Source organism: Vigna umbellata, chromosome 5 (assembly GCF_029865625.1).
Source record: "Vigna umbellata cultivar VRB3 chromosome 5, Vumbellata_1.0, whole genome shotgun sequence".
Taxonomy (NCBI): domain Eukaryota; kingdom Viridiplantae; phylum Streptophyta; class Magnoliopsida; order Fabales; family Fabaceae; genus Vigna; species Vigna umbellata.
In genome coordinates, this window is record NC_142169.1 from 15728644 (window position 1) to 15800732 (window position 72089).

General features: G+C 33.1%; 3 protein-coding genes and 1 long non-coding RNA gene across 6 annotated transcripts; 2 read left to right on the plus strand and 2 right to left on the minus strand.

The window, feature by feature from the left end:
* The first annotated feature begins 27435 nt into the window (after positions 1-27435).
* On the plus strand, positions 27436-32542 carry LOC148197809 (uncharacterized). Of its 3 annotated transcripts, none has more exons than XR_015779815.1 (4): positions 27436-27828; positions 28085-28176; positions 28252-28368; positions 32431-32542. It is a non-coding gene; the product is annotated as an uncharacterized LOC148197809 (long non-coding RNA). The 3 variants fall into 3 exon arrangements; XR_015779816.1 differs by lacking the exon at positions 27436-27828 and adding an exon at positions 27952-27977; XR_015779814.1 differs by lacking the exon at positions 27436-27828 and having other exon boundaries at positions 28004-28176.
* Positions 32543-40107: 7565 nt separating this feature from the next.
* LOC148197810 (uncharacterized) lies at positions 40108-40808 on the minus strand. The gene is made up of 2 exons (XM_088115637.1): positions 40341-40808; positions 40108-40215 (listed from the first exon to the last, which is right to left on the minus strand). The coding sequence occupies exons 1-2, from the start codon at positions 40806-40808 to the stop codon at positions 40108-40110; spliced, it is 576 nt and encodes a 191-aa protein (XP_087971763.1).
* Positions 40809-49055: 8247 nt separating this feature from the next.
* Positions 49056-49816, plus strand: LOC148197811 (uncharacterized). Its single transcript, XM_088091740.1, has one exon. The coding sequence runs from the start codon at positions 49129-49131 to the stop codon at positions 49468-49470; it is 342 nt and encodes a 113-aa protein (XP_087947866.1). The 5' UTR covers positions 49056-49128; the 3' UTR covers positions 49471-49816.
* A 17373-nt stretch (positions 49817-67189) lies between these two features.
* LOC124836270 (uncharacterized) lies at positions 67190-67582 on the minus strand. The gene has a single exon (XM_047311396.2). It carries the CDS (start codon positions 67454-67456, stop codon positions 67247-67249), a length of 210 nt encoding a protein of 69 aa, XP_047167352.1. The 5' UTR covers positions 67457-67582; the 3' UTR covers positions 67190-67246.
* Positions 67583-72089: the final 4507 nt, after the last annotated feature.

Genomic DNA, 72089 nt, shown 5'->3' on the forward strand with positions numbered 1-72089 from the left:
TATAATTAAAATTATCCCTATGTGGTGATATAAAAATTATCTAAATTCTCATTTATATATGTTTAAAACTATTTATTTTTTGGGAATTTGAAATCTGATTTATATATTAAAAAATATATGTTTACGATAAATCTTAGTTTTATAAAAACATTATACTAATTTTTCAAGGTTCATTCATATTGCATATATATATTTTTCAAATATTATTTTGATCTCCTTTCGGTTAACTGTGTAAATTAATGTTAAAATTTTCATTAACGATGTTAATGTTAAGAATTTAAGTGTAATAACTAGCGTGTCCTGATTTTCTTTATAAAGTTAATTTTGTTTATTAGATAGTGTGTTTTTCAGTATTATAAATATTGACATAGTTGACGCCCCGGTATTCACCATTTATATGGAACATATTAATTTTATTAAAAGAAAAAGAAAAAGAAAGTAATAGAGCGAAAATAGGAAAAATATAAGATGGGAGGGTTGAATTATAGTTTAGAACTTTTACGACTTCATAAATATAATTGGTAGGGAATATTTATATGATAATTTATATATTAAGCAATCAGTGTTTAATAAAGTGTATCAGGTGAAACTTTACAATTTAATTAATTTGCTTGTTAAGATTATCCATGTTCATCAAAAAGACTCTTCTTCTAAAGTTAGTTTAGATAAAAATAGCATGCAATGTAAATAAATAAAGAAGAAAACATACAACTATATTTTTATACTAATTCACGTGGATTATGTAGCAAGTTTTCAATTAACAAATTAGACTTTATTAAGCATATTAATATTATAAAATACAATGTGAATATTTGTGTTTGTATCCACACTCTTCACTAACCCCTCTAGTATTTTTTGGCTCGAAGTAATTATGTTTTAGTTCTTTGAGTACTCTTTCAACAAATCATTACTATTTCAATTAAGTATTTTTTTCAAAAACACAATTATCTCAACCAAGTATTTTTTGAACAAGTCATTATTGACTTAACGAAGTATTCTTTCAATAAACACTCATATTTTAACCAGGTATTCTTTCAACAAGTCACTCTAAACTCAACCAAGCATATTTTTTCAAAATGCTACTCTTACCTTTTCCTGAGGTTTTCCAAAAGTCACTTGTGTCTTATTTAAGTATTCTTTTACAAGTAACTTCTGACAAATAATTAAATATTATTTACCAAACAGTCAGTCTTAAAACAGATGAGTAGTTTGTATGATTAGTGATTACTAATAACATTTTTTAAGTTTTAGTTAGTTTAAATATTTTTGCAGTCTTTTTGAACCATACAATGTAGTCTCTTTATTTTTACTTCTTTTTGAGAACTTTTATATATGCTTGAATAAAATAGATGTTCTAAAATCATTTCTAGTCATTGAGTAGTTTTAACTCTTTTTGAATTCTTTTCTCTTTATCGGAAAAGTTTGATAATAATGAATATCTATTTAGTGCACTACATACAACAATGAATGCTTATTCTGTATGCAACATCTCAATAGTTGATGGACTTATCTTCTTATTGGGTAATGTGTATTGTCTTAATTTGTCCTAAACAGTAGTGTTGTTGAAGTAGATAATTTTCCAAAAGTCGACAATGCTTAATTTAAGGTTTTTTGTGATGAGACAACCTTTAACTCTTCCTTTTGATGTGATTTGTCCTTTGCTTAATAAATCTCTTTCTAAAAAAAGAATTCGTAGACGTTGTCTGAAACATAAAATAACCAGATATGTGTTTTCATTTTAGTTCGAGGTTAGCTAACTTTTACATGGTTACTTTGTGAAACTGTTTTGTCATGCGTTTTCAAATATGCAATTGAAGTAGTTTCTTTGGATTGATTAAACAAAGCTAAGATTTCACCTTTTAGAAATAAATTTGACTACCGAAAACTGTTATAAAAGGTGAGCTCCACTGCAACTTCCATGATCAATCATTCATCTCTATCACCATTCATCCCATCACTTCATGTTTCATGTGGTCTTTCACAAGCCTCATTGGTTGATTCTTTTGTAATTTCATAATTAATTGCAAGGTTATGTGTGATAAATGTGTTGTTCTTCTATTTTATACAAACACAATATATTTTTATTTATTTCTTTTGTGTTCTAATTTATGCTATTAGGATTATCTTATAACACTTATTGATAATTCAATCTTACAGTTTAATTAAAATTCTTGTCATTTTTTCTTAATTTTGGTAATCTTTTGATTAAGTAAAAGAGTAAATCTTTACATGTAGACACTTGGAATTAATGTATAATGTAAGAGAGCATTTAATTTCTATACTCTTGAACAAGTAAAGTGTTAATAGGTTCTAACATGTGGATGTGTGGAATTAGATGAATTAATTTACACTTATTTGGTTAATTCAATGTTTTAGATTTGTTTCTTTGATTAAAAGATAGAAGAATAGGTTATTACTTTAATCTTAAATGTTTTGAACATGTAAAGTAGAACTAGAATCTCATTTATGGTTTGGAATAAATAATTAGCGAGTTAATTGAAATTTATTTAATTAATTTAAGGTTTTTATTTATATATTAAATGAATGATAGTCATATGATAACCAATAAAATATGAATACGGTAAAGTTGAGAATTGACTTGTCTTTTGTATTTGTTTGTATTCTTTTGTGCTTGTAAATCCTCTTTCTTTACTGTTTTATGCTTTTAACATTTTATTGTAAATTCTTATAATTGTTATGTAAAATTCTTAATCAAGTTCGTTGGCAGATAAATTGGATTAATTTAACCTTATCTATACTTTTTTGTGCAACAAATAAACCGGTTTTAGACATTTAACAACCGCAAGATTGACATTTATTTAATTGTAGCAATGACGATACTCAGAAATGCAGTTTTATAAGGCTTTGTTCTTTTGAGTGTATTTGGGGGAAATGATTTGGGGAGATTTGAGTGAATTTGAAGGTAATTTTTTAATTGTTTTTTTGAGTGGATTTGTGGGTAATTGAGAATGAATTTGGAAGTAAAGTTTGTGAGAATTAGTGTAGGATTTGATTGATATGATAGATTTAAAAAATTAGTTTAATTGGTAGAAATTAAAGATTACCAAAATGCCCATAGTTATAAAAGTAATATAAAATTTTATTTATTAATGTTATATTTAATTGTAAAAATGTTTATAAAGAGAAAAAATTATAAATAATTTTTAAAATTAATATTTAAAATAAATAAATTATGATCTTCAATGTTCATAGTCCGTAATAAGTTTTCAATTTCTTCTATAGTTGGATTAGATGATTGAATCCTAGCATTTACCAAGGGTATTCGACGCTCCATGGTTTGTGTATGTCGTTGAAGAACAAGAAATAGTCTTCTTGATTGATTAATTTTTTTTTGTAGTTCATCAATGATTTGAGAGTCCATCTTATTTATAGTCTTCTTGACAATTAATTTGTTTTTGTAGTTCTCTCTTCTACTATTCTTCTTCTCTCTCTTCTACCAATTATACAATATTTAAAATAGGACTACCTTTGTTTTGTTAACTAATTTGTTTTAGAAATATTATAATAATAGTTTGTAGGATGTGAAATTTGGAAGAAGTTGTCTAAGCTTATTTTAAATTTATTTTCTTTCAAGGAAAGTTCGTGAAGTATAAATTCTAAAATATGGTATGACATGAAAGCACTTATTGATATAAAAGCTATTCAATTATAAGCATAAGCAGCTAAGAGATTCTGATATATTTTATAAGTATAAACCTCTATGCACATTATCCAATCCAAAATCCTAATTTGATTAACAGAATTTTAACCTAACGAGTTTTTTTTTACTAAACTTAATTAATTGAATTGTAGCAGTTGTTGTGGCATGAATATCAAGAGTATGATCACACAAAAGAAGGGTACAAAATTAGAAAGGCTTTATTGTATAAACCCATTTAAAGAAAAAGCTAAATTAATTTTTTAAAATATAATGAATAAGATTTAATTAAAAACCAAAATAAAGGGCTGAAAAATATATTTTTAATTTTTTAATTTATATAAAATCCTTTAATGCAACCAATTCAAAGGGTGTGAATTATCTGTAACCAGTAACAGATCCAGGGAGTTCCGGCGTTGAGTGGCAAATGGCGCAACGCGGGTGGTCGGAAATGTTGTGCATAGCCACTCTATTGTTATGCATAGGGGTGGGCAAATCAAACTAAACTGCACTGCACTACTAAAAACTGTATTGAACTAAAAACTAGTTCAAAAAAACTAAACTGCACTAAAAAATAGTTCAGAAAAACTGAACTGAACTGCTTTTGTTTTATTAAACTGTACTGAACTGAACTATACTTAACTGTACTAAACTACACTATTACTGAACTGAACTACTAACTATACTAATTTTGAACTGAATTATACTAATTTTAACCAAGAACTGCACTAACTATACAACACTAACAACTACAGCACTAACTAGTAAAATTACATTAATAAAACTGCACTTCATCCTGTAAATTAAACATGAGAAGAGCATCATTAATAAAAATCAAAGAACATATCATAAATCAATCTTGACGAGTACATATAATATAATGCTAAATAAAACTTACAAACTGAAAATAAGTCTTTATAAGCTCTTCAATACAAAATAGAACTTCAAAACTCCAGCACATAATCCTTTTCTAAAGACAAGAGGTATTAACACGCCATCACATGTATCATAAAGCAGTAACCAACAAGATTAACCTGTCTCAACAAGACTGACAATATTCTGCGTGTAGCTTCATGCATTTCATTGTCACGTGCAACAGCAAAAGAATCAATCTGTATCCAAAAATGTAAAAACACAAACAATACGTAAAGTAGTTTTCCAGAAAATCAGCAAGTGAAACAAAGCAACTCTATATCAACATTCCTCGTTTTTTTACCCCATCCAGAAATATAATAGCACCATTTGGAAGATTGTTTGCAAGCGAAAACACTTTCCCTAGAAGACGTTCACTTTTACCATAGAACTCAGACATTATTGCCTCAAGTGGAACATATAGTAAAGGGACACCCTGCCAAATCAAGTTCACCGATTTCAGTTCACTCTATATTTACCCCTCATAATTAATACCATATTGCAGACAATGAAGAACCATATGCATAGTTATTATTGCCCTTTATGTGATCATATTGAATACAACTCTTTACACATGAGCTCAAACGTTTTATAGCTGTTTTCAGTTAACCAGATAACATGAAAAAGGTTATATTCAGTTATGGTTAACTTAATTTACAACCAGTTAATTTGATCAGCCCTACCCCGCCCAAAACACCAGCCCAAATCAAAGATGGAGGTACAATTTTATCAATCTATTTCCCTTACCCCCAGAATTATAGTTGGCAGGAAGGCTAGCTCTTCCCCTATGCCCAAATAGTAACTCTATTTCAATTAAGAAAAGATTATTGTCCCACTCAATCACCCTCATTGCCATGTTCTCATACAATTTATTTCACTGATTTTAATTAACAGTATAGATCTAGGTCTTAAGAACAAACTTAGCAAGACATCATTCCATTACATAACAACATATTATGCAAAACCCATTTTTCCCTCAATCTCCTCCCCCTCTGTATCCAAAATCAGATACCTCCAACATGGTATCAAAGTGATATCATAAGACCTATTTCATCACTACTTGGCCGCTAAATTACCTCAACTAAGGAACATTTACGTTATTTCCCTTCAAATTTATTGTCTCTCTTGCCTGATTCTTCTTTGGCATTAGGTCACAACTATTTTATCATCCTCACGATCATCAACTTTGTTCTTCATTTCAACCATCTCCTTCACCAGTTTCTTTAGATTATAAATACAAAGATCAATATGTCTCTTCTACTGTAAAATAAGCAAGCACATAATTTCTACCACTCTAGTAAAGGCCAAACTCAAAACCTAGCATTTGCAGACTAGATATGTTACTAAAACCAATTCACATTATCTTTTGATAATATTTTTTACATCAGTTTTTAGGAACATTTCTCATAGAACATTTTTAAAAGAAAAAGCTTTACACTGTTATATACTGTGGTTGTATATATGTGTTTTTAAAAGAAATATCAAACCTCTAATCACACTTACAAACCATAACAGAGCTCAAACAAATATTCCATTTCTTATCAATTCTTAGAACTTGTCAAGATGATAGATAAAAATTGGATTAGACAAGATTATGAAGCTAATTTTAATAAAGAAAGGAGAGATTGGTATTATAAAACATTTACAAAACAACAAGTAGAAAATTTTAGAGAAAAATTTGTAAATACCACATAAAGAACCTATATACGTAATATCATCATCATTTAGATAAATTTTCCTTTTGTTTGATTGAACTCTTAATTAATGTAGTGACGTGAATGTCAGAAACGGTAGAAACCTTCACACCAAATACTTCTAGAATGGATTACTTACCTCCTTGTATCGATTCATCGTCAACTGAGAATAGTAAAGGTCGATCAGATGTGTGGGGACATTTTACTAAACAAAAACCACATTCTGAGAAGAAGGCCAAATGCAATTATTGTGGTGATTTGATTAAATATTTGGCTGGAACAAGTGGGATAAGGAATCATTTGGCGAGATGTAAAGAAAATCCTAATAGAGAAGCATTCAAAAGGCAAAAGCTTTCATCATCAATTGCAGAAGTTAGTGTTAGCCCTTCACCAACTATTTCTAAATTTGACCAAAATGCATCTCGAATGAAGTTGGTGAAGATGTTTGTGAAGTCTGAGCTTCCTTTTCGATTTGTGGAAAATGAGGACTTCTGTGACTTTGTATGGTCCTTGCAACCACGATTTGAAGTCCCATCCCGCACTACATTGAGGAGTGAAATATGGGAACTCTATGAAGAGGAAAAAGCAAAGTTGAAAATGTTTCTATCAAAGCAGTGTGAGAGGGTTTGTTTAACTACATACACATGGACATCAATCCAAAACCTAAATTACATGAGTTGAACAGCTCATTTTATTGATAATGATTGGAAACTTCAAAAGAAAATTTTGAATTTTTCTCAAACAACGGGACATTCAGGAGAGCTCATTGCTAAACATGTTGAGGCTTGTTTGAATAATTGGGAGTTGAAAGCGAGTCCTTAACATCACAGTGGATAATGCTAGCGCAAATGATGTTGGGGTCTAGTACCTTAAAAGAAGGATGTTATCATGGAATTGTCTTGTTTTGAAGGGAGAATATGTTCATATGCGTTGTTGTGCTCATATATTAGGTTTGATTGTGAAGGATGGCTTAAAAGAGATAAAAGATTCAATTTCAAAAATCTGGAGTGCAGTTAAATATGTGAAATCTTCTCCTGCTAGATTTGCTAGATTCAAGGCATGTGTTGAACAAGAGGGAATTTCTTACAAAAGTATTGTTTGTATTGATGTTGAAACTAGGTGTAATTCAACTTACTTAATGTTAGAGGCAAGCTTGAAGTATAAAGATGCCTTTGTCTTGCTAGATATGCAAGATAAGAAATTTGGAGTTGAAATGGCCAAAAGTAATGATGGTGTGCCATTAGAAGAAGATTGGGAATATGCAAGGTCTATTCTACCATTTTTAAAGATATTTTATGACTCTACCCTACGCATTTCTGGTTCATCTTATGTCACGAGTCATATGTATATGAAGGAGGTGTTTGGAATTGGTAAAAGGATTCAACAATATTCTGAGAGTAGTGATGTGAGCATAAAATTGATGGCAATGAGGATGAAGGGCAAGTATGAAAAATATTGGGGAAATCCTAATGGAATTAATATCTTATTATTGATTGCTGTTGTGCTTGACCCTAGGAGTAAGTTGGATTTTGTTAATTACTTCATTGACTACCTCTTTGAATCTAGTATGACTAGTGAATTGAAATCAAAATTATTGTCATCTTTAAAAACACTTTATGAACAATATCAAGGTATTGAGGAGGGTTCTCAAAGTAGCCAACAAGAATCTCAACTAGATGATGATGATGATCCTCATGGCATGAGTTTCTACCTAAGAGCTACAGGACGTAGATTTGATTATATATCAGAGCTTGATAAATACTTGAGAGAGGATCCTGAACCTTATATGAAGTCAGTTGAGCTTGATATTTTACATTGGTGGAAAGTCAACTCGACTAGATTTCCTATCCTTGCGAACATGGCTCGAGAGGTGTTAACCATTCCTATCTCTACCGTAGTATCAGAGTGTGCATTCAGTACAGGAGGAAGAGTGGTTAGTCCTTATCGTAGTTGCCTAACGCCTAAAATAGTGGAAGTGCTTGTTTGCACACAAGATTGGTTAAAAGGAACACCTTTCTCTATACTTTTTGATGAGGATCCTAAAGAACTTGATAAATTTGAGCAAGGTGAGATTATATGACAAATTTATATACTTTTTAATTTATATTTTAAGTGTTAAAAAATTATGAAATATTTTATTTTATTTTTGTAGAGATAACCTCTCAAGATGAAGTGGGACCTTCAAGTGTTGCTATTAATTTGGATGATTGAAGTTTTGCCACAATTTGTTAGTTATCTAAAGTACATGTGCGTAAGACTATAACCTTAATGCTTTGTTTTTCATGTTGTTTTGTCTTGGAAATAGTACACAAATGCTCAATATTGTTTTTCAATGCTTTGATATAGGATGATTCATACATTGAAAGCTACATAAGCACCATCGGAGTTGATTTTGTGAGTACAATATAACACCTTTTTAACTTGTCATTTCAAAATGTTGCTCAATTGATAATTACATTTTACTTTGTGTAGAAAATTTGGGACCGGTCAAATTACTGGGAATTACTATGGGTATGGTATAATTTAGAGTTTACAGGGTAAGTGAGCAATTATTGGGAATCTGTTTTCGAATTTATATTAAGAAAAATAATTTTATCATACTAGTAAATTTCGACCAATATGTCACATTTTCAAAGTATATGTGTTCATTTTGACTGTAATAACATGAACATCAAATAAACTGAATAGAAGACAGAGTGATAAAAAAACCAACCCTTGACTTAGGTTATTTACTCTAGAGTTTTTTTTTTTTCAATTTCTGCAAATGAAAATTGGATCAATATGTTGCTGCAGTGTACAATCAAATGACCTTTAATGAGATTCACTTTGTTTAAAGCTTACCATACTCATTTTTGAAATTGAGCTAGTTTTTAATATGTTAATATGCACAATCTGAAGCGATGGTAACAACACCATAAAGACTGATGCTGCACATTAATGATTTAATTCAATATTTTGTATTCCCATCTGTTTTCATCTATATATCAAGAATAGACTAGATGAGTATAAGATAGAGATATTTTGATATCAAATAGAGGTTTTAATCATACTTTTGGATACCTAAAGCAGGAAACAATGTAAATATTTTTTGTATAAAGGTTGCAGCACCCAATTGTTCCAATATATATATATATATATATATATATATATATATATATGCTGATAAAAAAAACATATGTACATGGATGTTAACTTTGACACAACACAACTAAAGTTAAAACTAACAGCAAATAAGTGGAAGGTAATTCAAAGGTTTAGTAAAGTTATGCCTATTGATTTATCATATCTAGAACATAAATAATCATAATATTTTGTCCAAAAAAAAGATGTACTAACACCATTTTGTTTATACTCGGCTGAAAATATTCTTGTTTTAGCTTTGAACTGTGAGGTGAAAATAAGTGTCATTTCTACAACAATTTGTTATTTTGTCTCTGTTTTATCATATGCTTATCTCCTAAACAACATAACCCATCATATTAAACTCCCTAGACCATTTATTATAATAGTAAAATACTCATGCATATCTGCATCACAAGATGCTCACACGTTGCAGCTTGGAATTCATATCCAAACAGGTAATGCTAACACATTTTATGGTAGCTCTCAATGTGAATCCAACAGGGTCGTGTCTTGTATATTATGCCCACAGATTCTGTGGCTACTTTCTCTGTCTCGTGAACCGGCAGGGACACAACCATACCATTTCTTGTATTCTCATACAGATAAAAAAACAAACATTCAATTAAATAAAACAGTAGCTACGAGATGAAAATTTAGTGGTAACATACAACAGTCATACCAAATGGTAACAATCAACACAGAGAAAAAATATTGGGAGAGCATGGATTCCATCTGTCAAAAGCTAAACAAGACACAAATATGCCAAGGTAAAAAAATGCTGAAAATCACATCGAACAATGCGACTAGGGTTCACACCAAAAGTTCACAACAGCCTGGTAAACTCACCTTTGACGAGGGCGAGTTTTCGACAACAGTTTGGTGACGGCAGAGTGCGGCAAAGCCTTCAACAGTGGCAAGTCTTCGACGACGGCGAGTCTTTGACTACAGAGAGTCTTCAACGGCAACGAACCTTCGAGAACCTTCAACGGCGGCGAGCGAACCTTTGACGAACGGGAAGTGACGAGAGGACGGCGAGTCTTTGACTAGAGCAAGTCGGCAACGAACCTTCGGAAACCTTCAACAGCGGCAAGCGAAAACTGTGATGGAGAAAGGGAAAAGAAAACCTAATTTTGAGAGAAATTGTGATTGAGAAAAAGAATTGGGAAACTGAAACACAGTTAACTGGTTAACTGTACTAGAATAAAAACAGTTCAGTATTTTTAAACTGAACTATTAATAAGTATAATTAGTTTTAAGTAAAATTAGTTTAAGTTTTTTAAGTTTAAAATAGTACAAATAAACTATAGTTTAACTTTTTTTAATTAACTATGTCCAACCCTAGTTATGCGACGGTTTTGCAACCTCCTTTTCCACGGACCCTCCGTTGCTCCAACAACAAAAGGACCGGGTCGGTACGCTCCCGGGTCAAACCTTCAACGTTAGCTTCGCACACTACGCTGGGTACATCACCGTCGATGAAAATGCTAAGAGAACACTCTTCTACTGGTTCATGGAGGCCCTTGAAGATCTTCATTCCAAGCCCCTTCTTTTATGGCTCAATGGAGGCCAGTTCAATCTTACTCTTCACTAGCTAACTATTCACCTTTGTTTTAGTTCTTCTGCTACTACATATAACCTTTGTCGCCAAACCTCCACTGCACCGTCGTCCACCTCCTCTCCCTCTCCATCCCATAAACCTCTCCTCCACCAAAGAAACCTTCATCTTGTTGTCCATGACAAACATCTCCCTCCTTTCCCTCCTCCCCTTATTGGCTGCGTCTCTGTCTGCCTCCATTGGTAGTGCTTCGAGCCCACCTCCATGATCTTCGTCGTTCTCGTGAACCCCAAAGCCACCATCGCTGTCATGTAGGAAGGTTTAGTCGCTGGAGCTTTTCAACGCTGGAGCTATGGAAGTCCAATTAATACACACACCACATCCTCACCAACCGGATATGACGGCAAAACAACCGATTCAGCACACGCCAGAATCAGAAACCGAAGACCAGAGGTGATGTTGGAGAAGCTGGAACCGGATACCACACTATGTAACCGAATACGCCTTCATTGGAACTCAACATTGAAGCTGGAACCGGATAGGGTATGTGTAACCGAATACGCCTCCCTATTCGAGAATGTGTAACCTGATACGCCAACGTTGTAACCGATTATGTGCGACTCAAAAACTGTAACCGGATACCCTCTTCTTCGAACCGAATACTTGGCTTCTTCCATCACTTCTTCAACCACTGCTCCTTCCTCATTTGGTCATCTTCATCCGCTTGCTCATCATCAACAACAACGTTCTTGCTCCTCCAACTGTCTTCCTCTTCAACTAAATGACAGAGCTTCTACCTGCAACAACCACATCATAATCAACCCATTAATATATTTCGAAACATGTATAGAAGCACAATATTGGTATATTATGTATCCGTACAGGACATATAAGTCTTTGTCCCCTAAATCAGCGTAAATCCTCGCAGTTTTGGCGAGATCAATTCAACAGTGTTCTTTCGCAAATCGTCGCTCTTCCATCGTCGCAAATCGTCGCAAATCATGGCAAGAGAACAAAGCTACTTTTCCAAATCCATCCTCAGCAATCTCCGTAAACAGTGATTTCCTTTCAAACGAACACAGCGTAAGGGTTGTGATGAGAACGTTTGAATGCCCCGTTGTCAGTCCTTGAGGGGATAAATGATGTTGGTTTCTCAGGTAGCAACTAGTACATAGTCGGGGGGATCGTTGAACTTGGATAGCCATTATTCTCTGAAGGGCATATGCATGAGAGCGAACCTTCAGTTAGTGCACTCATTTTCATCCTCTGAAACTCACACTCTCAACATATATTCTTTATCCATATCTTCATCGGAATATGAAGCTTAAGTAGCAGCAAAAAGGTAGACATCATTGGAGCATCTATCATTTCCAACTTCGCGTCACCCGAGGATACCATGGATAATGGATGAGCATCTATGATATGACCATGTCTTCAATGCACATGTCAAATGTGTCTGTCCTCATATTCTCATTTTTATTGTCAGAAGAAAAGATGAGCAAATGTCATGGAAGTGCCAAGGTTGAAGTTTAAGCATAAAAGGGTTGGTCAAATCGTTTACGAGTGATTGTTTTGGGGTTTAGGACTTTAAGGGTAGCTTGATCAGAACTTATCTCTGGTCAGGGTGATGATGATGAAGTGGGTTGGAATTTGGAGGGTTCAGAGATGTTAGGTGGAATAGTTTGCAAGGCTCAATTAACTGGTATGAGACCAAATCAGGTTTTCTTTTTTTGATGACCTTGATGACCATTCGGTCTTCTATTTTCAAGGTAGGCTCAACAAGAGCAGGTTTGGGTATTTTGAGGTTTTAGGTCTGGAAGGAGGACCATGTCTCAACTAATCTTCATTTGTGGATTGGTTGAAGGCTAGGGTTGTACACAGAGAAGTTTTGGTTTGATTTAACTTGATGTAAGTAAGATTGTTTGGGAAGGTTGCTGAGGGTATTGGAGAGAAGTGTTTTGGAAGCTTGCTAAGAGCTTCTTATTAGCTATTTAAATCTTGGTTGATATGCAGGAATTTGTAGCAAACGGAAGGGTTTTTCTCGAGGTAGAAGGTGGAAACTATAACGATAACTAGGGTTTTCAACGCGGGTGATGATGTGACATCTAAGAGTTTTCTTGTAGAATCGTTGTCAAAAACTAGGGTTTTCAACGTGGATGTAACGATAACTTGTAGTGTTTTCTTATAGAATCGTTGTCACAAACCAATTTTTTTTGGGTTACTACTTCGAGTTTTTTCAACTAAGACAAAATCCTGACCTTGTTTGTTTGACTAATAATCGAGGCCAAAAATCTCCCTTTTTTACCTCACCTTAATATGCCTCGGTTCTAAAACCATTGTCAAATGTCGAAAATAACAGTTATCATTTTTCTTTGTTGCACTACTGATTTTCTCAACCACATCAACAATTTCTCTTACAATTTCAAAATAGTAACAATTTTATTTTTACCTAGCTAGAATGTTATGGATTTTTCCTCCCAGGTTGTTCTACATTGTTCTAGAATTTGTGTTGCACTTTAATATTTTTATCTTAGGCTTTTTTATATTGTTTTAGTATTTTTATTACACTTTAATATTCCTCGTTGATGCAAATTCGTTAATTCCAAATATAGCTTGGAATAGTTCAAATCTTAGTCTTGGTAACACCTTTGAAAAAATGCTTACAATTTTTTCTTTTTCAATCCAAATATTTTACTCGTCTCAGAAGTAGATTCAAGTGATGATTCTTCTTGATCTTGAATTGATGTTAGAGTGTTCCAGGAGATTCTAGAGCATGTATATTGTCTTCCTCTCCATTTACTCTTCTTCCCCGTTTCAAGTAGTGCTTTCATGTACTTCAATGTCTTTATTGAAAGTTAGCTTCTTTGTTTGAAAATTGTAGACTCTATAGTCTTTTGATTGTGTATTGTATCTCAAGAAGATACGTTCTACAATCTTGTCTTCTAGTTTGTGTCTCTTTTGGTCTAGAACGTGAATATATCAAACAGATCCAAATATTGTGATTGCTTGATGGTTTCTTCTCACTCGAAGCTTGGATTGGAGTTTTGTCCTAAAGTTCTTTAGTAGTACATATATTGAATACGTATATTATAGTGTAATAAAGAGGGGAAAAGTAGTTTAGAAAGAGGGGTGGGTCCATGGGTTTTGTTGAGAGAAATGGGTAAGGGAGTGTTTCTTTAAAAAATTGGGCAATGGTTTTGCTCTCGTGCGTGAATTGTTGTGAGGAGAGAGTTTTTGGGGGAGGAAATTAGTGTTTCACGTGGGGTCCACTTGGTGAGAGAAAAATGAGTTTTTGTTTTAAAATAATAAGGACTAGTGGGTCCTACTTGAAGAGATCGATGGAAAAGAGAGTGCACATGGAAGTGTACTTAGAGGAAAAAGGGAGAGAGGTCCATTGAAAATGTTTGTTTTTTTGGTTTTGAAAATTTAGTAAAAATGGGGGTGCAGAAGTACTGTTCTAGTAGACGAGAGTGTGAAGTTAGTATTTTCAAACGGGTGCATTAGTAAAAACTATTTTAATTAATTAATGTGAATTTTTTTTGGTTATTTGTTGGGCTATGTTTTAGTTCACTTTATACAAGTTTTGGTGAAATATGTATGGTTTTGATGCTGTACTTGTGTGAGCAACTATTTTGTTATTTTCTTATAAGCTTTGTCGAACATATGAATTTTCGTATTGTGAGAAGATAGAGGTTTGGGTCTCGTGTGGAGACAGAGGTTTGGATGTGACCCTTCCTCTGAGCGAGGAGTGAGAAGGTTAGATGTTTCGTTCAATTGTTTCGACTTGTGCTAAGTATAGTTCACAGTTGCAAATGAGAATCATCTACCATTGTCAAACATCCTTTGCTGTTGATGCTCGTGAAGCCTAGTCCTCCATTTTTTTTTTATATTTTTCATGACGGTTTTATGTTTTGATTATGGGAGAAAAGTGTAATATGAAAGTTTAGGATTCAGTTGATAACTAGACGAAAAGTCAAATTTTTTATCTTGTCTAGACATTGTTAAATCGAGATACAATATACAAAATAACTGACGTAAAAACTCTTCCTATACTTGTGGTGTAAAAACTAATAGAGAACATGACTAAAAAATGACTAGCCCACCAAAAGCTCAACAGATTCCTTTGTTTCTTATTTCTTGTAAGCGTAGCCCTATGCCTATACATAGCATTAGCATAAGTGTGAGAATGACCCTGTACTTCTTATAAAAAAACAAATACAACGTAAATGAATTTTGGAGAATGTGGCTGCCAAACTTCTCTATGGATTTTAGTAGATAATAATTAGAGAGGTTTCAGGAATATTGTACTCTTTAGTTTTTCCACATAAAATAAGGCAAATCAATCTCATTCAAGAATCTTCAATAAATAAATAAAACACAAAATAATAAAAATTTAAGAATAATGCACTACACATATATTCTTAAGACAAAGGTGCTGGAATATATATATATATATATATATATATATATATATATATATATATATATATATATATATATATACTTCAATCATTGACACTTAAGTAACAAGTTAAGCAAAGCTTAATCACTTGCCTCTCTGTCGGTTGGTGAAAAGAGAACAATTCTATTAGACTACTGTAAAAGAAACAAAATAGAAAAGGAAAGAGTAAGACAGCAATTTTACACTATAATGGAGTAATATTTTTAGATGAAGTAAAACGGATAAATTTAGAAAATAAAACATAGATAACTTTCTTTTCAATTTTTACATATTTTCCATATAGTATATTTACATCTAATGGCATTGTGTGGATTGAAATAATTTGTTCAAATTTAAAATAAATTAAAGGTAAAATAATTCAAGTAGACATAACACGTTTACTATATTAATAATTAATAAATATATATAATAGTTAAAGTATCATAAAACTATATTGTTTTAAATAGTGTAATTGTGTTATAATTAAAATACACAATTTATAAGAAATAATTAAAGATACAATAACATTCATATACTTGATTTTGATATACATAGTGAGAAAATAAGCATACAATAATAATAATTGCTTTTTTATCTTGTTAAAAAGTGTTTGATATGGTAGAAAAATATAAAGCTATTTCACTTTTCATTGAAGGATTAGATTCTATTGCCATATTACCTTTTTCTTTTGGTCATGGATTCTCTCGAGGAAAACAGTATAAAGATCAGAATCCTTCCCAATCGTAAAGTCCAAGCAAGATCTATAGCCTTCATAGCAAATCCAATAGAAACGGAACTCTGTTTTCCAAATAATTATAAGTTGTTTTTTTATAATTATAATTTCAGTCGCATTTATTAATATCTTATACATTCTTGAGTCCTCATAAATATAACTGCAAGGTTAACGCATATAACTTGCAATACTGTGAAAGATGCTTTCTCGCTCAATTATGTAGGATCGATTTGGTTGATTAAAGTATAAATGATATAGCAAAAATTAAATGTCTTTCAATTATTATAAAAAGTTATATTTTATTTCTAAATTTAATTATAAATTTTGTTTTTGAATATTGTACACACCGACTATGAACCCAAATTGATCGGTTGTAATAAGCGTCTACTTGAAAGACCGACCAATGTATATGAAAACAATATTATAGACATAATTTATAGATTATATATAAGGTTAAAATATTATTGGATCGTAGTTAGATCTTATAAAAGAAAAAAATTATCAAGACATTATAAATTATAAATATAATATATAAGTAAAACATTTAATATTTTTTTAATTATTTATATTTATCGTATTTATTAAGATTGAATACTTACTTGAATGTTGAAGTATCTTTTGTATGTCACTTACGAGAAAATATTATACAACACGGTTAGACAAGAGAAACCAAGAGTGACTAACAAGAACAAGAAAGTTAAGAAGACAATGAAACTAAGGTATATTTGGCCTTCATTACAAGAAATACATAAATTACGGACAAATATTTACCAATTGAAATTTTTTTTCAGTAATAATATGTTACCAACAGGTTTTGTTAGTTAATTTTTCGTTAGTAATGATATTAATAAAGTATATGCATAAATATTTGTTGGTAATTTCGTCGATAAATTATAATCATCATTATTGATGGATTAAAGCCATCGGTAATTGCTTTAAAAAATTGAATTAAAAATTTTGGAAGTGAGTTTTCCCTCTTCGAAGCTAAAGAACCCTAGACACAAAAATAGAGGCTCCTTCTCTAAAACCCTTTTTAACATCCTTCCTCCTTCGTAGAGCCTTCGTTACACTAGTGCAAAAACAACGTATAACGGTATGCGTTCAACGTCCAACCACTGAATAACCAACGTTAAAAATGACCGGTAACATTTTTGTAAATAAATGCAATTATCAGAATTCGTTTAGAATTGTAATTCGATGTCAATTTGTTATATTGGGTAAATTGTGCGAAAATGTTTGGCGCGAAGGTGAAAATGTATTCACGTATGACGTCGAATTCCCTAGAATTAGACGTCAAAAGGATATAAAACGTCGAATTCTCTAAGGTTATACGTTAAAAGGTTAATGAGTCAGTAAAAATTTGAGCGGGAGATTGAAAATTCATTCACTTTATCTTAGCGCGCGATACCCTGTTCTCTGTTCAAACTTTTCTGGAACAAAGTTTGACGACCATTACATGTAATGTTTCTTTCATTTGTTACAACTGCATGTTAATTAACTACTTTAAGTATGATTTTCGTTTGTTTTGACCGATTATTTTCGTGTTCTTGTCCTTTATAGGCGCATTATGCTTTCACTCCCACTGGTGGCAACACTTTATTTCGACGAACAGTTAATTTTCGTTTTCGTTTTGAAGAACTTAGTTGTTGAACTTGTTTGTTATGTTTTTTAAACTTGTTTGTTGTTGTTGTTTGATTGAACTTGTTTGTTGTTTGTTATTGTTGTTTGTTGTTGATACTACACTACACTTTCATAGTTCATGCTTTATAAAATAAAGAAAACTGAAATTTGTTGTTTTTCTACTTTTTAGGTTTCGTAGAACTGTAAAAAAAATCACAATTAATTAAAAAAGAACAAAAAAATGGACTAAGGTTGAATAATTACAAAATTCGACGTTAATTTGCTTTATTGTGAACATCAAATGGTTCTATGTTCGACGTCAATTTAATGTCTCCCGATATGACGTCAACCTCGAATTCGACGTGAAAGGTCAAAAACAGTGACGTTATACGGTGTGTTTGTACTAGTGTTAGTGTTTCCTTCCGTTAGTTATTGAGACTTCGGCAAGTGTACCGAATCGTACAAGTAATATAAAATGGTAAGACCAATTATCGTGTCCCAAGAGACTCTCGACACTAGACAATTGTGTGATAGCTCGATTAATTAAGACTTAAAAGTAACGAAATCATTGGTTTAAAATGCAAATATAGAAAATTAAATATGAATGCAGTTTTGATCACTTGAAGAGTAGTCAACGTGAACAAATGAGGTTTGTGTTATGAGATGAATATGTTGTTGGGGTTAGACTTCACCAAGTTTACTCTCATGTATATAAGAATTCTTCTTCTTTCATTACAGTCAACGTCACTCACTAAATTACTTAAAACCCGATCCCTCGGTGAAGAAAGCCTATCCTTAATTACTAGTTCATACGATTCCTAGCATTCCTAATAATTAGTTCTGAAGATCAGGAGCTTAAGACGACCAAGACACATACCCCCATTCCTGAGAAATACTGCTCTGGGAATAATTCTACAAGAACCTGAATTGTAATGAACCTCCCGGTACTCATGCAATTCATACATCACGCTATGAATAAGTTAAACAAAGCGAGCATTGATCACAAAATAATTACCCTAACAGTTAATGAAAAAAGCATAAATTATTAAGAATCAATTCAAATACATGAGAGTTCACAAGGTTACATCATCCCCCAACAACAAATAGAAGTTAGTTCCCCATTGTCATGGTGGAACTAGATGTACAATGGAGAAGAATGAGATAGCAAAACCGTAAAAGTTGAAGATGGAAGCTCCCGCATCCAAATCCGCCTTCAAAGAGTGGAAGAGTGTGTTGTTGTGCCTCCTCTGCCAAAGATACCAAACCTAGGGAGTCTGGGTCCTTTAAATAGAGTGGAATCAAAACAGAAATGAAGCCCAAGCCCATCTCGGCGCACAGCTCCCTACTTAGGGCGCTCAGGCATGCTGTGACACTAAAATTGGCGCTCAGCTTCACTTGGAGGGCAAGCAGGTGTGGTTCTTCAGGGAAAGTGGCGCTCAACGCCCCAAAAAGGGCGCTTAGGCGGTGTGCAGTAGGCTTTGGTACCTAGGGCTCCAAAAAGGGCGCTCAAGCTTCGGGCCCTCCTACTTTCTGGTGCTTTTTCAACTCTTTCTTAGCTCCATCTCCTTGGCACTTCAGCTCTGCTTCCATATTATCTCATTTCCTGCCAAAACAAGGGAATTTAATCATAAAATCATCAAGTACAACCTTAACTCTCTTATTCACACAACCTAACAGAAAAACATGATTTCAAGCAAGTTTCTAAGTAGAAAATGGTGCTTTTAGTATCAAATTCACATCACAGATAACGGTATTTTCAACCGTTATCATCAGTCTATTTGTCTACTATCATCAATTCACAAAAAATATAGGTTTGAAGCATGCCAAATTATTTTCATTCATTTTATATCTTTCTCTTGCATAAATAGAGTTATTGGTGTGATTGCCTCTTGCTTGTGTGAATTCAGTTTTTGCTACACTTTTCAACTATCCATTTGTCTTTATTGCTTAGGGATTCTGTTCTGTTTTGTCTCATTGCCTCTGGTTGTGCCTCTTTAATTTTGTTTGAACCATTTTATTAGTTTTTTAGGTTCCTTTTCCATATTTTTCTAGTAAGTTTTCAAGTGTTTTTTTGGCTTCTTGGTGTCTATGCCTCTTGAAGTGTATCTGTGATTGAGTGTGGCTGATTATACATCTTTCATTTACTTTTTAACTGATTTAACAATCTGAAATATTTGTTTGAGAGACCATTCTATCTCTCTAGAAGATTGTGTGTGAGAATTGAGAGCATTTTACATTTGTTTTTCTCCAAACTGAGAGCAAACACTTAGAGAGAGGTTATTGTATTTGCTACTTTTTTTTTTTACTTTCACTAACCTTTTGGCTTTGTAGCTTGCTGTTTTTTTTGGTGTGCATTATATCTATTGGTTCTAGGCAATCGTATTCCAAAGAGGCTACTAATATTGGCAGCACCACAAGAAAATTTAAGTTGGAGAAAGCCTTCAAACAAATGCAACACCAAATTGATTTTCGCAACCATAAAATGTAACATGAATTCAAGTTGAAAGGGAAGTAAGATTTTGGACACCAAGAACATAAGAAGGATCCTCACGGCCATGGTCCTTCGAAGAAGCACCAAGATGATAGAGTTGGTGGTGACCAATTGCTTCATTTGCCAAAGCTCAATTGACCTATGGAAAAAAAGATCCTTCTGTATTTTTAGATTAGCTAGCTAAATTAGAACAAGATTTTGATTTTTATGATGTAGATGTAACTTTGCATGTAAAGTTAGTTTCCTTAGCATTAGAGGGATACCCCATGCAATGGCTAAATAGGATGAACATAACCACCATGGTCTCATCCGCGAGCACTTGGGAACATTTCAAGGACATTCTTATTCAGCGCTTCATACCTCCTCACTACCTTAGGGAACTCTTGGTTAAGCTCCAAGTCTTAATCAAGGTAGATGAAGTATGGAGAAATATGTACACGAGCTCGAAGTGCTCATGCAATGTACTAACACAATAGAAAATGAATACGAAAAATTGTTAGGTTTATTAGTGGTCTCAATAGAAACATTCAAGACACTATTGAACCTCATGTTGATGAAAATTTGGATGTTGTGGTTCATAGAGCAATGAAAATTAAAAAAAAATTGTGAAAAGAATCATACCGCAAAGAGTTTTCAAGTTCTTCCAAATATAAATTTTACAAATCTTCATCATCATTTCATCATTGGAGAGGGAAAAAGATGTTTCTAAGGAGACTAGAAAAAAATATCAACATCATTCTTCTTCTAACAATCTGCATTCTAAGCCAAAGTCACCTCACCACCTAGCCAATTAAATGTTTCAAATATTTAGGTCAAGGTCATATTGCATCTTCTTGCCCTAATAAAAGTGAAAATTGAATTAGAGGAGAAGAGTTTGTCATTAATGAGTCTCCTCCTTCTTCTTTTTCACACACTTCTTACTCTTCTTCTTCTTATAGTGAAGATGATTTCAAAGTCCCGTTTGATGGAGACTTGCTAGTCATAATATGTCTCTTGGGTTAAGTCCACAAGGACTTTGATCAAACTCAATGAGAGAACATTTTTCATAGATAGGGGAACTTGTACCAATGTGTCTAGCACACGCATAGTAAAAAAACCCAAGTTACCTGATATCGTGCATGCGTAGCCCTACAAGCTCTAATAGCTTAGTGAGGAGGGTGAAATCTTGGTCAATAAACAACTTTATATTTCCTTTTCCATAGGTAAGTACGAAGATGAGGTTTCATGTGATGTTGTACCAATGCAAGCACTCATATCTTGTTGGGTAGACCGTGGCAATTTGATTGAAATGTTCAAAATGATGGTCTTACCAATGATATGTCATTTCACTTCCAAGGGCTCAAGGTTGTCTTAAAACCTCTAACTCCAAAGGAAATACATGAGGACCACCTCGTAACCTTTTTGCTTCGGTTTTTGAACCGAGGCTAAAAGTCCTTACTTGTACTTCTACCTATCTTCTTTTAGTTTAGGTGTTTTCAATTTGTCATTTTGATGTTGTTTTTTGAGTTGGAACTCTTACCTTGGAATGGATTTTATAGACGCTTCTTTCTGGTTTGTCATTTGGTGCATTTTATATGTTAGAGTTGTTGTAAGGATACTTTTTGTTTCTGACTTAGTTTAGTGTTTTGATTGTTTTCACTCTTGAAGTATATCCAAGACTTTTTTGTTTAAACTTCAAAACCAAGGAGGCTATCGACGAGCTTGTCTTGTCTTAACAAGCTGATGATGATTTAACTTTTTTCTATATGGGATTTCTTTATCCTTACTTCATTACAAGCAATCATCGTCGCTCGTTGAGTCCTCTCTATGCTTGTCCTTGCATTTGTTGTGTCTCTTTATTTAATTCGCTTGGTGTTGAAGGAAGTAAAGGCGGTTCAGGTGATGACCGGGGGGGACATCCTTGTTAACTTATGTACTAAGGTCAGTTAGAGCTAACGAATAGAGATCCAAAATTGGTACCAAGTTCCAACTGTGTTGTTTGGGTTTTGCCAGCTTTGAGGCTTGATGTTGCTAGTCTAGGTTAAGGAGAAAACCAACTTCCTGATTGGCGAACTAGTGGTCTATACTGAGAGTATGGATAAATAGGCAACCCACCTTCTTTAGTCTCGATTTGGACTCGAGGTAGTGGATAACTCGTGTACCTTAGTATTGTGTTAACGACAAAATCGTCTATGTGCACAAAAGTTCTCATGTTTTGAAGTTTAATAAAATAACATTAAAACAGGATAATAATTAGAAAACAACCTAGGGTGAAAACACAAGACTTAGAGCCTGAACTCCAAACATAAAAAACATAGATAAACACTTAGGTCTTAGGAAATAGAAAAAACATCTAGGCTAAAACACCCATACGCATGGCTAAATGATGTTATGCCTAAAAGTATCCAAGAGAGATTGAGCTAAACGCTCAATGCTTATAATACCTTGAATAAGTATTCAACCTCTCTAAAAAAATAAAATAGGCCAAGACAATGTCTCAGAAAAAATATATTAAAAGACTTAATTATTAAAATGTGTAAGAAAGCTTAAGCAAGTTAAACACTATTTGTCTAAAAAGAAGCGTTTACTTAACTAAACAATGCCATGAGCTTAACTAATACCTCATCTTATGATGAAGTATATATCTATGCTTGGTATCCTTAGAGAAAAGCACTTAATGAAAAATGCTACCCAACAGTAGAAAATAAAAAACACTTTGTTGTTCTGAGCAAGCATTAAATGACATTAAATGCTCAATGTTCAAAAACAACAAAAATGATAGAAAGTACATATATATCTACTGCATGAACAGTTTACTCTAATTTTGGAGATAAGTTGTAAGCATCCACGGTGCTACAGATCAAATATAAAAAAGTGGACGTTAAAGACAAAGAAGATATTCACAAAATGTTTCATACTTGAAGCAAAGTCTAAAAAGATTGTACAACCTACTTCAAGGAAAGGACTAAAAAAGCATGCCTGCTCTGACAAAGTTGACTTACACAATCGTTGTTGTGAAAAGAAGAAAGAGAAAGCACAAGTTTCAAAACTATAAACTACAAACTCAATCTAACGGATATATATCCATGAAGCCTATAAATATTAGATCTCTCAAGAAAAAAATTAAGAGGATAGCTTAAGAGCATAAGAATGCTCATCCTGAAAAGAAGAAGAGAAAGAGATCAAGAAAAAGAATACATCTAAGCTAAAGAAAAAAGAAGTAAGAGAAGAGAAGAGAAGAGAAAAGGAGAAAGAGATACTCTCAAGCTTAATTGTCATATTGCTTACGATTGTAAGAGAGAAGAGAGAAAGACATGTGGGTGTTTAGACTGCTTTGTATTGTAATCAAATCCTCTTCTTGAGAGATATAGTTTGAACTACTTGTAAGCCATTGTTGATTGCAATTCTGAAGAGAATTAAAATACTTACAATTGAACTTTGTTTGAGTTGATGAATCTTGACAAAGTTGTTGAGTACCAAGAGTGGTGTAAATACTCAAAGATAATCTCAACTAAGGTTGTTGAGTACCAAGAGTGGTGCTAATACTGAAAGGAAATCTTGGTGGGGTTGTTGAGTACCAGGATTGGTGCGAATACTCAAAGGAAATCTCAGTGGGGTTCCTAAGTACCATGAGTGGTGCTAATACTCATTTGTAATCGGTGAAGGTTATAGTGGAACCCTTTGCGGAGGAGACTTGACATAGCTCAGTTGGAGCAAACCAATATAAGATCTCTTGTGAAATTATCTCTTCTCTTACCTAAACAATCTTCCTCTAAAAACCTACAGTCGTGCTTTGTTTCCAAACACCTGAATCTTCCAAGCTAAACGATTTATTTCATAAAGGAAGTTCTTAACAAAACGCTGTAGTATATATATATATTATGAATAGCACGCTAAAAACAATTATTGCAAAATCCTATTAAGTCAAGCCTACGATTATTTAAAAGAATATTTCAAGAGCTCGATAATGTGCTATATCAGAAAGGTTGCAAAAAGTTTTCCATTAACATTATTTAGACCCCCCCCCCCCCCCTCCCCCTTTTAGTGTTTTTTAGGTACTTCATATTGGAATGTTGATTTTCTCTTGCCTCTATATTTGTCACGCCAATTTATTATTTCCTCCTATACTCTGGTCGAGTTACCCATATACTGGAACACTAAAATGCTTTTGTGCTTGAGCACTAGCATGTCGAGTTGTTCCTTTGCATGGACACTAAATTTCTTATTGTGCTTAGGAAGTCGAGTTTTTCCTTTACTCAAGTGCTTTATTGCCTTTTTGTTCTCAAGCATGGGGATGTCGAGCTTCTTTCATATATTGTACTCATCCAAAGAATTCTCTCCTTTTACTCGAATAACTCAATATTTATTCTATGTTGTTTGAGTGACATGATGTCTCATCTTGTCTAAATGATTTTTTAGTCTAGTACTTGGTGAAGTAACTTGGTTTTCTAAGTGAAGTAGTGCGGTGCCTCACTTAGAGGGTTTTTTTCTTTCAGGATTTATGTTTGAGTAACTTTTTCTTTTATAAATTATTAGATTTTCATACTCATTCTTCTTTTCCATCATATCCTCTTCCTTACTTTTCATGATTCTACTTGTCATATATCAATCTCTCTCTCCCCCTCACATATAATATTTTTACCCACGTATTCGTTGGTCATTAAAAGAAACCAACTCTAGTATCATTGATATGGATCTTTTAAGAAGTGATAAATGTAGGATATGCAATATTAATGAGACCTAAGTCAAAATAACAAAAAATTAACGTCACATTCAACCCAAAACCTTAAAAAAATGTTCTTATAGATCATCTTTCTTGTATATAATGTTCAACTTTCTTATTTATATGTGAAACTTAAACTTAATTTGCAACCCTCTCTCTTTCTCTCTCTCACCTAAATCTCCTTTTCTCCCATATTTTTCTCTTAGCCCATAAACTTCATTATTAAGGTCTCCATTTAACTTTTCATCTTCTTTATATCTTTTGTATCTTTTGTGAAGAGACATGTATTTTCTCAATTTCAATGATCACAAAGTAAAGTGATTAACTAATTACGAATTTACCAAGTACAAATTTAATGGAATGTCTTGGAGTTTACTTTCACCAACACTCATTGAAATAAATCCCACTTCCTGGTTGATATTTGTAAACAGTGAAAGCCGAAAACAAACAATCATAGTAAGCAAGAAAGTGGAGGGATCGAATCAACAACCAACTTGAATTGGTGTGATGTACGACAAGGCACTTGGAAGTTGGAGTATCTTATCCTTGAATTCTGTGAAACAATGAACTTTAGAACTCTTGTCTCTTGTCCCATGCATGAGCCAGGTGGCCATGCACGACCACTTTTCTCTTCTCATCCGTTGCTTGCTCCATCATACTAAAGTGAACAAAGAATGCAACAGTCCATGGACATAGAAACGAAATTAAGGTGAGACCAATAAAGCTTGGTCCAATACAACAACATTATTTTAAAGATGCCTCCCTAAGTCATAATACACCAGTGTCAGGAGCACATGCAAACTGCATGCATGCTGTTGCAATCAAACATGCATTATTATTTTTAGAATCTATCTCTAAATGGTTGGAGACCAATAAAACCCTATAAAGGTTTTTAGGCACTACTGTGTGAAGTACATGGGGCATGCCACATGCACAAGGTACCTAAAATTTAGAAAATGTTCCATATCTCTGAGAATATATTCCAAATCATATTTACCTTCAATAAACCTAACACAATTCAATTTCTTGAATACGTACAAGTAGCTGTAAGGATATTATTTTTCCCTAAATTATTTGAAGACAGTTATATGTTCTAAATTTAAACGAATAATTTCACTTGTTATAACTAAAGGCCTACATAACCTTATCACATAACTTGAATAACTACTTCTACTTTACACTTTTATATTTATCGTGTTCCAGGTGATTAAGAGTTTAATAATTAATTCCTCTTTTACGTATACATTAAATTGTACAATTATATTGTACTAATTGCATATTTATAATATTTCATTATGATGACTATATAAATTTATTTACATGAAGTTCATAATATTATCAAACAGTAATATTTTCATTCTATTTGCATTAGTTGGGAATTAGAAATAAAGTCGCAAACAAGAAATGTACGAGGAGAAATAACTAGTAATAATTATTACGATTTCATGACAAAAAATATATTATGGGTAGAGAATATACCAATAAAAATAATTTTCAAAGAGAATTTAACATGTATGGATACAATATCTTCAACCATCAAAATCATCTTCATGTTACAAAAAGGGTTATACTAGTACAAAATATGATTTCTAACTCTCATGTTAGGCTTCGATTTCGACAAAAATAAAGTATAAAAAGATATGGTAGTATTTTTGCAATTTTTTGCGAACATATAGGTCTCAGTTAGAAAAAAATGAGATATATTCTCCATTTTGCATCAATTAATAAGCAACCTGAGTCTAAAGGTGATCCACGTTAGCACAAATTTGAACTTTTCAACTCAATGCACACTGATCAAAATCTATGGCTTCGATTTTCCTCATAACCAATGCCATAAAGTCTTGACATTCCCCCTTGTAGAGAGATATGTCAGACTTTTCAGATTCTAAATAGGTTAATGACTCTAGTACTTTGCAAAACCGTTGTCATAGGGTTTTGACTTTGCACTCTATAGAAGTAACTTGAGACGGTTCGAATTCAGAAGAATTCTATGACCTTGGTTGTTCAGAGAAATGGTGGCATAAACCCCTTTTACTAGGGTTTTAAAAAGAACCAAGGCCAAAGCAGTGAGCCAAAAGTCAAACATAACTCCATAACTTTCATTTTTAAATATTTCGCGATGCTTTTGGCATCAGTTCTTAGTAGAACCGAGGTGCATTACACTAGCATACTAACATCATTGTAGATGACACTACAAGAAATATGGCTATTACATACGGATTATTATATACGGATTATAATCCGTATATAATATATATATTACATACGGATATTATATACGGATTTTGAAAAGAAAATTATATACGGATTTTTACATACGACAAATCCGTATATAAAAGTCGTATATAACGTTGGCGCGTGATGGTGCGAAAGTTATCTAAGGATAGATCCGTATATAGCTCCAATTATTTGTACGTAACTCTGTCCACGTTTTAGCTACCAATGTTACATACGAATTGGGAAAATAATTTACTTAAAAAAATTCTGATTAAAATGAAGCCAACCTGAAGCGAACCTCAAAGCCTATTCTTCTCAAAACCCTCTAGCTTTTCTCTCTCCCTCGAACCCTATTCTTCTCAAAACCCTCGATCTTCTCTCTATCCCTCGAACCCTATTTGATCTCTCTCTCAAACCCTCGCGATTTCACATCTCTCTCTGAAGCCCTCTTTGCTCTCATTGTCCCTCTCTCAAGCCCTATTCGCCTCGCTGTCCCTCTCCCGAGCCCTCTTCACTGTTGCTGTCCCTCTCTCGAACCCTTGCTTCTTCCCCCTTTCTCTCTCGAACTATCGTCGCATAATAACGCAGCAATGTCGTTGTCCTTCGTTGATGAAGCAATCACCTTCATCGTTCGTTTCGGAGTCGTAGTTCGACGCTGAGAGAGTACCTTCATCCACCCTAGGTTCGTGATAATACTCCAGGAGCGGGAAGGGTTTGGAGAGGAGTGAAAAATAGGAAGATTGTTCGGTGAGAAATGCGATTTAGGTCGCGTGTTCTGTGGAAAAGGAAGATTCAACGGCTAAATCGGTGAAATGGTGCAAAAATGAGGATGTAATCAGGGGATTCGATGGAGAAGGCTATAGTGATTTATCACAAAATATTCCGGAATTTATGTTCTTTCTCTTCTCTTCGACATTTATGTAAATGTTTTTGTGCAGGTTCAAGAAGTGTACGAAATTTCAGCTGAGTATGAAGAAAAGCGTGACCCTAAGAAACTGGATATTTGCACTTTTAAGGAAAAGAAAATGATGTTTGTACTGGATAACTGTTACTATTAGTTAACGTGATTGCAATGAATAGTGATCATAAATCCATGATCTTGTAGATACAATTGAAGTCATTAGCAGAGGAAATGCAAGCAATCATCAGGGGATTAGAAAAGGTTAAAGAGGAGCTGACTGCATCAGAAAACGATGGCCCAGTGACTGAAGTTTTTCGTAAGGTGATTAGTATTCTTGATTCTTCATTATATCATTTGAAGTACACAAATTATTTCCAAAATAAGTGTGTAAAGGTCTCTCTAGGCTATACAATAATGAAGTTATTTTTATAAGGAAGACTCTCACTAAAGAGGATAATACAATCCCACCTTGTGTCTTGTGTGTTTTTGCTTCTTTTTACTGATGTCCTAGAAGGACCGCTGTGACTTGTGTGTTTTTGCTTGTCCTTGTGTCACACCTTCAAAGAATGTGTTTGACTTTACACTAGAAAATCCCACTGTTACCCTCTGTGCACACGGTAAAGAGCAATATTTGTCTCTGTAGCTACATCTACTCTCCTGATAGCACGAAAATGAACATAGAGACTCAGAATTTAGGTGTGCGTGTGTCAGAATATTCTTAGGGAAGAGTGAGCCAACTTTCTTTTATATGTATTTAGATTACCTATACCTATTACCTATTATAGTAAATTAGTATTGTGAATCCTGTGAAGTCTGATATGTTGGAGAAAGTTTTGTTTGAATTGGAAGGAATATTGAAGTGAAGTGCACAAATTAGAATATCAGTGAAAGTGTGAGGTTTGATTACTTTATCCAAATGATTTTCATTTCCATTTGGATGAGATTGGTATTAAATTTATGTTGCTAAGGTTTTAGACATGCAAAGATATTGTTATTAAAATGTTAGAAGGATGAATAATTATAGGCTTTGTTTGCTAATATCAATGCAGAGATATTGATTTCTTTGTAAGTGCTTCTTTGCTTAGTGATTCTGTGATACATCTTTTATTGAAAGTTTTTTCAGGAATATTGAGAGTGAAAAAAGAAAAGCTCTAAAACTATTTTTGTTTCCTTTTCAGTTTTTATTTATATTTTATTGAAACATCCGTTAATTAAAAAACCGCTAATTCTTCAAAATAAGTTCAAACAACTGGCCTTATAATTCCATCTTTCTTAACAGGTATGCATTTGATATTGTTTCACATTTGATAATGACATGAAGATGATATATATGATTGTAGCAAATCTTAATTGTAAAAGATAAACTCAAGTAGGGAAAATAAAAGAAACTTTTGTTTGGGGATAGGAAATTAGAGAGTATATACCGACACATGTACTTCTTTAGCAGGTTTCAAGATTTTAGATATCAAAATAGAGAAGCAAGTCATATTATTATTATTATTATTATGGTTATAATTTTTGAATTATGTGATGTATAAAAACTCAATGAAGTAAATAGAAACATGCTGTTAACTTTTGAATATGATGTATGTTCTAGATATTGTTTGTACAATGAATTTCATCAACAACAAACAATTCTCTTTTTCATAGGTTTTTATGGTAATGGTCAAGAAATGTGGTCTAAACATCCAAAGTTCAGAATAATTTATTTATAATATGTATACAAAAGAATCCAAGTTAAATATAGCTAACATACTAATCAAATAATTAAACTAACATACTAAACCATTTAATATTTATCTAATACATAAAAATATTATGTGATTACATAAAATAAATAATTGAATATTATAATTACTTTGGAAGAGGTGAAAGTAAGATAATGGCAACACTAGTAAAAAATCGGGTTTTTACAGCGCACATTATGCCACGGTTCAACGAAAACCGCAGCATAATGGTGCGCGGTGGCAGTTTTGTAAATAAAACGAACCTATATGCCGCGGTTCCCATTAGAACCGCGGCATATACCCCAGTCAACCATTGCCTTTGACGCCACGTATGAATAAAAAATTAAATAACAGAGTATATGCCGCGGTTCTAAGGGTAACCGCGGCATATACCCTGCCAATTTATTGCAGGTGCTGACTGGGTCAGAGAATTCGAAAAGTTACAGGGGGTATATGCCGCGGTTCTCTGGGGAACCGCGGCATATACCCCTGTAACGTCTCAACTTCTCTGCCAGTCAGAGAATTTCAGAAGTTACAGGGGGTATATGCCGCGGTTCCCCAGAGAACCGCGGCATATACCCCCTGTAACTTTTCGAATTCTGTGAAAGGCAGTTGGGGAGACAGTTGTGTTGAACACGTTTCAGGGGTATATGCCGCGGTTCTCTGGGGAACCGCGGCATATTCTCCTATATGAAATTAATTTAATGTTTATTTGAAATATTTCGAGGTTTATGCCGCGGTTGCCCGCTGAACCGCGGCATATAGTTTGAAAATAATTTCAAAAATGCCATTTCTGATAATTTTTTAAATTAGTATATGCCGCGGTTGGGGGTTAACCCGCGGTAGATTCTCCCGTTCAGAGTTAAAAAACAAAACTTGGAACAGTGCATCGTCTTCCTCGCGCGTTCTCTCTGTTTTCGCGTTTCTTCTTCCTCCGAACCACCCTTCATCTCAGATTTTGCGTTTTTAACCGTTTAAACTCAAAATTGTTCGGTCATTATTCGTTTTTGACGATAAAAACGAGTTTTAGCCGTTCAAAATCGTGATTTCCTGGCGTTTTTCACCCTCTCCGCCGCCGTTGTGTTGCGTTTTTCACCCTTTCCGCCGCCGTTCCTCTTCCAGGTATTTATGTCCATTTGCATTTTTAACGTGATTTCTTCATTAATTTTTGCATAATGCTATAGTTTTGGTAATGTATGAAGTTTCTATAGTTTTGGTATAATTTTTGCTTTAAGTTTGATAGTGCATGAAATTGTTATAGTTTTGGTAATGTATGATATGGTTTTTGCTATAGTTTTGGTAATGTGTGTTGTAGTTCTTGTAGTTCTTAGATTTAGATTTAAACAATGCATTTGATTAGATAGAATTTTCTTAGACTCTCTACTTTATTTGATGTTGAAATACATTTGAACATGTGTTTGTTATGTTGAAATTGAATTTCTGTAAATGTTTTTATATGCAGGTCTGTTTTTGTGGTAGTGGATATCACAAAAACAGACCTGCAATTTTAAAAAACTGCAGGGGAATATGCCGCGGTTCTAACCACAACCGCGGCATATAGTGCATTTTTTAATTTTTTTTTTAATTTTTTTTTTTAAAAAAAATGAATTTAGGCAGCGGTTCCCTAGACAACCGCGGCATATTCCGCAGCCTATATACCGCGGTTCGAACCGCGGCATAAAGTGTCTGACTTACTACCGCGGCTGAATATGCCGCGGTTCAAGAACCGCGACGTATAGTGAAAATCAACCGCGGTAAAAGCCCCTCGCTGCACTAGTGCAATGACATGTAACGGGGCAACAAAGTTGAAGTCAGAAATATCAGAAAAATCATATTAAAATGTGTAGGCTTTCTCATCACATACACTTGCACTTTGTGGATCTATTTAAATATTTAGGAGATGAACCGAACACAAATCATAATTCTACAATAATATTTTGATAAGAGAAAAAAAAAGCAATTATATAAGAAAAAGAAAGGAAACACAGAAAAGAAACAGAAGTTTAGCAAAAGGAATGAAAAGTGCCCAAAATGTATGGGACATTGATGGTTACATACTTTTCTCTTCATCTTGAATAATTTTTAATTCACTAGTTGAAACTTGTAACTTTAGGCAATTATCTCTGGATGTTCTGTGCTGGAGAGTTGGCTGCAAATTTAAATTGTGATCGATTCAAATCACTACTACCTAGAACAACTAAAGTGAAATGCCTTGCAGATGCTGGTTATTTTATCAATGTGTAAGCTTATTTGTCTTCTTTTTACTTATCTTTCTTTGTAAATGCAGCCCATGATTCATGGCAGGTCATATTATTCTCTTTCTAGAAAAAAAAATCATTTTAATTCTGAAATAGTGTTATGTATTGTTCCAACTTAAAACTGATACCATGTTTATATTCATTGATCAATTGGTGCTAGTTCTGTCCTTTATCTCACAAAATTCATATATGAGGATTTATACAAAACAATGTGATTAATTTTTCTTAACATTCCCAGTTAAAAAAAAACTGATTATTTAATTAACTCTAGTGAAAATTCGGCTGTCACAAACTGAGCCAAGGTTTTTCTACAGAAGCAGGTTACTTATAAATCAGCCAGTAGATGTGTCTTTTATGATCATTATTCTATAGTGCAGACTCAGAAATTCTTTATGCAGGTGGACAAGCTTAAAGGGGAACTAGAAACACAAAACAAGTAGAAAGGGAACACGAAAACTCGAGTGTTTGTTAGAGAAAAAGTTAATGACTTGAACTCAAAATTAGAAGATGTAAGTTTTACGTTTACCAACAATTCTGTTTTAACTAATGTGCCTCAAGTGCATCTCATTATTGTTTTAACTAATGTGCCTTAAGTGCATCTCATTATTGTTTTAACTAATGTGCCTTAAGTGTATTAGTCCAGCATCATCATCAGCTGCTAATAATATCTACTCCTGTTGGCTTTAGGTTGATCCTACTCTCATTTTAGATCTAAGAGAATTACTATTGAGCTCTATTACTTCCAAAAAACAAATTAAAAACCATTATGTCATTATTTTTCACTAGTTACCAGCAGTAATTGATTTTCAAGTTATTCAAATATATTATGTCTAAGGATGATGCATCTATGCTCTAGTCTGTAGAATATTAATCACCGTTGTCTCTATGGACTCGTGCTTTTACATTTAGATTTTAAGTTTCTAAAAATTTAATGCAATGCAGGTAATGTTGATCTGTCTCATTTGCTTCAAAACATGGATGGTCAGATAAGACAAGCCAAGGAGCGTAAGGATATCTTAGATATGATAGGGAATCTTGTTTTGTAAATAAATAGTTGTTGGAATTAGTTTTTATAATTTTATTTTGGTTTTAACGGTGTAGCCCATAATGGCTTGACATACTGTAAAGTTGAAATTTAATGTTAGAATATAATAAGTTATGATTTCGAATTAGTTGAAAATTTTAGTTACACGTTATAAATCTAAAATTTGGATGAGTTATATATTTGACAGTGGATTCTTTTTAGTTCCACTTTGGTTTCAAGTATAAAGATACTAATGTTGTAAAAAGATATTTTATATTAAATTAGTTATTTAAACATTTTTTTAATGTGTAAATTTTATGATCATATATAAATAATTTTTAATTTTTTTTTTGGAAATAAATAATTACATACGGATTCTTTTCGTATGTAAGTTATATACAGATATTATATGCGGATTTTTCCGTATGTAATTTATATACGGATTTTTCCGTATATAATTTATATACGGATTTTTTCATATGTAAATTATATACGGATATATCCGTATGTAATTTAGCTACACTTATATTATATACGGATTTTTGTCCGTATGTAATCCGTATATAATACAATTTTATATACGGATTTTTGATGTTATATACGGATTTTGACCGTATGTAATTGTGATTTTTCTTGTAGTGTGAGTCGATGATGATTACATGGGATTCTATTCTATTTGGTAGAGACTCTAACATTGTATAGAGATGAAGTCATGGACCTTGCATCAGGAAAAGACGAGTTGAATATTACCCTCCTTTAGTTGTGGATGATATAAGTCTAGGAACCATTCTTTATATAAAATTGATTTATCTAGTTACTTATATGAAAAAGTTTCTTTTGTTTTCAGGTATATGTTTGGTGTCAGTATAAATTTTGGGTTCAATGATGTTTGTCAGTTCATTGACACCCAAATCACTCATAAAGGCAATAAATTTGATGACATCTAACAATATGTCACTAACCACTTTGGACGAGGGAAAAAAGATATATTTTGTCCCTTAGTTTGCTGGGTAAGTGTAGTTTGTTAACTTGAAAGTTCCATCTGTGATTTTAATATAAAAATTAAGTTATTATGTATATCAGGAAACATTGACAATTACTTGTGGTTTCCCTACAGGACAACATTATTGTGTGGTTCTGTAATTACACAAGTCTCCTCCCAAACATCTTAAACAAGTTGTAGATTGGTAAGAACGTTAATATTATGAACTTTATTTGTTATATAAGTGTATCCTAAAACATTCTTTTTTTCATAGTCCATTTGAAGCATATGTGATGTTGTTAGGGAAATCATTTGCTAATGCTAAAAAGCTTGGATGGTTGACCCTCAATGTTTGGTACTTTTGTCCATACTTTCTTATAATTGTTTTATTCCAACTGTCTTAGTTAATTAATTATTATTGTGATGATATATTGTAGTGTAATAGACAAACCATCTCATATGAGTGAGATTAATATTTAACGAATTGGATGGCGATAACTATTCATGCCCATATTACAAGTAGCTTAGAAAATGTAATTTTTTCATTTAATAAAAAAAAATTGTCCATCGTTTGTGTTGATAGGGGGAGCTATGTTAAAGCTAAACCCATATGTTTTTTATGATGAGGACAACTAAAATGTTTTAATAGTTTCTTGCACACATTAAGCAAAGTTGTTGTTTATATGATTGTTTGTGCTTGAACTATATGTTATGCATATTCATTATGTTTATATCTGTGACATGTGAGTATATATGTGATATGCATATTAATTGGTTGAGATTGTTAAAACTCTATGCACACTGCATATCTGGATTTAATTAATCGATTACAGTGTTTATATAATCAGTTAGATTCATCAGATATCTGCATATGCTTAACTGTGACAAACTACAAGTTTTAACCGATTACAGTATATGTATAATCGATTAAAACTCGTGTCTTTGCCTATACTTGTTTGCTAAGTGCATTGATGAGTTTTTATGTGAATTTTTTTTTTCAAATTTGCTCAAGTGTTGTACTTAACCGATTACACTCTTTTTTTAATCGGTTAAAGCTTGTGTTCTTTGAAAACATGTTTTCTTGATAAGTCATAACTACCTTAATGCTCATATTTTTAATTGCTTTGACTTACATGATTTCATTAATGGATTACATGTTATGCTTAATCTATTAAATATGTTGGATGTAATTATGTTACAGCAGTGTTAATTGCTTAACCGATTATATTAATAACGTAATCGATGAATTTGCCTCATAGTTGCTATTTCTATAAATTGACGCACAACTCTCTACATTAAACAACTTTTGACTATTATCTTTCAAATCTGACAAAGTTTGTTGAGTCTTAAATTGCAGAAGCGTTCTTTCTCCAATAATCAAGAACCATTTCATTTGGAAGAAATCAAACTAAGAATTCTTGAAGAAATTGTTGTGCTTTCAAAAGTATGATCATATCTGCGATGCTAGGTGTTCTGTTGGAAGATCAGGATATTTTCAATCTTGTGTGATTCTGGTTTCCCTGTTGCCGGTGGCCAGGAAGAGAACGATGCAGTTCTGGTTACTTTGAGAGGGGTATCTTAAAGGGGTTTCAAAAACAAGATTATTCTTTTTGTGTTTACTATAGTAGATTTGGAGTTAGAGAGGAGGATACATTGAGAGGATGTCTTTGTATTGTTTGCTGTAAAACTCAATCTATATAATGGATTTTCTTTCAATCTCAGGTTGATTGAAACGAACTGCATGTAGGCATTGAGGCCGAACTAGTATAAACCTTGGTGTTGTTCTTTCTAACCTTTATCTCTTGCATTTCATTACATTCTTTATTTGCTTGAATTTCAAGAAAGACTCAAAGATTTTCAAAAGGTTTTTAAAAGAACAATTTTAAAATACAAAATCAATTCACCCCCCCTCTTGGTTGGGAAACTAGGTCAATCTATTTCTACATTTTGCAAATCATATATACTAATTGAATTCATTGTGCTATATGCAGAAATTTAAGACTCATGTTCCACTTTCCGACATGTCCATTAATTTCATAAGGAAAGCCCTTGCAAAATATATCATATATGTTGATATTGTTGATAGGGGGAGCACAAGTTTAGCTTAACCCACAATCTCAGTAATATCTGAGTTTTTGATGATGACAACACATAATTAATGACACGTGTATATTTTGTGTTACATGTTCCATATTTATATGTTATATGTTTTGATAAATGCGTTAAATCTATTTGAGCATATATGAGAGCATGATTGTGTTGTTCATTGCATATCACTGTGTTACATATGTGTTTTTATATGTGAAAGCATGTCATATGATGTTGAAAGGGAAAACCACAAGCACTTATGTTGAACTTTAAATGTGTGGCAAAATAACATTGTTAAGTCGATTTCATTATGAGATGAATCGATTAAAACTCGTGTCTTTGCACAAACTATTTTCAAGTATGCTGTGAGATTTTTTCAAAGAGAAAGTTTTTCAAAACTATGCTTAACATTGTTACTTAGTCGATTGCATGCGTGCTATATTCGATTAAGTCTGTTATTGTTTTGAAATTCTGTTAATGCTTGACATAAATGTCTAACGGTCATATTTTTAATTGTGTTGACCAAGCATTAAATGATAGTCGACTGCATTAATTGCGAATTCAATTAATTGTCATGATTGTTGCTAACTGTTATAACAAAAATTTTGTATTCGAATGCATTAGTAGCTAAGTCGATTAAATTGCGTCTGAGATGAGTTATTCTATAAATTGACGCATATTTGAATTTCGTAAGAACTTTTGTGATTCTAACATTTTCATATCTTTTGCAGAAAGCTATGATCTTTCAGAAAGAAAGAAAAAGCTCCAAGAAACAAGACTGACCGTGGTGATCAACTGCTTGTGATTTCTTGAAGAGCAAAACTACTGTGTTTTTCAAAGGTTGATCAACTTGCACATTTGGGTGTCATTGAGAGATCAGATTCTGCAATATTTTGAAGATTGGTTTGAGGTTCCCTGTTGTGATTACAGGAAGAAGAGCGTGTTGCGTTCTTGACTTTGAGAGTGTCTCAAAGGGTTTAAACAGCAGGAGAGGGGATTCTTGCTGCTGGTCTTGTTGTGCACTGCCTATATTTTGATTAGAGGGTTATAGAGGTGTTTTATATTTTTGACGTGTGGTCGCTATAAAAGCCCTTTTGTAAAAACCTTGATCATTATAGTGCATTGACTTCCTGTGGTTGGAAAGACACTAGATGCAGGCTTGGTTGAACCAGTATAAAAACACAGTGTTTGAATTTTCTCATCCCTACTCTCTTTATTCAATCGATTACGTTCTGCATTCATTCGATTAAGTTTCCGCTGCATTGAAAATTTTTTACCTTGTGATTCAAGAAAAGTATCAAGGCAATATTTTTGTGAAAAAGATTTTGTTTTTACATTTCACCAATTCACCCCCCTCTTGGTGTGAGAAATTGAGACATTCTATTTTAACAATATATTTGTACAGTAGTATGTAGGCGTAATATTTTAATATTATGTACATTAGAATATGAAAACATTAAGTTTTGTGAAATACAGTTATAATTCTCTATTTTATTAAAAATCATATTCTGCTATGTATTTGTGATGAATGTATGTTATATATTATGCATGTTTCTTTATGTGATTTCCATGATGTAGGATGTCACAAAAATAAAACCACATTTTACAAAAGATGTAGACATTAGACAACGGTTGTGGTAAATATCGGGGTAGAAAAGAATACATGGCATTGGTTCTAGCTCAAACCAAGACCATAAACCTTTACGATAAAAAAATATTTTAAATAAAATTAGACCAATGACAAATGTTAATCTAGGAACCGAAGCAAAAAAGAAGTTTATGACAACGGTTCCAATAGCAACTATTGCCATAAACCCTATAGATTTTAAATAATTTTAATTTTCAAGATCTATGGTCGTGGTTCTCCCAAGAACCATTGCCATAGAGTTTAAAAATTAAATAATTATTTTAAATCTAATAGGATCTATGACAACAATTGCTATTGAAATTGCTACTAAAAATCGAAAACTATTTTCTTTTTTTTAATTTTTTTTGTTTACTGCTTTAGTTTTTTTATAACTTAAGAAAAATATTCAACTTTTGACATCGATTCTAAACTGAGATAAAAAATCTCTCCTTTTTCACCTTGTTTAATATATCTCAGTTCTGAAACCACTTTCATAACTCAAAAGTAACCATTATCGTTTTTCTTCTTTATACTAGTGTTATTCACTGTTAGCAAGCTAAGTCATAAATTTAACTAATATCAATTCTTATAATAAATAACAAACACATGAAAATATTACTATATTATTATAAACATAATCCAACATCTTGTGTATTAAATAGACTTACACTAGAACTTAACTATCCGCAAACAAAAATAAACACACAATTTTCAAAATGACTAACACAATCCATTATTAACATGTCCAACAATCATAAATATTGATTTTTCTCATCACTAACCAGCAATCACTCCACAATAAAAACAATTCATACACCTTATTGAGTCTATCATAGTGAATTGATTCTACGATTGATGGCTACTTACTCATAAATGAAAAAGAGATCGTTACACATGAAATTGTAATCAATTTGGATTTTTCGATCCAATACTCTAATAAGCAAGTGATGGGAACTGGAATGGAAATCTAATATATTAGAAGGTTAAGTGAAGGTAGAAGCACAAAACACAAAGGATATCAAAGAATGAAGGCAAAGAAATTAAAAATACATAGAAAAATATATATAAGAAATATATATTTTTTTTTTGCGGAAACATAACTCTTTTTTTATTTAGAGATGTGATTGAATGAAATATTTCTTTTAAATTTTGTTTTATAATATTCTATTAGAATATTCTCAGAATATTCGAAATTATTTTCTAAAAAGAATATTTATTTTAGAATACTCTAGTTAGATGTAAGGAACCCATTACTTATTTTTCTATTGTTTTATAAATAGAAATTTTTGCATTTCTTGCAAAATAACATTGTATGAAATTATATATTCTTAGTTGAGATATTTATCCTGGAGAGTTTTTAAGTGTAAATTAAACAAGAAAATGACATATTTTATTCCATTATCTTTCCTTTTCATGTTATTCAAATTTTACTTTTTTTCTTCTTATTTCTTTTTCTCGTGACACTATTAGAGCTTATTCATGGTTGTGTTTATGTCCTTGGATTAAATTGTTTTAAGAATTGATAGTTTTTTCACATTCTATAAGGGAATAAATCATGAGATTTTCCTTGACCATCTCGACACATTTCTCCAAAATGAAGTATATAATTGAAATGAGTTTTCGTCTCATAATTTTAGTATTAAATGTCACTTTCGTTTAAAAAACATTTCACAGGATCACTATGAATCAATTTAGATCCTTTGAATTGAAATAAAAACTGAAATTTAAATTTATTTAATTCATCTTAATATGATACTTTCAGATTTTGTACTTAATTTAAAAACTAGTGTTCTAAATAATACTTGAATTGTTAATTCAGAGTGATTAATTATTAAATAATATTTTGGGTTGTTTAATTAAGAATGCTTAAGGTTCAAATAATACTTAAAGTTATTTGATCTAAGTGGATGAGTTTCCAGAATACTTGGGTTGTTTAGCGAGAAGTGGGTACGGACCAAAGAATACTCAATTTGTATCTTTTCAACATTCACTAGTAAAAAATAGGCTTTTTAACTCGTCTAATAGGCTTCGGTTAAAGGAAAACCGAAACATATACATAAGCGGTGGCAAACTTGTAATTTAGACGAACTTATATACCCCGGTTCTGAAAAAACTGGTATTGAAATAAGTTTATGCCTCGGTTAAAATAGGACCGAGGCCTAATACTATGTGTTTTGGCCTGATACGCTTCGGTTCTAAAAAGAAGTGGTGTTGAAATAGGTTTATGCTTCGGTTAAAATAGGACCGAGGTCTAAAATTTCACGGCTTTTTTACCTGAACTACACTGCTGCTCTCAAAACCTACCTTTCTCTCAAACTCTACCTTTCTCTCAAACTCTACCTTTCTCTCAAACCCTACCTTTCTCTCAAACCCTGCTCACTTCTTCGCCACCTACCTTTCCCACAACTAAACCACACCACTGCCAACCCCAAATCTGGTGGCGGAACTTGGAGAGGCAGACCCTACAGTCGGCGGTGGCAGAGGAAGAGCGGCGCATGACGAACAAGGGGGGACGACGCGACAGAGGACGAGGAGAAACGGCGGAGGAAGCGTCGATTGAGGTGGCTGGGGAGGAAGCGAACGGCGCGGGGACGAACGACGCGACAGAGGACGAGGAGAAACGGCGGAGGAAGCGTCGATTGAGGTGGCGGGAGAGGAAGCGAACGGCGCGGGGACGAACGACGCGACAGAGGAGGAGGAGAAACGGCGGAGGAAGCATCGATTGAGGTGGCGGGGGAGGAAGCGAATGACGGGGACGAACGGCGCGACAGAGGAGGAGGAGAAACGGTGGAGGCAGCGTCATTGAGGGCCGGAGGAGGTAGCGAGAACGCGACGAGGCCGCAGCGAGACCGTAGTGAGGTCGCGGCGAGGTCGCGGTGAGGTGGTGGCGAGTAGCGGCAAGGGCGTCCTGCAGCGGTGGCAGCGGTGGCATTGGCGAGGCACGAAGAGGTGGCGGCGAGGTGGTGGCGAAGTCGCGGTCCTGCAGCAGTGGCGTTTCTGCATTGCAGCGGTGGCGTTTCTGCAGCGTTGGCGAAGTCACGAAGAGGGGAGGCATCAACCTTCATCTTTTCTTTTCTCTGTTCTGGTTTGGGCTTGCAGGAGCATCCGTTCTTCCCCCAAATCGTTCTCAGAGTTGGTGATGACAACCTCTGCCAACTAAACCCAAATCGTTCTCATTGCTTCAAAACCCAAATCGTTCTCAATTGATTCTTACAAGTGTTATTTTTTTTCTTTGTTATTTTGGGAGTGATTTTGTTAAGGCTGGACTGGGAAAGTGATTGAATCACGTTGGACCAAAATAATTGCTTCTTGTTGAACCACGACTGGGAAAGTAATTGCTTCTTGTTGATATTCTGCGATTTGGTTTTGTGAATCTGCGATTTGGTTTTGTGAAAGGAAAGGAAAAATAACCCTTTTGCTTCTGTGCAACCAAAATAATCCAAATGCATACAAAAAACTAAAATAATCCTGCATACAAAAAAACACACAATTGCCTCGGTTATCAATAACCGAGGCATAATCCTCTCTCGTATTACCCCGGTTCAGAACCGAGGTATAAACTTGCTTCTTTTTACCTCGTTCGTATATACCTCGGTTGTAGAACCGATGCATAAAAGCAAATTTAACCGATGCCATTTCTCCTTTTTGTACTAGTGATTAATTTACGAAGTGAAACTCGATTAGTTGAATAAGAATTGAACATGGTGTAAGACGTGGAAAATTAATATAAATTTTATGTATAAGTTAGTTATTTAAATATCTTAGTTAATGAAATAAAGTTTATTTTCACTCATACTATGTGGTTAAAATTGGTAAGAACGGGTTGTGGTAAGGTAAAGGTTTCGTCAACAAGTTCAATGTGGTATGAAATGTTAATTGTTTTTATTATACATGTATAATATGTAAAGAAAAGATTGTCTAGAGAGACTAGATGATCTACTAACTCAGTTTTGAAGTTTAACAAATATATTTAATGAAATATTCTTCAAAAAGAAAGAACGTCTGAACATATATATGGTAACAAACAAACATCAAATCATTTAAGCATTTATCAAATGAATCATCTAGCACTAGTAGAAAAATAGGATTTTATGACGACATATTATGACGAGTAAAATCCACCTATCATAATAGGTTAACTAGTGACATTTTCGTAATAAAAATGAAACTTATTATGACGTAGTTTTGAAAACCAGAGATAATGTATCAATGCAATGGAAAAATTGAAATTAAGTTTAAAATGTATTATGCCATGTTTTCGTAAACCTATCATAATATACCTTTTTTTATGATACTTAACTTCTCAACTGTTATAATACATGGTAAAAACTTCAAATTCAAAATTTTATTAAAAATATATTTACTGATTTTATCTCTTAACTCACATTTTCGCGTTCGCTCTAGAATCACATTTTCCCTCTTTAGAATTCCTAATTTCTATCCCCTACATCCTTTTCTCAAAGTCCTCATCATCGACGACGACACCTTCTCCAAATCCTCCCTCACCACTAACGAAGCCCCCCCATCAAACTACTCCAGCAACGTGTCAAGACCTTGAAGAGAGAGGTTGACGCCGCCATCACCGCTTTCGCTTGCGTTCGCTCCAAGACACGACAAGTCGAGGCCGCTCAGAAAGTCGTTGAATCGTGCGCTCAACAGCTCACCGCCACAAGTGTCATCATCTTCATCATACTCTATATTCTTCAGTAATTACCGATAGATTTTCCTATTAGTAATTACCAACAAGCAACATCTGTCGATAATAATTACCGACAGCGAGATTATCGAAGGATTACTAATTTTTGGTAATCCGTCACCACACATATATTACTAGTGGAAATTAGTAGTTTTCGATAGATTGAGTGTCCCTAATTCCTTTTTTTGGAGTGGATTGAACTTTTCTACTTTGAATAGAGGAGGATGATTGATGACGTTTCCTTCATTTTCCACTACGATCTAGATAATTTCCTCAAGTCTTGGTAAAAACTAACCCTGAGGTTAGCTCTAATACCAACTGAAATGTAGGAAAGCAATAGAAAGGGGGGATTTGAATAATGTTTTAAACTTTTTTTGCAAATCAACGCTTAATATTGCAAGGGTTAAACGATTTGTAATAGTTTTTAAATGTGTGTATTTTTAGAATTAGAAAAACATTTAAAGCAAGAAAAGTAATAATACAAGTTATTTTATACTAGTTCGCTCAACCTGAGCTAAATCTAGTCTTCCTTAAGACCTCTTAAGGGGTTCCACGATCAAAACGAGTTTATCCACTCTTGGTATTGATGAATCATTATTTTCTTCTTATACTTAGCTTTTTGTACCAAATTTAATTGTTGAATTGTGCTTAACTATCCATTATTCTCTCAATTTTTCTATTTGGGTTTAATTTGATTAGTAATTCATATTTTAATTAATTTTAATTATTAAGCTTAATTATTTCTATTATTATTTTCAAGACAATTTTGGAAATTTATTTTGGACTTCAAGACTTCAAGACAGCTGCCACGTCACTCACTATTTTCCACCTTAACATTTTATTTTAATTTCATTTGTAATTTCGTTTTCCTAATTCAGGGTCAGACTTTAACTTTGACTTTGGGCCCACTTTTGGGTTAGATTTGGGAAGCCCTTTTTTGGGGTAGATTTGCTGGCCTAGGGTTTTGAACCCATGCAGCCACAACTTAGGCATTCTATTATATTCCATTCCTTTATGTTGGGACAAAGGAGGTCCTCTGTCTTAGGTTTTTCTACATTTAATTTTAATTTGAATTTCGTTTTAAACTCCAATTTCAATTACTGTTCTTGCTTCTGCACTTTTGTTTTCCAATTTCATTGCATTCCAATTTCGTGTTTGTTTTCCAGTTTTGTTTTGCAGTTTCAATTCTTTTTCCAGTCCTGTTCAATTTTTGCATTTCATATTGCCTCTCCTCTAATGTTTTCAATTTCATTTTGTTGTTTCTAATTCGTTTTAATGGTAGCTTGAAATCTGTGGGTTGGTAATTAGGGATATTGCATTGCTTCCTTGAGATTATTATACTGTCAATTTGATTATGTTCTTCTACCTTGTATTGTATAATTTGTTCTATACGTTTCAAATTGGTTTCACGCTTAATAATCTGATTTGTATACGTTTAATCTTCGCTTAGTTGATTAGACTCGCAGTTGCTTAACTTGTGTGGCACGAAAGTGATTAAATAGGTGCATAGCGTTTGCTTAATTCGCTGTAATGAAAACTGGATTAATCTTCGCTTAGTCGATTAATTTGTGTTGGATTAGGGTAAAAGAAGCGAATCAATTATTGTTAATATGAGATTGGAAGCATTGCAGTTAAACTAGTAACCAACCTGTCCTTAATTAGTGTTTTAATTCATGATTTGGTCAATTAATTTAGTTCGCACATTATGCTCAACCCCCCCTCCACCGACTACATGTTTCATCCTTTGACGGAACCAAAAATTGGTCCTTGAGAGATGACCTATGAGTCATTGCCTAGTATACTACATTTAATTTGCAACATTAATTTGAGTTGAGCATGACATCGACATCACTATCCTCAGTAGACAACATCTAAATTGTTTAACTCCATTGAATTAAACAATACAAGTGTTTGGATTCACTTCTGAATATAACACAACAAGTGTTTTAGTTTCTTACAAGACAAAAGATAAATCTCTTAAAGAGGATATATGAATAATAAAATTTACTTATGAAGCTTATAAAAGTTCTTTTTCTTTGAAAGAAAGACTTTAGATAATAAGAACTTAGAGGTAAAGCAGCAACATAATGATTAAAAGAATTGTTCTCTTTTCTTCTTATTCTTTTTCTTCTTTTTATCTTCTTTTCTACTAGTCCTCTTTATATAGCCTTCTTCAAGAGATGACCATTACTCATAACTTTGATTTTCTTCTAGGTATGTAGCCTTTATGATAGAGTTAGAAGCTATGTGGCTTTCTTGCAAAGCAACTTTCTTGAAAAGCAATTGTGTTGTGTACAGATGAGACGGGTAGAAGGCATGTATGAACCTTTCTTTGAATATCTTCATATCTTTGAACAATCTTCTGATTTTGATGAGACTTTTGAATAAAGTTGATAATATGCACAAAAAGAGGACACAACACAACAAACAAAAAAGTACTTTGACGTACATGAATTCAAACCATTAGACGATCTAGGCATTTGATTCGTTAGATGACTTAATTGCTTAGGCTTGATGCTTGGTATAATCATTTTATGCTTGTCTGTTTTGAGTAACTTGTAAAGACGTTTATTTTTACTTGTGTTAAAGACTTTGTCTTTTTGTTCAAATATTATGGAGATTAAGCGCTTTGTTAGGAGCTTTATAGCATTTAGTGCTTTTTAAGTATATGCATTAAATGCAGTTTTGGTATCAAATATTCATATATTATTTGATAGCATTTAGTACCTTATATTCATATCCTAGACGATTTGTTTCATTTAGACACTTATTGGCTCAACATTGTTTGGATATTAAATCTTGAGCTTCAATGCTAAATTTAGTGTCTACTTAAATGTTTCTATTATCAGACCCTATTTATCAATCATGTATATTTATAAAACCATTGTAAATGATTATTTCGTTCAACATTTTGGATAGACACTTGTTTTGAGTGTTATTCTTTAGCAAATACAATCCATTAGACGCTTCGTTCCATAAACAATATTTTGTTAAGTATTAATTGTGAGTTAAACTTCAAAACATGAATTGTTTGATAGTTTAGTATCTCTGGACTATCTTGCCTTCACACTTTGGAGTTTTGAACTAAGTCACATTTTTGTCTTTAAAATTTGTCTTAAAGGACTAAAAGACAAAAACATATTTATATTTGGTTAAACCCCTTTAGTTGCCCCTATTTATGTGGATTTTTCCCAGTTTGATCCCCATTTTTTTAAAATCCCCAATTGAGTCCTAAAAGTGCTAATTTGAATCAATTGAGCCCCTGCTGTTAATTTGGCTGAACGGGGTTAAATTTTTACTGAGGTTGGAGGTTGGCGTGTCAATTTTTGTAAATGTGGCATGCTGGGAGGAATTTGCTTGTGCTGCCGTAAGCACCATGGGCAACCCTAGGCCACCGTCAGCCACCCTGCCGCCTTGCCGCAACCTCGCCATCACCCAACACTAGCGTCGCCGCCGCAAGACCACCTTGTGTCGCCATCACACAATCAATTTATAGCATTCCAGCAACCATCTTCATCTTCTCCAGCAGAACCCTTGAACGCGAATCACAACGCCGTCCCGAGTTCGATTTCTCCACCAATTCACGAACATCTTCATCAACCTCCCTCACTGTCATTCAAACACCACCCAACACTGCAAGCCGTCGTTGTTCCCTCTGGTGGTTTGGTTGCCCCAATTGATGTCGTTGTTCCCCCTGGCAACACCGGTCTCGATCCATCTCATACCTCTTTCTTCCAGGTGGTTAACATTCCAACCGGTCTTGAGTCATCGCTTCGCTTCTCCAAATCGTGCTTTAACATCTGGAATAATTGTTGTTATCTCAAAACAAGAACCCCAATTCCAAAACAGAACCTGAAAGCCATAATCCCAAAATCTCGATCGTCAACTCAAATGAAACTTACGAGATCAAGAACATAAGAAGTAGAACTCTGACCCAAAAACGCAATTTGAGAAAACAAGAATAGAGCACGTATAAGAGAATTCCTAAACAAGATCCAAAACCCCAATTTGCAAGAACAAATTGCAAACCCTAACCCCCAATTCGTGAGACCCAAAACTGCAGAAAAGATTTAAGAGAACACTCAAAATCGCACCAATCAGGAAACCCAATTTCAACCCCGATTCCAAACGCGAAAACTCATTCAAGACCCAGTCATCTTCCATTTTCTTTTTCTCTGATAAAATGCCAACGAAAGATAGCTCGATGTGTGAGGAAGACGATGTCGATGTCTGAGGAAGACGATGAACCTTTGGGTTTCAATTTTCAGAATTTTCTTTTTAATAATATATTCCACATACAAAGGTATGAGAATGCCACGTTTAAAAAAATTGACACGTCAACTTCCAATCTCAGTAAAAACTTAACCCCGTTAAGCCAAATTAACGGCAATGGCTCAATTGATTCAAATTAGCACTTTTTAGAATTCAATTGGGGATTTTAAAAAAACGGAGATCAACTGGGAAAAACCCACTTAAATAGGGACAAGTAAAGGGGTTTAACCTTTATATTTTTCTTTAACTTTGACTTGTACAAAACAATGTAAGACTATTATATATTACAAAATAATAGATAAAAAGAATTAGGTTGTATAAAAATTCTATATAAACATAATTTAAGAAAAATAAAAGATTTTAAATTAATTCGTTTCTGTAAAATATTTTGATATATCTAACCTTCCATAATTTTAGAGTTAATAAGATTGAAAATACAATTTAAATATACCATTCTTAATTCTTTAAGTCACCTTTAAAACAATGTGGTAAAACTCTAAACTGCTTAATAAATCTCAAATACAATAATTAGCCTTCAATGCACTTTTATAAAATAGAATCTAATTTAATGTGCAGGGCTAAACTTCATATTTCGCAAGTGAAAAGTGCCTCGTGCGATTAAAAGAAAGCTTCCTTCAAAGTGTTGAAAAGGACACCATTCTTATCCACCATCCATTAACATGATCTTGCTTTGTTTAGTCTTTTTGAAGATATGTTTTAGCTTTCTTCTGCTGCTGCACAATCTGGTCATTGGTCGTGTTAATTAGTGGACCCAAAAAGTGCTTAAATAGTCAAAATTTTCTAAATATCCTGAAAACTAAAATTCTTAATCTCACGTATCACATTGAGGTGATGTTGCACATATAATAATATATAACAAAAGGCATCTCGCGAAAAATGTACATAGAAAAAAAGTTTGGTTCAGTGGATGAAGTATAAATCCTACTCTGAAGTCTGAACTATCAAGCATATAATGTGGAGCCACGTATCATCCCTTTATGTAAAATCCAAATTAAGCCTATACCATTTTTCATATATCCTTTTTAACTCTTTTATTTGAAAAACACATGAGGCAAAATAAATAAATATATTAATTCATATAGCATGTTTTGTAGATAAGGAAAAGGTATAATTACTTGTAGATGCACTATGCAGCCTAACCTCGAAGAAAATTTGTTCCACAGACAGAATCTGATCCCTTGCCAAGCTTTGGTAGGGTAGATTTTTCTGGCAAAAGTTTTTGTTTTAGATTCTTACTACTCATAAATCACTATCAACCATTACTAGCTCAAGTTATGACAAGTGAGCTTCTATTAAAAAATGAATTCTTTTGCTATTTAGATAAATGTGTAAGATTTTTACTTTTAAATATGTTTTTTTTTTTTCCCTAAATCCTGAATAATTTTTTGCAAAGTTAACATGAAATCTCATTCTACAGATCCATAATAAGATTTAATATTAATTAAATTTATTTATTATGTCATTCGCAATCAAATCATTTATAAATATCAAATCTCAAACTATTTTATAAGGTTAATTTAATTTGAATTAAACTTAGAATTCATTTATTAAAACTTTCCATTGTCTGTTCCTTTGAGCTAAAAGTCTAACACTGTAAAGAAAAAACATAACAAACATGTTTATGTTTTGTATTTTTAATATACTTTATTTGGGAAACACATTTTGAAGCTTAAGCTCTATTCGAATGAGCTTTTCATAAATATATGTATCTGAAAATAAATTAAAAAAAATGAAATAAATTATCACATAAAACTGTAATACACATAAATAAACTTATAGAAAAATATAATATTAACTTATTTAAAAAATTCCTTCAATAAATTAGATAATTTTAAGTTAACAAAAAAACTATTAGAAAGAAATTTATTCAAAGATATCTTAATATATATTATAATATTTTAGTATTAAAATGGGAAATTATTTCCAGTGATAATTTGTAAAACTAAAGTTAATTAAGTAAATCCACTAATATTTTTAATTTCTCATCGACAAAATTTGAATTGAAACTATACTACTTAACGGAGACAAACTCTTTGAACTAAAGAATAATCGTTAACTATTAAATTAGTAGCTCTAAGAATTAGATCATTACTAGATAAAAGATAATAAAACACGGATTCTATTAGCAAAAAGAGAGCAACATGTTTTAGAAAAGCAATCAAACTTATAATACTAATAATTGGAATAAACGAGTGAGCCAATACGAATTTAAAGAGTTTATGCCTTCAGATTTTTAGATGAGGGACCATCCTCATCTTTATCTGGATTCCAATTCAAGACAACAATATATATACCTTCAATCTCATGCTACTGAACTACTGAAATTCACACCTTTAGAACCCTTCAATACCATATATCTGTTCTCAAAATTCTCTTGCTCCTCAAAATGGAGGCTGCATACAGAAAGGGTACCAGAGGGTCCTTTAAAGGAAAATTGGTGCCTTTCTACAGAAACAATGCGCCAAAACCTTCCTCAACCATGCAATACAAAGCCACAGATATTAAGCCAAATCACTATTCTTCTCCTCCTCCCACTCTAGGGTTCGTGGTGCCTCAGGACTATTCCACCACAAAGAGAGATCCAAAGGTTCGCATTAAGGTAGCAGATAGTTGGAGCAATTTGGAAGAGTTATACGGTTTTCCTGGAGATGAAAGTGTCGACAAAAAGGCTGAAATATACATCGCTATGGTTCAAAAACGTTTAATGCTTGAGCGATTGAACGCATAAGCAAATACGTTTTAAGACATCAAATGATCAACCACCATATATATATATATATATATTAGCTATAGCATGATTATGGTTGCAGGGCCTAGCATTCAATAAGTATACCCTTTTCATTTGTGCCATTTGGGCACTTTGTGCAGAGAGAATATTATGCTATGCTGTAATAAGTATGCTCATCTTAAATAGTAGACTTTGTTTGGATTATGCAGAAAATTATGGTTTTATGTGAAATCATAGGGAGTAGAAGTTGCAACTAAGGAGTGCTTTTTCATTGTGTCAAACTGTAGGTTCCAAACTGTAATTCAAACGAGATATAATAGTTGAAGGAAACCCAATCGAGTTTGCACTTTCCTATTTGCATTGCTGTGAGTTTGTGTTGTGCGTGTGGTTTCTCTGAACTCAGCGCAGTGCTGATAGCATATCACAAGAATATGTAGAAAAGAATGTGAACAAATGTGGGAGACTTGGCAAAAGAAGATAAAGAATTATCAAAACCTGAAAAAGGGTCTCTGAAAATATCACAACTAATGAAGACACATCTCACCGAAACGGAATCTAAATCATTGTCAAGAGCGAAATTAAACAACATGAAATTTTCTTCCTTAAAAGTGTGGATGAAAGAAAAGATGAAAGTTAAGCTGATTATTATGCATTTTTTCCATTTATGATTAAACTATCAAAGAGCAATATATATTTTCGTTTTCTATTAACTATCAAAGTTTATTTAGTTAATAGGAAGAAGTTACAAAAATTTCAGAAATAGAAGGGAAAATGATGTATCATGAGAAAAGTATTTAAAAATATCAAAATCATGAACAGAAATATGAGGATTTTTCTTACATAGTTTTACAAAATTTCCAACATCTGCTTTAATATTGGTAATAGTCTGCCCAATCAAATCTTGGGATCAAACCTCACTGAGAAACGTGTACAGCAGCAGCAGAAGTTACGACCCACTGCTTAGCTTTTGTTTATTATAAATGCAAAAAAGATCTGAACCCTTACAAAACATGTGTTTTCATGAAATAATATTATAAACCAAAGTTTGGTGAGTGCACAAATCTTAAACGAAATGCAGAATAGCTAGAAGAATTTGTTCTTCTGTCATGCCCACTCTTCAAAAATTAAAAGACTGAAAATTGGTGATGAAGTTTGTTCACTTGAGCAAGATATATTAAGAATATACAAATGAAAAAGCTTTCGTTTTTGTTTGTATGTGCTTTCCACACTACTATAGCTAAATAATTGAAGCCTTTTGATCAGGTAATGTTGTTATTCGCTTATTCTCTTGTTTTATTTAGATTCCCCACACTTCCCAATTCTATACATGAATTCTCAATATAAACAAATGAAACGTAAATCATGAAATGATAAAGAACGGTCTAGAGGATAGTAATTATCTTAATATAGGGAGGAATTTATTTTAAGCTGTCATTATTCTCACTTTTAATTTGTAATATATACATCCATACATACATATATACATATATATATATATATATATATATATATATATATATATATATATATATATATATATATATATATATATATATATATATATATATATATATATATTAGTTATTTATGTGCTTATCCACTCAAATGTAGAACTTCAGTGTATGATGAGAATCCAATCGCACTCTGCCCGGAACCTATTAACGTGTGCGTTATGAGTTTGCCAGGACCAAATTGTTATAATTAGTGCTAATCTTGTAAGAGAGTTTATTTAAATTCACTTTTAGTACATTAATTATTTAAGAATAGATACTATAATATGAAAAGTTACAGCACATAATAAAAAAATATTTTCGTGATAAATGAGAAAATTAAGACTAAGTAATTAGCATCAAATTATTATGTATCTTAAGAAAAAAATTAGTTTTAAAAATTAACTTCTATTTCAAACTAAAGTAGTTTAAAAATCTCTAGTGTGAAAGTTTATTTATATGGTAATCCAATGTTAAAAATAAGGATGGTAGTTATGATACACTAAATAAAAAGCAATTTAGCATCCGAACTCATCCAAAATTGTGACCGAAATAGTTATCAAATAGTGATCAAATTAGTATATAGTCACATTTATTTGTATAATCTTTTGAATATGATTCACACGTATTCGGATAATCACTTATTATGTCTAACGATAATGAACACAAAGACAACAACATGTTTCATTCACAGACATTGCATGTTCTTGAGCATATTGCAAGAACTTAGAAACTCTCTTTTCATACTCTTCACTAATGCGACTAACTTTGATCTATATTATGTTCATAACAAACTCAATCATCACTAGTGCAAAAAGATTATTTAACTTCAGTTTCAAGAAAAATAAAGTCTTTCAAAATATGGTGACAGTTTTGAAATTATTAGCACAACAATAGGCTTTAGTGTCAAAATATAGGCTTCAATTATACGTTATACCCTGACTGCATGACCATAGGCTTCGGTAATTTGAAAGAATTGAAGCCTATACTAATACAACTAGGTAAAGGTTTCGGTTTAACCTAGAATTGAAGCCTATACCCATTTGCATAGGATAAAGTTGTGAAAGGTTATTGTTTCATAGCATCACTAAATTCTTGATAGCGTTTAAACCACAGGAAAAAAATAGAAAGGAGTTGAATAATATTTTGAAATTCTTTTTCAAATGTAGTATCTGATGAGTATTATGAAGTAAGTTTATCAAGAGGATTTATTTAGACATTATTGTTTTGCAAAGCTTATGAAAAAATATAATCAATAAAACAGTCTATTGAGTACTGAGAATCGTGTTTCTTGATTCAACATCTAGAAAATCATTTATGAATTATGAAGGTTTGCAAGAAAAGATTTGTAAAATAAAACAATGATCAAAGAGTATTTTTATATTAGTTCACTCCATTTCATATGTGTCCAATTCTCCCTTAAGAACTCTTGAGAGGTTCCACTAATCTCTTCCAAGATTAGATAAGTATTCTCACCATTTCTGGTTTAGAATGAGTTTTCTCACCACTCCCAATTTATAATGAGTATTATCATCACTCCTAGTACTCTAGACAATTCTGGTATCTCCTCAATACACTGCCTAGTCAAGTTTAAGTGAGGAAATCTTGGTAGGTTTTAGAGATTAAGTGAGGGGTTTTATTAAAACTAAAAAGATAGAGATAAAGTAGAAAAGATAAAAATGGAGAAGAGGAAAAGTGTCTACCTATATTGTTACCCTAAACCTGAAACAAAAAAAGAGAGATATTGAGACAAAGATGTGTTCTAGGAAAGAAGAGAAAAAGCTGCAAAAAACATTATGCAAAGGGAGATTGATGGTGTTTTGGAGTTGTAGATAAAACCTTGTTTGGGTGGTAATCTGCATAAAGATGAGTTTTGGATGATTCAAAAGATGTAATGTATATATTTAGGGTAGTTTAAAAGGGTATCTAGGGCTTGAATGCATGTATGTTGTCTTAAGTATGATTCCTCATGGTTTGAGGATGATGTTTGTGTGTTTTGAATACTTGATTTTTGTCTAAAATGAGGTTGGGTTCGATAATAATTGATTACCTTAAGTGATAATCGATTATTTGTGCGTCATGTTTTGGTTTCGTCAGTAGAATAATCGATTATTTGGGATGATAATCGATTATGCTTTCATATTTTGAAATGCTAAATATTCAGTATTGTAGTTGTCTAGAATAATCGATTATCATTAGTGATAATGGATTATCCTAGTGTATTTTGGCTGAAAAAATGCATTTTTGGGAAGAATGAACGAGGGACAGGCATATGAACTGCATAACGTGATGATGAGCAGGGAATTGGAATAGTTGATGTGTTTAAGGGCAGGTTTGACTTTTGGTTGGAGATGAAGCATGAATGTGTGATGAATGAGCAAGGGTGTGTGTGGTTGATCAATGAGCATGAGGTATGAGAGATTAGTTTACTAGTTGTACCTCGTAAATCCTAGGACTATTTGCGTTTAGTGGTTCTCTTTGGCATTAATTGTTGAAAACAGAGTACTCTCTTTGGTATTGGTTTTTGAAAAGGGAGTGATAATGATGTTCTCTTTGGAAAAATGGTTGTAGAAAAAAGAATGGCGTTATAGTGCTGAATCTTCTTTAGTGGAGGGGGGGGTGGGGGGATAAATGTTTCGCCTTGTGTGATAAGGGAACTGGTCCAAATTCAGAGGAGGCATGACTCAAATATGCATATAAGAGGGGGGGGGGTACAGGTGGGCTTATAGGAGAGGCTACAGGTGGCCTGTGGGGGAGGCTACAGATGGGTGAGGTAGGGTATAGAACTATGACTGAGTCTTTTTATGATGGGGCTCATGGAATGGTGATGCTTATAGTGTTGTTCATGATAGGGATAATTATTATGGTGGTGTATCTATGATGATAATCATGGTATTGAAGATGCTTCTGGTTATGCTATGTTGATAGTGGTGTTACTATAATGGTTATAGTAAGTAATTAACACAAGTGTTAATGAGTGGATAGACTAAGGGTCAATGGTGAAAGATCGAGGATCAAGGAATTAGGATCAAAGAACGAGAATCAGGGATCGAGGATCGAGTAATTATTATGATTATCTTAGAGGATTAGGAATCCTATTATTATTACTACTATGGGATGATTGTTGATGGTTGAAATAATCAGTGTGTTTATAACATGTTATTATGATTATTTTAATGGCAGTTTATCCCTTACGTGTTTGTGCTTGTGTGTTTGTGAATAAAATTATCGGCAATGATCGTATATTGTGTTCCAAAAGCATGATAGATGCGAGAGATGATGGGAGACAGACTTGGGGTTTTCTTTTAAAGTTATTTTTATTTTGGATTTCTAAGACTATGTAATTGTTGTTATTTTATTTCTTTCATTATTTTCATTATTTTTTAATTATGTGATTGAACAAGACTTTTGGAACCATTATGTTTTGAATTAATTATGCACGTTGAGTAAAGAGTTTTTTTTCTTAACATGTTTTCACGCTATTAGAAGTTTTAAAGTATACATTTTTTCAATAACATGTAACATCCTGAAATTAGGGTGTTACAGCTAACACTATTCACTATAGTTGAATGAGGTTGATAGTAATGATTAAAAATTATACTATCCTTCTCATAGTTGTGAGATGTAGGAGAGTTTTGGAGATTCTATTTCATTGGCTCCTATTCCTTAATTTTTCTTGAATTTTCTCTTCCTTTTGCATAATTATTCTTAGCTCTTCCCCAAGGATAGCTAGTTTGATCTCTCTTTATATTTTCTCTCTTTATTTCAAAATTGCCTCTTACTTCCTCCAAAGTTTAAGTGATTAACTCTTGGGCCAAATTGTTCAAACTTGGTTGGGTCTCTTAACTAGAATCGCTTCCAATGAGCTTTAGACATGCTTAGATTTTCAAAAATATGCAATGCACAAATAAAACTTGTATTTCAAAAGGAAATTATTTAAGAGATTTAAGGAGAAAAAAGTATCTCAAGTTCACTTCTAGGAAAATGAAGTGAATAAAAAATGATTACTTAATAACCAAGTGTTTCTAAGCCAAAGTTTAACTTAGGTGCTCTTGCACCAAACTTCTCAAATGGAATTAGGTTTGATACACAAGTGGACACACACTAAATTATAAGTTGTTAAAGAACTCAGTAAACTAAAGCATGCGACCTAATAGTAAAGTTAGAAGGCCCTTTGAAACCTTCAAACCTCTACCAACTAAAAACATTTTCAAATACAATATATAAGTTCTTGTTAGTAGATGGGATAGATCATAAAACACTACCATAAGAATAGATCACAAAAATCAAAATAAGTAGAGTAGAAAATGGTTGTTTCCTTTCTTCGCAAGTAATGAGTTAATGGTGCACTGTGGACACTCTTTTAACATCACATGAATGGGTTCAATCTACTAGGAACACTAGTACAGTCAAGGGAAACGACATCGGTTATTTTCGCTCATAGGCAGCGGTTCTGGAACCGAGGCATATACAGGTGAGGCAAAAAGTCTATCATTTTTACCTCGGTTGTGGACCGAGGCAAAAGGGATAGGATTTTGCCTCAGTTCAAAAGTAACCGAGGCAGTAGGATTTTGCCCCTTTTTTTTTAAATGACTTTTCGCCTCGGTTCTCTTTTGAACCGAGGCAGTATGTTGGAAAATTCAACAAAAAAAACTCTAGCCAATTTCTTAACATTATTTGCAGCAGAATTATTAAAACATAAAAAATCTTGTAAAATTAGTAAGTTCTTAACATTATTTGCACCTATATACTTATTTCATCATAACATCAAATAATATATATATATATATATATATATATATATATATATATATATATATATATACATCAAATTTCTAAGAATTCATATAAGCAACTATAAAATGTATCACAATCAGCAGAAAACTGTAATCACTTCAAGCAAATTAAATCTTAAAAAGAAAAAATTAATGAAAATAAAATCATAAAAAAAGAAATTACATCATAAACTTATCTCAATATTTTTAGATTTCAATAAATTTTAATCAATAAAAAAACTTATTAAAAGCAACGTTTTAGTAATTCTCTCCACAATAGTATGACATCATCCACCGAATACACAGGAAATTCCTTCCAGAGAAGATATTGATCATCATCATCATATCTAGTACAACATTGTTGTTCCATTGGTATTGTTCCATTTCACATTAAAACTATACAAACTATATACGTAAGCAAGCACCAAGAAAATCAGTGCTCCATGTATACAAATCTGCCTCCAAGAACACGTGGACAGCATGACCTGCTGAATGCACACTAATGTTGGGCTTATTCCCCCCTCTAAGAAAGGATTATGATGAACTAATGTCAATGTTGTGTGGCATGCAAACCAGAAAACAATAAGATTTCAACTGCTGAGAACTAAAAAGTGAAACAAAGAATTTCATTAATTTGAGATGGACAGGAAGACTTCAAAGCTGAAAGACTGAAGAAACCACATAATTCAAGAATTTCTTCAGAAAAGAAAGCTTTTATGCATGACTCAAAAATACTTTGAATTCATTGACTGCTGTTGAAAAAATCTAGAAGAAAATTTGTATACCAACTCACCTAGTTATATACAATAGATAGTCACTAGTGTCTCTGGTGGCATTTAGTTGTTCTAATAGTCCAGAAGTTGTGATCTATGAACTTTCTGATAGTGAAGATACATCTTCATCATACGTCTCCCATGAGAACAACTTAGAGTTGCTAGGCAACATTTGTATCTTCGTAGTTTGAAACCTCACCTTGATGAAGGCAGAACAATCCAATCAATAACTTGATGCAAAAGGGCAAAGCAGATAGCAATGTGAAGCACAAATGGCAAGAACAATGTCACAAAGATCTTCATCAGCTAACTAGAACAACCTAATGATGCAAACTAGAAAATGTGAATAACAAATGATAAGCAACCATCACAATGAATCGTCCAACTAAGACTTTACTCAATACTATACTCAATGTTTCAAACAAGAGCTAACTAACTATCCAACAAAGTGAAAAAAATCGAATATCAACTGCTTACCATCATCTTCCAAGCAAGATACCCGGTTGACCCTTCTTTATGCCCTTCTTTATCCTCCGAAGCATAAGGGATTCCGCGCCTCAAAACCTCTTCCACAAACAAGACATCTCCTTCCTTCTCCCCCATTCATCTTCCCCAGCCCCACTCGCATTGACGCAAACCCCTCTTCCTTTCTCATCCCATTCATCCGCAACATAACTTCAATCCCCGCCAACCTTCCTCCTCTAAGGATATCCAACAGCGCCCCTGTCACCCCTCCAAGCACAAGGCTGACTTCGATTCCCTCTCCAACGCTTCCTTCCGCCACTTTGTTTTCACCACCTCAGCCCCCTCCAGTCCCTCGCGCCGCCACCACGTCGCGACTTCCACCATCCCCGAGTGCGACGAGTCCGATGCTTCCACCGTCGACTCTGCCTCCGGTCGTTGGGTTAGTTTTCACTGTCAGACCCCCGCCGGTCCCCTTTCCCCTACTTTCAACCTCATGAATAGATATGAATCAAGAAATCAATAAAAAAAAAAGAAATGGAAAGGGAAAAAAAGGTTGAACCTGATGTTGGAGACCTGATGCTGGAACCTGTGGTAATCGCCCTTCATCTTGAGGTAGAAGACCTTATAATTGCTGGAGGAAGCCGAGGGAATAAGGCGAGAGTTGAGCAGCTTGAGAATACCGTCGCAGATGTTGGAGAGCTCGAACTCGATCTTAAATAGGTAGTCGCGGATTACGGTGACGTGATCCTCGTTGTCGCGGCTCTTCCTTCTGCTTGATCGAGGAGATGATGCACCACGAGGCGCGGCGCGCTCTGATCACGTCCTCGTTGTCTGCGGCAGCGAAGTGGAGAGCAATGCGCCAAAGATATGAAGGCAGCGGCGGAGGGAGGAGGCGGCGTAGGGAGCAGAAACGCAGAAACGTTTAAAGTGGTTGGAGGCAGCAAAGGAGGAAGCAGCGTAGTTGTGGAGGCAGCAACGCAGGGGAAACACGCGAAGAAGGAAAACAATGGCACATGTTTTTACTACCCTAGACCAGGCCTACTAACTCGGTTCCCAAAAACCCGAGGCAATATCTAGCCTACTGCCTCGATTGTGCTGCCACCCGATGCTTAATTCCTTAAAAAAAATTTATTAAAAAAGCATATGTCTCGGTTAGGGGAAACCGGGGCAGTATGGGGAATATCGCAGAGTTATATGCTTCGGTTCACTTAGATACCGAGACAATTACTGCTTTAGGCACCAATTAGTGGAGAACCGAGGCGTATACCTTGGCTTTTATTACAAAACTGCCACCGTCTTTTTATACGCTTCGGTTTTTACAAAACCAAAGCGTATATGGCGCGTTAGAAACTCCTTTTTTTACTAGTGGAAAAGGCATGAAGTCATGTAAAAACAACTTTTACTTTTCACTTTTGTTTTTATTTTTACTTTTCACTATGGTGCTTTTTTACTTTCGTGACACTTTTTCTTTTTAGTTTTTCTTTTTACTTTTCTACACACTTTTTTTTATCATACATTAGCACCACAATCCAAATCTGTAACATTCTTCTGGAAACTCATAAATTCATGAGACACATAATGAAAGAAAAACCTACTGGAATCAAAATAGAGCATAAAACTCAAACAAACAAAAGAGAAACTTAACTCTAAGAACTTGTCAATAGTCTAATAAGAAATATGAAATCAAATATGCAAATTAAAAGCACTTAAATGAATGCATATTGTTTATTTTTGAAATCCAAGTTTAATATATATATATATATATATATATATATATATATATATATATATATATATATATATATATATATATATATTCTAAGCTCAAATAGGAGAAAATGACTACACATGAAATGACCAAAAAGGATGATATGAATTAATGGTATCAAGAAATAAGACTAAAAAAATGTAAAAGCATGCAAACAACACAAAAAAATATTGAAACTTAGTCTAAAAGCCAAATGGTTCTCAAGAAGAAAAAACTAAAACCATGAAAACAACATATATGGAAGTGAAAATGAAGACAATAAGGAACAAAACATAGACAACAACAAAAAAAACACAAAGATAGTCAAGGACCAAGAAACTTAGCTCTTGCAAAACCAAATCTCTTGATCCCAAATGATAATGTCCTCCTCAAGCCAGATTAAGTCGAAATAAGAAGATGAAGCTTTAGAGGTGAAGTGGTGCCAAAGTTATCGATATAATCTTGAATCTCACGGTTTTAAGGTGGTGCTCACGATTTTGGTGAGTATTTATGGTGGGATGGAGTTGTTTGATAGATCTCTTGAGATCTTGGGCCAATTATAGAGAAGGATGGCTAGAGGGACATCACGAGATGTTCTTGCCTTGACTTGAACTAATAAAAGAATGCACAATTATTTTGGCAGCATAACATTATGATTCATCAAGTGAAGTTATAAGGAGGGAGACACCTCTATTTATAGAGGAAGTTGACTCCAAAATGGACATGAACCCCTAAAAGTTGCCTTCTTACACTTGCCTAGCGAGAGGAACATTGAAATCGACCTATTTTCTTTATCATTGTTTATATATTTTTATAAATTTCTTTCTATCTTTTGCTATTTTATTCTTTACTCATTTATTTTCTTTTATTACTTCTATAATTATATTTGATTAGCCCCTTTTGTATAGTTTTTATAAAAACTAATTTGTTAGAAATCATTTACCCTTTCTATTTTGTTGGTTACTATCTTAGTAATACAGAAGTTACTATAGTTTAGAAGTATTAATTTCATCGCGTCAACGACAGTGTTATGAGAGAGATTATGTCAGGTTTTTCAGATTCTGAACAGGTTCATGGCCTCGATTGTTTGCAGCACTACTACCATAAGGTTCAGACTTTACACCCAACAAAAGGAACTTGTAGACTGTTTGTATTCTGAAGGGACCTTATGACCTTTGTTGTTCTGAGAACCGGTGCCACAAACACCTTTTGCTTTGGTTCTACAAAGAACCGAGGCCAAAGGTTTGAGCCAAAAGTTAGAATTGGCTCCAAAACCTTTATCTTTTAAATATTACGTTGATCTTATGCCATCGGTTCTTAGTAGAATTAAGGCCATAGATTACATATTTCTTTTGTTATTATAATAATTGAGGCAGTATGTCCATGTAGTGGTAAAAAAAGTACAAATTCACATTACCCTTCATAGTTTCTTTTTGAGTATCTTCGTTGCTATTGAACCCTCCTTTATACAAATACTACTTCATTACCTCCTTGTTGTGGCCATTTCCTCCTTAAGTCGTCGTCATTGTCTCCATTGACGTTATCTGGTCATTACCTCCCTTGACGCTTGATAAGAGAAGATAATTTTTTGCCTTTATCTAAAGACTATAAAGGTACCACAAGGATACTCTTCAAATATTATGAGTTTAGAGTATACATAGGACTTAAAGCTTGTTGGCATGAAGTCTCGTGATTGCCACATCTTAATGCAACTATTATTACTAGTGGCTATTCGAGGAATTTTTCTCAAAAATTTTAGGCAGACCATAACTCGTTTGTGTTCATTTTTCTCGTCAATTTGTAGTAAAATCATTGATCCTATAAAGTTAGATGAACTTCAAGGGAAAATTTTTATCATCTTGTGTCAAATTAAGATGTTTTTCCCCCATCATTTTATGACATCATGCTACATTTGCATGTTCATTTGGTAAGAGAAATCAAGTGTTGTGGATTAATATACTTAAGATGCATATATCCTATTGAACATTTTATGAAGGTTTCGAAAGGTACGTCAAAAATCTCGTCCAGAAGCTTCAATGATTGAAAGGTATATTGCTGAAGAAAGTGTCGAGTTTTGTTTAGATCAAAGCAAATCCAATAGGAGTTCCTCGCAAATCATAGTTGAACAGATGTTCTACAAGTAAAAGCATATGAGGTGTTAATGTGGTTTCAAAAAATCGCGAAGAAGTGTTGCAAGCACATCTATAAATATTGAACAACACAAATGAGGCAAACCCTTTTTATAGAAGCACACAAAGCCATTGTGAATGAAAACAATCTGAGACAATAAAAGAAATGAAAATTGATATAACATAACAAACCGTTCATGTTCTGGTTTAAATTGGAGGTTTTAAAAGATGCACATTCTTCTAAGACTCTGTTGTGGCTAGCAAATGAAATAAAGTTTGATGTCGTATGTTGTACATGTTACAAAATTAATAATTGCACATTCTATAAGAACTCTTTGGATAGTAAAAGCATAATACACAATAGTGGAATCAGTCTAGAAGTTGAGTCGCTACAATTTTCCACATTCAAAGATCAAAATCTTTTATTTGGGTCAATGACATTCTATGATATAATAGAAGATATATGGAAGGTTGACTACACTATGTTTTATATTTTAGTGTTTAAATGTGAGTGGTTTGACAGCAATAGTGGTGCAAAAATAAATGAATATGGTATGACTAGAGTTCATTTTCGACAAGTGGATTAACGAGATAAACCATTTATCATGATGGTCCATCAAGCATATTAAATTTTTTATGTCCAAGAATGAGTGCCATAGATCTTGAAATTAAATAATTATTTAAAATCTAATAAGGTCTATGGCAGCGATTGCTATTGAAACCGGTGTCATAGAACCCAAAATTATTTTCTTTTATTTACTGCCTTGTTTTTTTTACAATTATAGCAAAAGCTTCAACTTTTGGCCTCGGTTCTTAATGAGGTCAAAAGTCTTCCTTTTTTACCTTTCTTAATATGTATATTGATTCTAAAAATTATTATCATAATTCAAAAATAATCATTATCGTATTCTGAAAGAATTTGATAAGGTTTATAAGTTTAAATCTCTCCCTGTTTAAGAATTATATAAGATTGTTTTAATAGATTTTGGAAAGAACTCTCACTGTATAAGAATTAAAAAGATTGGTTTAATGGGTTTTGGAGACTAGAAGAAGATTTTATTTATAAACATAACTTTAGTTGAAATTAACATAAAAAAGAATTATACATTGATGTAAAAAAATTTTAAGTTATGCTTGCATTCACTTTTTCTTTTTCTTTTTAAATTACCAATTTAGTAAATTTTATGATAGTGGTATTTATTAGCATTATTGTTTTCCATACATGTTTTTGTTCCGTTGTCGCTGGTAGTACAAGTTGTAAGTGGAGTGGAACGGAGGATAGGATTCTCTTCCAACATCACCATCTTCTTGCCCATGACGTCGTTTTATAATGTTAACATCATCATCTCTGTTTCCATAACGTCATTAGGAATTTTTGGAAGATAATTACTCTATCCAGTAGTTGAATTATTACCACTTGGAATCGGTCAAAAGCAACTGTTTCTACTGAAGAGGCAGCTACTGGGGACACAATTACCTATATATTCCAAAAGCAATGCTTTTGAGAAACTCATGAAAGTAGAATTAGAAGGGATGTATATCGGGAACACGAGACGTACATTTTGCAGTAACTTGTGATACTGGTGAATTTTTTTAAAAGTTATTAAAATGAGTACATTTTTTAAGATTTGTTTAATGAACAAATGTTATATACTTCGAAGCAGCTTCTCAAACCGAAAACAAAATAGTCATATTCTAATACACGATATCTTTAATTTTAATTAAAAATTATTCATAATAATTGAAATTATGTTGGACTCGGTGATAAAATTAAAATTATGTTTAAAATATATTTTGATTGATAGGAAACCACATATCGTAGAACCTCTGAATCCTTAGTTTCTTCCCGATCTTTCACGCATCCTCTCTTCACATATCATCTTTTTCTCAATTCATCATTTTGTTCCTCTCTTACATGATATTCTCTATGTTCTCTTTTTGGACCCATTGCATCGATGTCCTGACCTTTCCACATTCTTGACTCTCCACATCGTCATGTAACACCCCTAGTGGGATGTCACATATTTACAATTTTTCTCAAACCACTGTTAAATATTTCTTTTGGATAATCAAAAACTTTATTTGATTATTATGAGGAAGCGAAACCATAATAGTAAATGTTGTCCATACAAAAACAAAAATCTCAAAATATAACGTTTACATAGAAGCACCAAGTTTGAAAACATTAAAGCAATGTAAAAATATAAACCCCGAATTTAAAACTTCCTAACTCTTCTCAACTACTTCAAATCAACCTTATCTGTAACATCATTTATTCTCATACAAGTACGATCATTATAGGTGGAAACCACAACCACAAACACGCAAGAGTGAATAACTAGAAATACCATAACATATATGTTAAAGCATAGAATTATATCTCAACACAGACTTAAAATCACAACCAAACCGTTCATAAACCATTTTCGTTTCCTTGCATTATATTGTCCTAACTTGTTCTCAATAACAGGCGATTCAAGTCGTCACAACTTCAAACCTATATCCCGACTTCTCAAGAACTAATGAGTAAAAACATTGATACTACGTGCACCCTTGCACTATACTCAGTACGAGCCGAAGCCTTTGCGCAAGACATCCAACCTTCTTGAGTCCTCACGTAGGAGGAAAGGTGACACTCGAATCTCTATCTGTACGTGAAACTCAACTCCTTATCGTATCGCTATAGGAAAATCTCACTCAACAGTTTTTGTATTTTATTTTAATTACTATCTTTTTTTAAAAGACGTTCTTAGTTTATCCTGATGATGTTGAAATGAGTTCATACATAGCAAGAAGATAGCAAGACATTTTTCATTGATTGTTTGTCTATGTATCTTGATTAAGAAGGCCTTTATTATCGTGTTAGAAAATAAGAAAGTCAATTTACCTGCAAAGCGTGTTGTTGAAACTTGATATATGTGAACATGGTTTGTAGCTTACAAACATATCCATCACCCTAGCTTTCAAAATTATAGATCTCGTTATAGATATTATCTTACATTTATTCCCATGTTTATGGTATATTTGAATAAAAAAAAAACCATGATAAACTTCAATTTTTGGTTGTAAATTATAAGAAATGATGAACATTTAGATAAAATGCTTGGGTTAGTTTCTGATATACGGGAGATTAGAATATTATTGATTTTGATTCCTTTCAGCTGATACGGAAACAATTAATTCTCTTAAATGTTTCATAATTGTCTAATAATTTTAGCACATGTATTTCTTATCCTTGGTTAACTATGTCATTTTTTCTATTCTTTTTAATGCTCCCATCTCTTCTCTTTCGCTAACAGATAAGGATTTGAATTATCACAATTTGGCAGTTGGGTTAAAGGGTTGGACACACTCTTTGCCCCTACTTACGTAGCCAATGCTTTTGGATTGGATGGATCCACTGTTATATAAAGTATTATAGCTGTCACCAAGATATTATAATTATAAATGGCTGCAACAATGTCTAGCAACGTTTAATATTTACATTATCCAATTTTAATGACTAATTTTCCATTAGCAACAAAGTGATATGTTTGTGCATAATTTTCCATCAGCCATTCTACTGGAACGGATCTTGCCACTCAAGAATAATGAGTCTTATCTTGATTATTTTTGTTCAGGCTTTTAGAGTTTCATGTGTAGTAAGTATTGCTTTATATCCTGCCACTCGTTATTCTTTTAGAGTTTTATGTGCATTAAGTATTGCTTTATATCATGCCACACATTATTCTTTCTATTTTGAATAAATTTTATTTCGTGATTTTAACTAGTTATAGCTTGAACACTTGTTCTTTGACAATTTTATTTTCTTGCTAATTTTGTGGATCATTATTATTTTTCTCTTATAGAGAATGAGATTTCATTTTATTTTCTTTTATTTTTTTTAAGAAATATTTGGTAAATGAGTAATAAGGAGAAATAATAAGGACGAACTTTAGTATTAAAGAAGATAATTGTGAAGAAAAAGATATAAATAAATATCTTAATCTTTTTTATGGTACGTTTCTTCACTTTATTTTATTATTTATTATATTTAATTTTTTTTTCTTTTTATTGTAGTGCAATAGGCAGATTAATTCATGGGAACATGGATACTATATGAAGTATTACATGTAAAAATTTATGATAATTAGACAACGGTGAACACTTATAACTAGTGTATGAATTAAACGGTTTTAAGTACACCACTACATAATAACATTATTTGTTTTAGGTGTTTGATGTCCATCACCAATATCAAAGGAGGTCATAACCGGAATAACACATCAATGGACAAGTTATCTCCTCCAATGTAAAATTTAAGTTTTGATTAAGTGTTGTTTAAGTTTTCTTTAGATTACTTTTAGACTTAAAAGTTGAAGTTAGACTATTTTTACACTACACATTCTATGTTAGACATCTTATTATTTATTTTGATTTTGAAACTCTTTACTATGTACCTGAATTGAACAATTTGAAATATATATTATGTTCTGAAAAATTTGTTGTATTTCAAGTTTTGGTTTAATGATTAAATATAAAAAACAAATTTAAATCTATTATGACCACAATAGGCTTAAATTCATTACCACTTTTATTAAATCTAAGTCGGTTGGATAATAACATACTTAAAATTTAAATATGTTGGTTAACAACATATTTAAAATTTAAGTTTGTTAGTTGATAACAGACTTAAAATTTAAATTTGTTAGTCAATAACAAACTTAAAATTTAAGTATGCTGAATCTAAATATATTGTAAAATAGATTTAGAAAATCCAATTTAACATACTTAAAAAACTTATTTTGTAGTAGGGTCTGACACACCAAGAAAAATTCTTTTATCTTCATATGTCAAACCCACTTAAAACCAACCGTTATAGCTAATCCAATATTGATACACATTGATTTATGTTACAAATTCTTTTATTTTTCTTGGTAATTTTCTTTTTAATATTTACTTAAGTGTTCTCGTTACTTTCCTTTCCTTAACTTCTACTACCCATCTACTTTAAGGTTTACCACTTTTGCAATACAATTTATCCATTATGTTTTCATTTCCATCTTTAAAAAAAACACACAAAAGAAAACAAGAGACATAAACTAGTTATGCTCGAGATCATAGTTGAAAATCGAAGTAAGAAAAAGGCCAGATTAATAGAGTGTGAATTAAATTGGTTGACAAAATTAACGACTTATACATCAAATTCATCATTTTTCATTGATATTGAGACGTTAAAAGCACCCAATTAGATTGAAATATTAGTGTTTGTTGAATGGATAAAAAATTCACATCACATCGATCGAGATTGAATTGTAAAAAAAAACAAAAAGAAAAAAGCATTACTGTTTAAAAAATATATTTTTTGCACTCCTTATATTTTATACTATTTTAACGGTTATGTCTTATCTGTTAACTAAAACCATGACCAACATATCACTACGGCATCCTATCACTATGTACACGATGTTAAATGCTTTTACAAATATAAAATAAAATAAAAAATTATTCATTTCGATCGTTGCTAATTTCATATAGTTATGTTTGACAAATTAGCAACATTCTCATCGAACTCTTTTCCACCTTCAATTCTTGACACTGCAAACCTAAGAAACATATAATTACAGGATAAAACGAAAAAACAAAAATCATGTAAAAAAAAACATATTTGTAGTCGTAAATTATAAATTATTTTGGTGCTTTCTATAAGTTCGGATGAGGCCTTTAGCTCTGAAGAACTGCTTCAGACATTGAAGTTGGTAGATTGAAAATCTGGTTTCTGAAATTTGATGACTTGATTTGTTTCAGACAAATGACCTATTACATTAGTTTAAGCGTGTTTTACGGTGTGAATTTTTTAGTCTTCTTATTCTGTTTTCGCGTGAATTTGTTATAAGAAATATGAAAATTTTAAATATCGTATAAGAAAATAATACTCATATAGCCTTAAAGTTTAGATTAGAAGTGATATTAAATTTTTATAAAAATTGATACGATATTTTATGGAGTTTATATTTTTTAATTAATCTCCTTCCCAAAAGTTCTTCCATAAATAAAGCAATATTTGTTAACCTTAACATCACCTTTAACATTAATATCATGTTTAACATCAAATTTTAAATCTCAAAGACATATATATATATATATATATATATATATATATATATATATTTAAGATGAAACTTTAAAATTATATTTAAATCCCTAATAATACACTGAATAAAATCAACTATAGAATAAATTGAAAGGGGGTAGAAATGAAATAAAATTATCTTTATACTGCTCGTACACCTAAATTTTATCATGTAAGAAAGAAAATTAGATACCCAGAATGGAAAGGCATAAAGAGGAAGGTATAAGATATAACAGAACAAAAACCATCTTCCATAATCATATTCTATTGCGTACAATGGCTTATTTATCCACTACCAATGTGAACATTAATGGCAATAAGGAAGATGGCCATGAATCCAAAGAAGAGAAGGGAATGAACAAAGATGGAGACGCCACTTGTTTGGAAATTGCAAAAATCCACTGCTCTTCCTTTGCCGGGAAGCTGGAAGAGTAAACCTGGTGAAAGCACCACAAACAGGACCAAACCTATCACCACCCCAGCCCAATCACCCATTACTATCTCTCTCAAACTTTTATTTGGGAGATGAAAATGTATGAACACATGGAGGAAACGGCATAGGTGAATTTATTTATATCGTAATGTTTGAAGGGTTTTGCTAACAACAGACAACATAAAGTTCAAGGAAAGGAAGTGAGAGATTTGAGGTTGAAAGATGAGACAAAGGGAATGGCTTGGCGTGGCTTGGATCAAAATCGGCATAGGCATAATGCAACGATTCCTTGAAAGTTACTTCCCCGCTTCATGGCATCACGTTGGGTGTCGAAGGCTTCCAAATAAGTATGAAAAGAATATTTCTCTCTTTCATTCTTTGCTTTTATTTTATAGAGTTCATTCGGCGTCCTTGCTCTTCCAGATAAAAAATATGTATACCTTTATTTGATTAAAATTCACTATCTTATTAATGATTTGAAATATAGTTATAGAGTTTAAAATTTACTTTTGATAAAGGTTTAATACCTCTTTTAGTCTTTCGAAAGGGGCCAAATGTTCAATGTGGTCCTACTGTTTTTTAGAAGTTCAATGTGATCCCAACTTTTGTAAAAAGTGTGCAATTAAATCCTTTTTGGTAACGGCGTTAATTTTTTAACGGGCCAGCTGACAGGGTGGACTGAAGTTTGCTACGTGGCTGTGTGAGGGTAATACGTGGCTGGCTGTGTTCCATCACCATCGCATGCGCCACGTGGCTCTCCATGTTGTTCAGCTGTTGTCCCTGCGCCTCCACCATCGCCGCCATGTCCAGAAAAACCGGATTAAAGGAAAAGTTTTCTTTTTTATTTATTTCATTTTAAAAGATTGTTTTTTTAATTAGAGAAAAGATTAATGGTTGAGTCTGAGGGGCCAAGTGATGCAAATTCTGAGACCCAAATCATGAAAAGCATGGAACTTGCAAAGTGGAAAGTAGGAAACATAGCCCATTTCCTTTCATTTCATATGGGTGCCCTCTTCCATGTACTTTGTGTGAAACTGCAGTGGCGCCGGTTCTTTTTGGGGAAGTAGATCAGCTTCAAAGATTGCAGCTTTTCATTTTGCTTATTTTTCATATTTTATGAGGGGAAATATATTAGTTGCTAAGTGGGGATATGAAGACTTGTCTACACTTCATCTTTTCCCCTGTGATGCTATATCTTGTTCCATATAATTAGTGTGAATCCTTGTCACTTATGGGGGATATCAGGATTACCCGGGTAGAGCAAAGTCAAACAAAGATTAAAAGTATTCCAATTGCTGTCACCCCTGAAGGATTTTGGTGTTGCCCTACTCCTGTTGGGTTCCAGAAAAGCCTCAAGCCTCAAAAACCCTTTGAATAAACTCAAACCCTCCCCACCAGCTCCGAAGAGCAGTTCCCAGAAAAAGAAGTCTCGGGTAGTGAGAGAAAAGCAGGCCTGCCCCATCAAGGTTGGTGGTTTCTGATGTTCACAACCACGTATTACCCTCACACAGCTACGTAGCAAACTTCAGTCCACCTGTTAGCTGACCCGTTAAAAAATTAACGCCGTTACCAAAAAGGATTTAATTGCACACTTTTTACAAAAGTTGGGACCACATTGAACTTCTAAAAAACAGTAGGACCACATTGAACATTTGACCCCTTTCGAGGGACCAAAAAAGGTATTAAACCTTTGATAAATATGACGAGAATGACTGCGTGTTTTCATTTAGGTTAAAAGATGTGACTTTAAATAGTAAAAAAAAAGTGACATACAAAATAATTTCCACTCTAATTCATTGTGGTGAATTTTATGAACTTTTTAAATAGATGAAAATAGGATTTTAGACCAAATACAAAGAATAAAATACTACATAATCTACATCTATTTATAACAATAAATTAGTATTGCACCTAAATAATCAAAACTAGCAATCTCTAACTTATCTCTATAAAAATAAAACTAATATTATTTGACCCAAAATAATAAAATAAGACTCAAACAAAATTTCTAATAAACTCTTAAAATTTAAGTTTCAACCAACCAAACTTTCCCACTTTAGCTTTCCATGTGCATCATCCCACATCAAGTTTCACTAGTGCAGTCACGGGAAACGACAACGGTTCTTTTCGTCCATAGGTAGCGATTCCTAAACCGAGGCATATCCAGGCGAGGCAAAAAGGGATAGCCTTTTTGTCTCGGTTCTGAACCGAGGCATAAAAGTGAAGGATTTTGCTTCGATTCAAAGTTAACCGAAGCAGTAGGCTTTTTTTTAATTTTTTTTTCGTACAACTTTATGTCTCGGTTCCCTTTGAACTGAGGCAGTATGTCCAACTCTACTGCCTCGGTTCAGGTCCGAACCGAGGCAATAGGGTCTTTTTTTTATTTTTTTGCTTCTTTCGCAAGCCTTTATGCCTCGGCTGGGGTATGAACTGATGCCATAGGTGGGTTTTCTGTCTCGGTTATGTTCACAACCGAGGCATATTCCCCTATTTTCTTTTAAGAACAGGTCTGTTTCTGCAATAGTCCCAACTGTAGAAACAAACCTGCATATAATTTTACAGCCAAAACAGTCCAAAACAATCTAGAAGCATATGTTTTAAATAAAAATTATATTAATACATTCAATGTAATCGTAAATCAACTTCTTAAAGCATAAATCATCCAATGTAATCATAAATCATCCCATGCAAGCTTTTTAGCTGTAGCAAAAGAGCTCCCAGATAACATCATATGTGTTGCAAGGGAACTATTAAAAAAATGCTTTACCATACATTTATATAACAAAGAAAGTTGAAACATTGAGTTTCTTACCAATCTACTACATGTCTAAGAGGGCTGAGAGGAGACTTGTGCAATGACCAAAACCAGACAGCAGTGTTCTCCGGAATGGAGATCACAAGTAGCTGCCAATGACGCTTGAAATTGGTAATAACTTAATTATCATATACCAAAATTAATAAATGAAACTTTAAAGTTAACAAACTTCACTTACCCAAGTATATAAGGGAGAAAATATATCTCCTTCCCCGTTGCAAAGCAGGTGGTGATGTATGTTTGGATATCATCAAACTTATTTCTTTGATGAGTCATAGAGGGGTCAATGAACCCATACATCATTAAACCCCTTCTTGTTACTGACATCAAACATATACCTGAAATGAAGAAATAATTTGATATAAGTAACTTGAAAAAAAGAATTATATAAAAAAGTTCTCATAAACTTACATCATCCACAACTGAATGAGTGTAATATTAATTTCTTCTCTCCCCGACGCAAGCTCCCTAACATCTTGCTGATGCAAGTACAATGGAATTTGAGCTTTTCTTCCAAATGTAGTAGAATCCCAATGTACAATCATCGGCGCATCTGAAATGATGTTCGCAAGCTCGTCTAACGCACCAAGAGGGTCGTCCTTAGATAAATGAGTCTTCTTCGGTGTAGTACTTCCCTCTTGACCTATCTGTTGTTACATGAAATAATGGTTATGTTATGACGTCAATAAGAAGTAAATATTAAAATTGAGAATTATATAGTAGGAGTGTTTATCGGGGGATCAGATACATCACCAACCAAATGTCTAGGCTAGGCGACGAAGGACTTAAATGCCTCTTGCACAATGAAAAACTCATCTATAGGCACAGGAAGAACGACATCTAGTACGACAACTTCATTCAACGTGACCTTGACCTCATCTTCTGCTAGCTGTACACCATGCCTTATAGTGGTTGTCACATAGACTATGCCACGAGCCATTAGCATGGTCCCGGTATCAGAGAGAATACGTCCATGTCGTCCCCTAGAGCACCGACAGCTGAGCAACTTCCTTTGTCGCTTCTACCTGTCAAATTAAATGTTAGGTTATACAAAAAGAAAATTAATAAACAAAAATGATTATAAGTTTACTTGTAGGGGGCACAACATGTTTCGCTACAAGAGATGGCGGAAGACGATTGCCATAATCCTCATAACGCTGCTGGAACTAGTGCGCAACCATTTCAGCAACTTCATCATACAACTGTCCGAACCTTCTTTGTGATCTCCTGCGTCATCTATTTTCTTATTTCCTCCTTCAGCTTTTGTTCATAATCTTTACTTAATCCGGATGAAGATGGATGCAAGGAAGACCCAAAGAACTATCGTATGCCTATGCCAGTCCTAGCAGCACGCACCCATCCTGGGTGCTCAGGTCGTCCAATAGTTGTGGCAAGAATATTCTCACGACTTTGTTGTGTTAATTGACCTTGGGAGCTCTGCTCAACCAAGGAGTCCTGTAACATAACAAAACTTCATAATTATTTGAAAGATCTATGTAATATATATAACAAAAATGTTGTTTAAATATGAGAAATGACATCTTACAATTCTTTCAGATATCTCTCTGGCAGTGTCGGAAGTGTAGGAGCCCGATGATCTTAAACGAGCTAACTTCCACTTCTCGTGCCGAGATGGTGGTGAAGGACGAGGAGGAGGGTCACCACCCTTAGAAAGTGAAAGTCTACTATCAGACTTCTGCTTTTATTTTCTCCTCAAGCTTCTTGTATCCACTACGAGACAGTAGGTGTGAATTTTTATTCTGAGCATTTATACCTTGTGCTTTTGACCTTGTTTCCTGTGACAAAAAGAAATAATTGTTATGATATAAAATTATGAATGATGAATTGAATGATTTTACCTACACTTACCTGTCACGTCT

Bases quoted from the DNA above. Each gene is read 5' to 3' on its own strand.
- LOC124836270 (XM_047311396.2), bottom strand. From the start codon at position 67,456: ATGGGTGATTGGGCTGGGGTGGTGATAGGTTTGGTCCTGTTTGTGGTG.
- LOC148197811 (XM_088091740.1), top strand. From the start codon at position 49,129: ATGGAGGCTGCATACAGAAAGGGTACCAGAGGGTCCTTTAAAGGAAAA.
- LOC148197810 (XM_088115637.1), bottom strand. From the start codon at position 40,808: ATGCCTCCCCTCTTCGTGACTTCGCCAACGCTGCAGAAACGCCACCGC. The intron at 40,216-40,340 runs GCGCCGTTCGCT...CGCCGACTGTAG, and splicing joins CTGTCGCGTCGTTCGTCCCC to GGTCTGCCTCTCCAAGTTCC.